This window comes from Dermacentor silvarum, chromosome 8, assembly GCF_013339745.2.
Source record: "Dermacentor silvarum isolate Dsil-2018 chromosome 8, BIME_Dsil_1.4, whole genome shotgun sequence".
NCBI lineage: Eukaryota > Metazoa > Arthropoda > Arachnida > Ixodida > Ixodidae > Dermacentor > Dermacentor silvarum.
This window is the reverse complement of record NC_051161.1, coordinates 143,893,794-143,965,882: the sequence shown is the minus strand read 5'-3', so window position 1 is coordinate 143,965,882 and position 72,089 is coordinate 143,893,794. Positions and strand designations below refer to the sequence as shown.

Here is a 72,089-nt window from a genome sequence, read left to right as displayed (position 1 = left end):
TCGCAATAAAAGATTGTTGCATTTATTCGAAACCTTCGGATGACAGCGATGAATTCTTGCGTCACTGGCGTCGAAGCTTGAATTTATGAATATGACATCGACCAGCAATTGCATACAGACTACGGCACCAAATGCGTATCTTGCGACCGGGCGCAAGGGAACAGCATCTCGCAGGCGAAAGGAGGAAAGCGGGAAGGCAGCGCGGGAGGGAGGGGGTGCAGCGTCTGCTCTGCGAGCAACTGCGTACTTGTAGTTTGCGCGGCGGCGGGAGGTGGCACGCACCGTATCTTGAAAGCGATCTGCAACACGGCTCCTACATTTGTATGCGCTGTGCCTTTCGCCGCTCAGTTTCCTTTGAAGCGATAGACCGCACGAACCTTCGCTCGCTGCTGCTGGCGCGCTTGCTGATGCCAGCGTTTTGACAGCGCTTGTGAGCGATCATCGAGTGTGATCTATTCATGTTTGCTTGTGCGCACTGACGCTATGCTTGTTAATTCAGTTATTCAGTGAATGGGTCCAAGTTTATGCAGCCGATAAAAATACTATCGTTACTCCATATAGCTCTCTACTAGTAAATTTGTTATCGCAATTGATGCTTCGCCTTTCAGGCGAAACTGCAACGTTTTTATTATTTTATTAATTGGTTGATTGATGTTGCCCCGAGGCATTTGCGTGTCCAAAACGCATTAGGAAGGATAAGTCCCAGTTTGACCTGCCAAGGACACGAGTGCCATCTGGGTGGTGTTTAAGCAAGGAACTTACCCGAGCGCGCCATTGCTGTATGGTGGAAATGCTGGAAAAGGGGTTTGTGTTTGAGTTTTCTCGTAGCAGAATAGTTTTTTTTCTACATTAAAATTACAATCTGACATTATCATGTCTGTGGGTTGTAGTTAAGTCGTACTTTACCGATTTTTCTGATAGATTTTACTTCGAGAAATTCAATTAATTCACTAACAACTCTGCGCCACGCGGAGGGCCTGCGTTGTCGGGGTGGCTCGGTATTATTTTCTCAGCCGCGGACACCGGCGCCAACACCAACGCCGACGCCAGATTTTCTGCGACACGGGCCCCTTAACCCTAGCGTGTTAAAAACCAGCATATGTGGAATATTAGCGGGAGCAATTGGTAGCTCCGTTTTGAGGGTTTCCTTGAGCACGTATAGACTGTGCAGACATGGCGTGGGCACGCTCTATAAAAACATGCTGTAAAAGTTTGATTTTTTAATTATTTTATAGTCAGTCAGATGGCGTACTCCTGTTATTGCCGTCGTCGTGCCCTCATCCTCATACCGTAGCCGTTGTCGCTTCCATCGAACAGTCAGTGCCGTCGTAATGCCGCCACCGACTCCGTATTGTCGTTCTTTCGTAGAGTTAGGGCATTGAGTGAAGTTGCAAAAGTCCACTCGCAATAAAGGCATTGAGAGTATATAGAGCAGTTGCTGAAATCTGTTTTTCTCGTTTTGTTTTTGGCAGTTATGAATGAAGTTTGGAAAATTGTCTGAAGGAATTTCGATATTACGTATGGCGCTTTAAGTGCAGTTGGGGTGATTCCCATTAGGCCCACTTATTTTTGCGACCATTTGTTTTATCCAAACCCACATACGCATCAAATTTCTACTGAATACATATAATAGCAACATTTTTCAACTAACCTCTTTCTTCGCCCCAACAATGTGAAACGTCTCAGGTCGACTTTTGCACAACGTAGTATGGCAACAGTTCTGAAAAAAAAAGTGACAGCTCTTTTTTTCTACCAAGATTGGAGTAAAAAAATGTGGAGGTGCTGGGTATCGATCCCAGTACCTCTCGCATGCTAAGCGAGCGCTCTACCATCTGAGCTACACCCCCGACGCTTACGCCAAGCAACCAAGTCGCTGCCATATTTTGCTATTCACGTCAAACTCGGACGACGTAAACAGAACGGGAGAAGTGAGGGTGCGCGACGAGCGGCAGCCGCGAGGATCTCGCTTCGCATAATAAGCAACTTGGCAAGGCTACATGCTCAGCTGCATGCAGAGGTTCACTCTCGTCAAACCAGAGCTGTGACCATTCCGGATGTAATGTCGCCATCTAGATAACTGGGGAAAGGCCGTTCCGTGAAGCATTTCGTCACCAAGGCACTCGACATTTCTGTTACATGGCCGAATGTTATAGCTTCGGTAAATTAGCGTACTCGTATATTTGGAATCCCATTGTCAAACGAACGCCTTTACAAAGTCAGGAACCCATACCATCATCATCAGTTATTCTTCCTTCAGGATGCTTTTCGGCATATACTACCATAGGGCACCATGAACTTTAAAAATAAATATCACTAATTTAAGCATAATAGACAGACCCACTCTTTCCCGGACTTTAAGACTTTCAATAATTCTCGGAGTAATTAACATTGCAGGCTGATACGTGAAGGGTGCTGTGTCAGACAAGATCATGTGCTCAGGTATTATTATTTCGTGTTTACAATGAAAAAAGCATAACGTATTTATACAAGTGCATAATACAAAAAATTCGTGCAGCCCGTTCTTGCAGGTTTGCCCATGATTAGTGGCACTGGTTCCCGATATGATGTTCCCGTAAGTAAATTAAGCCCGCCTGGTTCAAGAATTATTTTGTTTGCACTACCGAAGAAAACCGTTAGGAATGCTGCCTTTCTTGATAAAGGAAGTCCTGATATTCAAGCTTTCTTCATGCTTAGTGTTGTTATTTGCGCCTGTTAGTGTGCTAATCATACATATTACGCAGCCAATTACGCGCAAATACATACATGAGAAACAAACTATATACACATGACGGGAAGTCATAACAATTTTATTGTGGATGGTCTTTACTATTTTTATTCATGGAGAGGCAAGTATTGTGCAGCTTTCGAGGGGGAATAACCCCCCCCCCCCCCAAGTGTGTTGCCTCTCACTGACGCAAATTCTGTAGTTGAGAGCGTCATTGATGCCACACAGGCGCATCTGTCCTGTATATTATATGCTTTATATACAAAGTGAGTAAAATGTTTAAGTGTTTTAAGCTTTACAGGGGCTAAAGAAACTCAAAAATCACATAAAATGCACCTCTTGGGCTGTTACAGCTCCCGTTCAACTGCAAAAACAATTTAATACAAAATAAAAATGACGGAAACTTCTCAGAAAATCAAGCGATGTTCAATAAGCTTTTGTTTGGATTCGTATTGGGAAAAAAAGCACTTTGACACGTTAGCGTAAATGCGAAGATGGGGCATTTAGCAATGTAACGCATTTGCTGCAAATTAAGTCCAAACAGCTCAGCAAAGTCCATCAGAGCATTTCTTGCCATACGAGAAAAAAATGCAAGAATGGGTACAATGTCGGTGCACTTTGCTCAACACACCTTCACAGCAGCTCCCCGACGGCCTAAATATATACAAGGCCTGCGCTCTCTGTCTTCAAGCAGTCGCTGCTTGACCAAGCGGAGCGCAGTTGAATGGTATGTGCGTTTGTTTTCCTTACTTCCATTTATCATTTACATACTATGTTTATTGGCTTTTGGCCCTGGTATCGATACGTCCCGCTATACTGCCCGCCTAAACTCTAGTTAGCAGGGCTGCTCATGCTATTGCGCTGTTGTAGAAGCTTGAAGGTCTGTAAACCAGGAAGTCCTCAACACTTCGGAACTCCATGAAGGAGAAAATATACGCGAGAATTAGGCAGTGCACAAAGCGCGAGTGAGAGAGAGCACGCGCAAAGCCCTCTCGAGCTAAAACTTTATACTTGCGGCAGAAAAATCACACGGAAACTGTTTAACTCATGACATTTTTCCTCCGTTTTGATGGTACGTGCATGTACTAATTCGCACTATTTCAGTTCACATGCACCAACGCAACGCGAACCGTACTGCTCATAAGTTGCGTGCACTGAGCTTTTTTTTTTCATTTTCGACGAACAGAACTAGTGCTGGAGCTTTGATTTTTCACATGAGAAGTGTCTCCTTGCAGACGCGAAGAATTTTCAGACGCGAAGTGTTCCCTTCCCTTAGTGCCCACGTCCGAACCCATTTCAGTGGTTTTAGAGTGTTCAAGTTTTTCGCTGGTCATTGTCATGACCTACATGACACGCATGTCATGACATTTTTGTCATGACCTATCGCTTAAGTTTGTCATACACGCCTGTCATAATATATTAATTTTGGTACCTACCAAGTTAACGAAACGACAATGAGAGCACCAAGACGTAGGCGGTTCTTTCATGACCTACATTACACGCATGGCGTGATGTTCATGTCATGACATGTCATTTATGTTCGCCATATATTCTTGTCACAGTATGCCAATTTTGGTACATACCAAGTTAACGAAACGACCATGAGAGCACAAAGTCATAGGCGGCTAGATAGGTAGATACGGTTAAAGTAGCAAATGTTCGCCAAGAAATGCTTCGCATTTAATAATTGTAAGGCGAACTGTAGGTTTATTTACTGGCTTTTGTCATTTGTACCATTGAGAAAATTGCGCTGTGATTATCTAATAACTGTAAGCTTTCTATTTGTCTTTTGACGTACTGTCAGTCCTTCTTTGGGCAACTTGCAATGGTATGCAATTGAAAGCGCATCTACGTAATTAGGTACTTAGGTAAAAATCACCTTTAATTGGAGCTGCCAACACCATATTTATGAGAAAACAAAGCAGAACACATCAACGAGTTAACAGTAAGTCATTCTGCGAGGCGCATCACATTCAGAACTAAGGATGCCAGTGCGACGTGCTGCAATGTTGGAATGTTTTTTTTTATTACGGGTACAACATGGAAGGTGAGCTGAACTGGTCACCTGTGTGGCACTGTGCTTCGTCTTACTGTCTACAGCAGCAGTCACCTCAATGTTAGGAATATCAGTCACTCTGTCTGCTAGCTGAAGTCAGGTTTGCCGCAAGGCATTTTCTCAGCCCCTCACTTAATATTATTTTCCTAAATGATATATTTTGCTCTAAGTTACCGGTGAAGCTTATTGCCTACGCCGACGAGATTACTTTGTTCGTTACTGCTAGAAATGAAAATGGCTTGTCCTTTACAGGGAAATGAGTTTTTCCTAAGTACCTGTCAATGGTCGCAGAATAATTCCCTACAGGTTAACACTAGCAAATGTAAAGCCGTAATATTTTGAGCCAAAGACAATGTTGTAAAAGGCATCATGCTTAAGTATGGGGACGACTCTCGTGAAATTGTGCGTAGCATAAAATGTCTCGGGGTAATCTCCTCTTAATCGCTTAATTGGGACGCGCAAATAATGCACGATCGAAAATGAACGAACTGAAAGGGGCGTTATGTTGTCGAAGATCTGTTCAACCAACAAGAACTAAGTTATTATATTTACAACGCGTTATTAATTCCAGTGCTCAACTACTGTGACACTATTTGGGACACAGGTACGAAGCACAATATATTCAAGATCCTTGCTGCTCAGCAACGTACGATAAAGTTAGTTCCGAACATACCATGGCACGCCCATACTGAAAAATATTTCTTTGAGTTCAATGCCATTAGTGTGTGCTATGTTTATACCTTCAGGTTAATTAATATGTACAATGCTACTCGAACCAATCACGCCGACATGCTGACCCTATTATAACTTCCAAGTCATGTGCCCATATCAGCGTACGTCGTAGCACCGCGTGGTCGATACCGTTTTGTCGAACTGCGTACCGATTTCGGTCATGCGCATATAAACTTAAAGGTTACCTTAACACGCTTGAAGGGAATAACATCTTGCCAGGAGAAACATCGAAAGAAACGTTACCTAAAGTTTTGCCCATCCTGTACTAAACTTTTGACACATTCGTAACATTGCATATTAAATATTCTCTCAGGGTGTGTTCGCGTAATTTCATGGATACTGTTTCGTTTTTTTTCTGTACCGCTACGTTATTCTCTAGGTTAAACTGTTATCGATCTTGTTTGAATCATGAAATGCTAATCAAGCACATTCTTCTTAGTTTATCTTGAATTGATATTGTATGTGTGCCTTTGCACTGATTTGTACTGTACGTATTTTACTCTTGTTCATTCACAACTTGAATATGGGTTCAAAATGGTTCCAGTTTTGTGTAGACTTGTATCACCTAAGCTGTTCCTCCCCAACTCTTGTCATGTGAGGCGTTACGGGGTTTTTCAAGCAGCTGCACGCGGCTTCTTCCATTGGGTCCTCTCCAGTTTGTAATCATGAAGAGAGGAATAAAAATTTCATTTCATTTCATCTCAATGGCGGCGAGTTGACCTCTCCTATCCTCCAAATTAGCATTGATTGCAATTACTTTTACAATCAAAATGGTGTCTATAAAATGCCCTTTTCCTGGTGCAAACAAATTAAAACATGGTAATGAGTTCAAATACTTTGTCGTCACTTTTACATCTCACTTAACATGGCACAAATATATCAATATAATATGAGTGAAAGCGCTACAAAAGCCATATATTTAAAGCACACATTCAAGGATGCAACTAAAGAATGCATATTAAGAGCATATAATGCTCTAGTTGGACCAGTTTTGGAATATGGTTCTACGGTATGGTCTTCTAACCACGCGTGCGATATTTCTAAGCTGGATTCTATCCAAGAAGAGAACATCTCCAAGCGACGGCAAACAACGTTAGCTTGGTTCTGTCCAGCTACGTGGCATTTACATATTTTTAAATCTTGATGTATGGTAGTTGGGACAGCCTGTACAGCAGAATCCTAGAATGGTTCCTAAAACGGTTCCCTAGTGAGTCCGGCCTCCGCGTCTGCTTTCACCCGCCTCATCCAGGACCACAGGCACCACGACTGGCTGATTCCAATAAACTAGTTAATGAAGATACCCTCATTTGTGTTTTGCTGTATGTAGCGAAGCCAACGTCTGACTGTTCACATTTGATAAGCAAAGATGGCAATGTAAGCCTTAAAAACCGCAGTAAATAGCCCATGCATGAGCGCCACGCATACACCCACCAATTTGAAGTCTCTTGAGCAGTGGCTCACTGTACCACACGCGGCATAAAAACAGCTCCTATGGGCATTGTCGTGTACGTGGCACTTGTAATAAATGTGTAGACGTCCTAGTGACCGTCCTAGAGCCCTTGATTAGAGAATTTGTCAAATATCTTGCTTTTTAAAACCGTCATTGATGTGACGTCGTGACGTCGTCGTCATTTCATCAGCATCTTGAAGTCAATGTGGTTTTTGTCGTGGTTGGGTAGAAGTACACAGCACTGCACTAAGTTGGGGCCTGAGTAAAGTCGGCAATTTGGATATTTTCTAACCGGTCATTATAAAAATGTAGGCTCCTTTAAAGATAACAAGTAGTGAAATAAGTCGCCGAAGTAAATACTCTGGCACTGAATGCGTTCGGAGACGGAGGTCTCACGGGACTCTGTGATCCGTTTTTACTATATGTGACAGAATACCAGAAAAAAATGTCTGCATAATTTTTTATCATGCACAAAGCACTCAAACACAGCAAACTATTGGCATAACCGCACATATGTGGACGTTACGTTTATCAATGCGCACAAAAAAGGCCGTCCACGGCGGCCGCATTTCGATGCGGGCTAAATGTGAAAACACCCATGTACTTAGATTTAGGTGCACGTTAAAGAACCCCAGGTGGTCCACATTTGCCGGAGTCCCCCACTACGGCGTGCCTCATAATCAGATCGTAGTTTTGGCACGTAAAACCCCATAATTTATTTTACAAGAAAGCTGGGAACTTTTATGATGAGTGCATATAAAAGCGCTATTTTACTCTTCAGCCAATATACCCAAAACTGAGTTTCTACATCGACTTTCTCACAAATGAGTATTGCCGCAGTTTAAAAAAAAGGAACCGTAGGACTACAGAAATGTTCACAACTCTTCTGTGACATTACTCAACATTATCGAATTCAAAGGCAGGAGTATCCACCGCCTCACCCCAAGTTCAATCGGGCCCAGTCCATTCAATGGCGGCAGCTACAAACACGAGCATACACGAACCCTGTCATCATGAACCATATATACCCCGAATTATATACAACCAATCCATGCCAGTTTTGTAACACTAGAGCCACACTAGATCACATCCTATGGGCATGTCCAGCATTAATCAGCAATTCTGGGGTCGCGGCCTCCAATGAGGGCCTTCGGGAGCGTTGGGGGACTGCGCTGCTCAGTTCAGGCCTGGACCAGCAACTGTGGGCTATCCAGCAGGCCGAGGAAGCTGCCGGGACACACGGTCTCTCCGCTGGCTCCTAGGTGAGAACCCAGCCCAGCAATGTGCCGGAAATAAAGTTCTTCTCTCTGTCTTGGCAGTGCTTTTGTCATTGGCGAAAAAAAAAAAAGACGTGGAGGTGCTGGGTATCGATCCCAGTACCTCTCGCATGCTAAGCGAGCGCTCTACCATCTGAGCTACACCCCCGACACGGTGGCCCGGTAGCCGAGGCACTACCGTACTGTGCTCTTCGCGTGAAACTAGGTCGAAGGAAAGCGCACGAGAGAGGTGAGGGGGGTGGGCACGACGACCGGTTGCCGCAAGAATCTCGCTTCGCATAATAAAGAGATGGTCTACCTTTCGGAACATGTCTTTGGATTGTGGTGGGAAGAACAACATCGTCTGTCACATTGACCTAAACGGGCATGCTTGTATTCCATAAACAAGGAATTATATTTTTAACTTGGCTCTGAAAGTGGATGTAAAATAACACATGGCGTCGCTTGACGGTGAAACGGTGTCAACGAAGCGGTGTACTGCCGCGTAACCAACCACCAGCGCAGGGAGAGTTGTTTGTCTGGGTGCATAATTGTATTGCCTGATATTGTATTTTCAGTGCTTCTGCTAAGTTTCTTTGCGTCAGAGAGTAATTTCTTTCTTATATCTACTAGGAGATATTTCGTCTTCAATTGGAGACAAACAGGTAACAATGATGATGACGACAAAGATGACTGGTCAAGAAAAGTTGTCGCAGTTTCACCTGAAAGGCGAAGCATCAATTGCGATAGCAAATTTGTAGAGAGCTATACGGAGTAATGATAGTAGCTTTATCAGCTGTATAAACTTGGACATGCAGCAGCACCGGCAACACGCACAACTGTTGTCGACGCCGTCGGCGTTTTGCCCGCGTTCGCACAAAATGCGTGCGGCGTTGGTGACTGTTGCCGGAGCCTCTGATATAAATAGGCACTTGGTGCTGCAGCTAAACGTCGCTTCTCTTCCTTTCCCCTCCCCCCCACGGCCTTTCGTGCGTCCGAAGAAGGCGCGTTTGCTCTACATATATGGTGATTGTAAAGGAGGAAAGAGACGCCTACTTCTGCAGCCCTTAACGCACGGCGCAGAACGCGCGTTTGTTCTCCGCCGTGGGTTCACTCCCCGTGAAAGCGCGCGTCCCTCGCGCCCTTTCACTCGCACATACAGCGTTCGGCGGCGCGCGGCGATTGGCGCTGAGCCGTGCTCCCTCAAGGGCTGCAGAAGATAGCGCCAACCTTTCCCTTTCCCTCAAGAACCACTTATCATCATCGACGATTTCATCTCCATTGACATCATACGGAGCCTCACGGCGACGGTGACGGCGACGCCGACGGCAGAAATCTGCTTTGGAGTGTCCATATAATTGCTATCGCAATAATATGACTAGTGAACCACTCCATTTTTTCTTGTACAAATATGTCAAATGAGCAAATATTTATAGCCACAAATAAATGTGAAGTGTAACGACACCAAATAACGGTCTTAACTTGAGCTATTTGGTAACTGCTAATAACGAAACATTAATATTTTCTAGCGAAATTTAACTCGAATGACAAAACGAATACTTAAAAAAGAAAAAGAAAAACGCTTATCTTTGTACTCGACTGCGCAACGTTTGAAACAGCGAAGCTGGGCGATTGTAGCCCAGCGTTTTCCAGAAGTGCGCGCGAACTTTGAATCTTACTACTGATGATGATGATAATTTCTTTTCGAGCGTCTCGGACTTACGGCCGTCACTGCGCGTAGCATAGCGCAGCTTGCAACACCGACACCGCGTTCCGATGCCGACACAGCGTTCCAGGAGACCCGCTCCGTGAATGCAGTCTCTTTCTCGCTCTCATAGCGCCAAAACCTCTTCACCTCGCAGAGCACGAGCGTACGAACGCGCCAGCAGTGGACGAAGACGACGACGCTCGAACGCAATCATATGGTTCGCATAAATGCATGCATCTTTTTAAATGAATCAGCTGACTCGCTCGCTTCGACATCACTAAATGGTCCGGTCATAAATATTCTTCATGATTTCTCTTTTATAACAGGAGCTAGATTTAAATGCCTTTTATTGCTGAGTTGCCATGACTCGTCCACACTTTCTTCAGACGATTTTCAACATTTAAAATTTCGATGGAACACGAGCAAGTGCCTTTCACGCCAATGTGAGGTGACGCTGTCAACTTTCCGCTGCAAAGTTCCCCGCCTAAATTTTTATCTTCATAGATCCGGTTTATCAATCACTGACCTCCTGCTCGTTTTGTAATCAAACGGAGACTATTGACCATGTCTTTCTTGCCACCGCTTCTCCTCCCTCCGTAGAATGTTTCTGTTATTTCCAAGCAGTAATCTGGGTTTGGCACTTACAACGCCAAACATTTTGTCTTTTGGGGCCTGTCAATTAGGCACAAGTCAGGGTTCTATGATCACTGCTGTTCACAAATTTATTGAAGCATCCGGAAGGTTACGCTGCTAGGGTACCGACCGTGGGACATCTTATTTTATGTTTATTTTTGTAGTTAGTTTCCTCTTAATTTTTATTTAGTTAATTTATGTATAGGACATCTTAAAATCTGTGTTAAGGAGTTGCCAAAATCTTAAATTTGATTATTCACCTTCACCCCTTTGTTCGTTGTTAGGTGTATGTTTTATTTTATCCAGTGTGGCCAATCCCCATCGTGGGTGCGAGCCATGTTTTGAGGCAACAACAACAACAACAAATGCATGCTCTGCAAGCGTGGATGTATAGCCTAGATAACGTCCGTTTGCCACCGTAAAAAGCCTCATTCTGCTTCTGGTTGCCGACGCGTGCGGACGCAGGATGGCTTAAAGTCCCTAAGTTTTTTTAGGGTCTTTAGGATGGCTGGCTTCTCACTAGCTGCGACAACGGCTGACGCTGGCCGCGGATCTTCGTTCTCCGACGTGCCCAAGGACTACAGGATCATTCTGCCAGCCATGCCCAGCGGAGAAGGACGGAAGACTATGGTTGCTCCACATTGCGATATAACAGGACGCCCGTACAAAATAGAGTACTTTAGTCAGCCTATGAGGAACGCTGGCATTATTGAGTAGGTTGGTGGCATAGGGGCTTATCTGACGTCTCACGTCTGGCTAGTGAATTTCCGCATAGAAGAAGCGAAGAAGTTGCTAGAAACGAAGCTCTTCCTTGTCAAAAGTAGGACCTGCGCCGCAATTGACCCACATATGCAGGAAGTGTGGCTGAAAGTTCATTTGGGCGCGTTAAACGTCAGCAACGACGCAGTGAGACGGGCTTTCGCAGAGTACGGGGACGTGAAGGAGGTCACTGACGTCAAAGACTCAGGAAGTCTGGTTTTGTCGTTAATGGTCCAAAGAGCAAGTTAAGTATTACGGAGTTCTTCGACAGCGCCGACTGAACAAGACGTGCTGTGCGACTTATTCCCCGGGGTAAGCCTTGAACGCATCCCACACTAAATTCGCATCGTAAACGGAACAGTAATCGTTAATTATTGTGCGATGCCGAGCGCCCGTCTATCTGAGCTGTAGTGCTACAGGACACATCCGTAAAGTAAATTTTAAGCAACTTAATGTTGCTTAAACATCCGTAAAGTAAATTTAAGTAGCTTGAAGTACCGGCGCGGCCCAAGCGGGAAGAAGAGCGATTGGTCTGTTTCAATCAACATGCAAAAATGAAGGACGCCGCTAGAGACGCAAGTATAAACTGTATTTATTTCACCCTTACTGTGGGTGACTAAAATGTTCACGCATTGTCTACTTCCGTATGAAGAACAACGTCACGGCTTCACAGAGTTGTCCAGCTATAGCTGCAACACTTTGCGGGAGAATGGTTTCCGCTCAAAACGCTTAGTCGCCCTGTTTCTTTCCGTCACTCCAACCGCATAGTTCGTGAAAATGGGCTTCATAAACTTATTCGCGATTCGATGTAGAACTATCTTTATTTGCTTTTCGGCGCTCTTTTCGCAATGGAGCACAGGAAGTTCCTGAGAGCCCGGACGCTTCTTTCAACGCAGATTTCTAACGCCTTAGCACTAGAGCTTCTGTTGTAGAGCACGGTTTCAGGAAATTTCCAAAGCCCTCTCAGAACATTTACAAGCTCCTAGTTCGGGTAGTAAAGTCCTCCTCATTTGTGGTGAGCGGTGAGACCGTGGAGGGGAATGCTGCTTTTAGGCGCCTGCAGGAGCGAAATGGAATTTACGCGTGGGATTCGCTCACTTGGCGCGCGAACGATGAACCCTGATATTAAAGCTACACTGGCCACGTCCAGGTTTGAAACGAGCGGCATTGTGTTGACGCATTGGTCATTCAGTTCTCTGCTACACTGAGAAGCTTCTCCATCGCTCCATTGCTGGTTAGCTGTAATTAGTTTTTTGGCTGAGAAAGCGGATGAACTTTGCACGTTGCTACTCGAAGCAGCAACAATTCCAGTCTGGAGCATCTTCTCCACGCCGTATACCACACTTTTTACATCCAGCGCATCCTGGCACTTCTGCGCAGGAATCCAAACAAGGATTTAATTGGGTCACTTGATATTTTTCTCGTCAACACAAACTCGAACTTTCTGACAACAAGCAGATGTCAAATCAACTGCACATTCGACTTCGTTGTTATAACGAGTGCATGATAGGTTTTCTTTGTCAGAAAGTTCTCACGCTTGCGCTTCCTCGTGAAACGAGACACATGGCTCCTTTTTACGCTGACTGCGTTCACAACGGCACGCAACAATACTGTGTAATTGCTGTGTTTAACGTTGTAGAAGCATCGATAAGCTTACAACAAGCAAGCACACACACCATAAGAACACCGCAGCACCACGAGTGCTGGTTACGAAGGCGTTGGGCCTACATTCAGAGGAGGAGCCTAGTGTCAGACCTCAGCACCTCTAGCGGCCGCCCTGAGAGATGCGTAGGAAAGGGTTCGGCAGTGCTCCCGCCGCCTGTTTTACTGGCATGTAGTTAGAGGAGGCGTTGCCAGATCCTAAATGGCTCCCAAGAGTTGAAGCATTGTTACACATGTCCGAATATAAATTGGATAGCGCAAAGCCAGTTCCGAGAGTCTGTTGCATTGTTACACATGTCCGAATATAAATTGGATAGCGCAAAGCCAGTTCCGAGAGTCTGTTGCCTCGAATGTATGTTTTTGTGTAATTGTGCTGTTTAATTTGACAATAAAGAAAAGAAGGGCCGTATAGCCTAGTGGTTACGACGCTCGCCTGGGGACCGGGCGTTCGCAGGTTAGAATCCTGCCTCGGCAAGGAAAGTTTATTTTATTTTCTTTCTTAGTAGTTTCTTGCTACGCACCACAAATTACGCATGGTTTAAACAGTTTCGCTTTTTTAAAAAAAGCTCGCTAGCTGTAAGCAGCACAGCACTTTCGTTTCGTGTTAGTCAACTTTCATGACAAAAGTGCAGGGTCCGAATAGTTTTATAATGAAAAAGCTTTATTTAATAGTTTTTGTGCGCATGAAGGATTGACCATGACTACAGCAATAAAAAAACCAAGTGCGTGTTACAACAGTTGTAATATATTACTGGATAGATAAAAAATTATATTTTTATTTATACAATTGATTTGGTCTCCCATATGAAGCTGGGTGTGGACCGTGCTTGACTTAGTGGTTCTTGAGTTTGGTTGGGGACGCGCTGAAACTGAGCACGTTCACATTTTTGTATCCACCACCAGTCGGCATGTCATTCAATGCGAACCTTTGAATACCTCATCTGTCGCATAAAGCTGACGATAAAAGTGCAGGGCAGGCAGCTAGACTTTTGCCAACCTCGTGCATAAGAAAAAGACATAAATTTGGTCGAAAGACTCCATAGCTTTACCAGGAGACCCAACCGACTGTTCTTAGGCTGAGCGAAAGCTGAGGTGAAAAATTTATACGGCGCTATTTCCATAACATGGTACCTCGTGAGCAAAACTATAAGAACCACAGGCTCACCGAAGAAACTCCATTTGTTCTTAATTCAATCGCACCAACTGGAATCGGTGAGCGAACGAGAAGGTTCACAATGCCAAATTAGTACTGCAGTGTATAATGTCAGGTTACATTCAAAAGTGTATTGGAAAATCAACTCTATCGCAGAATCCCTACTCGGTACACTTTTGCTCAGGGAAGTACATCCCACTGGTCGGTCTTGTTAATCATTTTTGGCGAAGGAACATTATCGTGACCAAAACTAGTGCTATACAAGGAAACGCGGCGTTTCCTTAAGCTTCATGCCCATTCGTGCAAGCCAACCACTGTCGTTACTTAGTTGTCCATTAAAGCCCTAAACACCACTTGCGCCTAACTTCCTCAATAAACTAAACCACCAAAGGGAAAATACGACCGCTTGTGAGAAAGCAATTGTATACAAAGACCGAAATGACTATCAATGGGTTAACTTCAACGAAGCCAGGAGCCCAATCGGCAGTGCTTTTCCCGAGCTTAGCTTTCTTCTCGGCTACCTTACCCTAACATCCATTTCTATAGAAATGTCAGCGTGACCATAGTTTAGAAAGACTTAACACTTATCCCCTTGCAAAGACAACAGGTTGGCCTAACCGATGGTGCCAATAAGTCCGCCGCAGCTGCCTGCCGCAAAATATTGTGTCATTCATGAAACAAGTGCGCCATCCAAAAGAGCCCCCATTTTTCTCTGAGTAACGGCGGCACTTCACCGAACCGACACTTTCATGTTGAAACGTCAACAGATCATAGCGTTAATGGGCAAAAGTGTGTTCGTCTAGAAGATATCCGTTGCGTGTGACCGCAGTTTCGCTGCCTTGGTCACGCTCATACAGGTGTATACGTATCTTGTCATGCTGGCGCGTGTTTGTCGGGATCTTCCACTTCAATATTATTGCAGGTGAATCAAAGGCCTATGGCAATAATTACAAATACTTGGAGTGCAGGTGCAAGATGTAAAAAGCCTGACCTACTCGAACGGCTGGAAAAACTAGGAAGCGAAACAGCTAAATATATTACATGTGCAAAAGGGTTTATTAGAACTCGGAATAGCGCAGCGGCGACAGTCAAACGAGGACACAACTTCCAAGCACGAGCGCCGTTGCCGAGCGAGAGCGCCTGGCCGCACTATACGCCGGACCCACTAGCGTCTCTCTTCGCTACAATCACCCCGGGAGTGATAAGGGAGCCAGCCAATTACCTAACAGCTCATCACGATGACCGGATCCTATTGTGTCTTGAGGCGGTTGACATCGACAATGGGCAGGTCCGAAGATTGTTCAACTGGTTCGATTACATAGTTCATGGGAAATGCGCGTTCAGCTATGCGGTAAGGACCTTCACAGTTTGGAAGTATTTTCGATGAGAGGTCAGGGGCGGTGAACGGGACAGAGAGCCACAGAAGTGCGCCAGGAAGCAAGGCGACCATGGAAGTGGAGTCGCCGCGAGGGCTCTTCTGGCGCTCGTGGTCGTTGGAAGTAAAGGTACGTGGGAGATCGCGGCATTCTTCAGCATGCCTTGCCGTGGCAGAAATATGCGTACCTTCTGATGCATCCGGCTGCTATGGTAAAGATTGTGTCGATTGCGTGTGACCACTGCCGCCGTGCAGTAAGGAAATGGGCGAAAAGACAGTGCTGCTCTGAGTAGCGGTATTGTATACGCATAGGTTACAAAGGGCAGAATGGCGTGCCGGTTCGTGTGGTCGGAGGCGACTTAGATTGAAAGCACGTCACCGAGCGTACGGTTGAAGCGTTCTGTAAGGCCATTGGTTTGACCTTGGTACACCGAAGTTGTGCGATGAACAACATGGCACTCTTTGAGAATAGCTTCAACTACTTCAGACCGGAAGACATGTCCGCGATCACTAAGCCATGCTTGGAGTGGACCATGCCGCAAGATTATTCGGCGAAGCAGGAGTGAGGCAACATTGCGTGCAGTAGCTGCTGGGGGGGGGGGGGGGGGGCGGCAGTTTCAGAGTATTGTGTGAGGTGAATTGCTGCCAGCAATGGCCCAACGGTTACCAGCTGACGTTAACGGAAGTGGCCCATGCAAATCCATTCCAACGTGCCCGAACGGTCGGGTAGGGCAGGGTAAAGGCTGCAAACCACCTGGCTCTACCATCTACCAGCGTCTTCGACAGCGCTACTAATGGCGAGGGATGTACAACTACGTTTAGAAGTTCTTTCGCTCCCGCCCCAATTTTCAGCGCCGGAAATCTTCACCCCAGATTTATTCACAACGGTGGTTGGGGGTCCCTTAGGCGAAAGCGGTTGCAAACCACTTGAAAGTGCTTGAGGGCCCGCGTATAGAGAACAGCGGTTTTACAGACCCGATACGTATAAATGTATACTATAGCACAATACAATTATAAAGAGATTAAAAAGACTGACGTAATAAAAATAATCACTCATTGCAAGCACAATTAGGTGAATTATTCCGTGAATACACACATTCAGGAAAAGATTAGTACATTAAGCGAACGTAAAATGCTTTAACGTGAACACCAATCCCAACGTAACGCAAATGACAATGAACACAATGCATAAAGCTCACAATTTTCATTTTAATGGTCATAAGACAACATAAAATACGAACATTAAGCAACAGTTTCATAATATTCTAACATTACTCTTCGGCTTTGTCTAAAGAAGCCCACGTCTCTCTGTTCACATCTGTCGAGCATGGACGGTAATGTAAACCTTCAAAATTTCAAGTAAATAGCAAATGCATGACCTCACCCATCCACCCACCGATTTCAAATCGCTTGAGTTCTGGCTCACTAGCGACCGTCGTAGAGCCCCCCCCCCCCCCCTTTTTTTTAACAGTCAGTGATGTGGCGTGGTCATGTTGCCGTTGTCGTTTCATCCTCATATTGCAGTCAATGTGGTTGTCGTCGTTCCTGCGTAGAATTAGGCAGCACTGCACAAAGTTAAGGGCTGAGTAAGGTAGGGAACTTGTCCATTTTAAAACCGGTCACCTTTAAAAGGGAGGCCCCTTTCAAGATAATAATTTGGAGCCATTGAACAAAGTCGCCGAAATAAATACACTGGCAGTGAATGCGTTCGCAGACGGAGGAATATTTGACCGAATGCCTCAAAAATTTCTCTGGATAAATTTTCATACTGCATAAAACACCTTAAACGCACGGAACTATTCACACTAAGCGCGCTTATGTGAATGTTGCTTTTACCCAAGCGCACAAAAAAGCAGAAAGCTTTTCCTGTGGATGCAAATAAACGCGCCATTTCGCAGATCACCATACCTCCGCAAAACTGAGTGGATACATCGACTTTCTCGCAAATGAGTATTGCGGCTGTGTGAAGAAAAAAAAAACACGAAAGCAGCCAGGCTCACAACTCTTGGTAGCGCTTTTTTCTTTGGCGGAAAAAAGAGAAGTCGTGGAGGTGCTGGGTATCGATCCCAGTACCTCTCGCATGCTAAGCGAGCGCTCTACCATCTGAGCTACACCCCCGACACGGTGGCCCGGCAGCCGAGGCACTACCGTACTGTGCTCTTCACGTGAAACTAGGTCGAAGGAAAACCAACGAGGGAGGTGAGGGGGTTGGAGACGACCGATTGCCGCTAGAATGTCGCTTCGCATTATAAACGGACTGTCTGCCGTTCGGAACACGTCTTTGGATTGTGGTGGGAAGAAGAACATCGTCTGTCACATCGACCTAAGCGGGCATGCTTGCATTCCATAAACAAAGAATTAGATGTTTGACTTGGCTCTGAATGTGGGTGCAAAAATAACATGTGACGTCGCTTTATGGTGAAAGTTGAAACAGTGTCAACGAATCGGTGTACTTTCACGTAACCAAACACCAGCGCAGGGAGAGTTCTTTTGCGGGTTTATATTAACGTATTGCCTGCAATTGTGTTTTCAGTGCTTCTGCTAAGTTTCCTTGCGTCAAAGAGTAATTTCTTTCTTATATCTACTAGAAGTTATTTCGTCTTGAAATGGAAATAAACAGGTGATAATGATGATGACGAAACAGATGACTGGTCAAGATATGACTAGTGAACCACTCCATTTTTCCTTATCCATATAAGTCAAATGAACAAATACTTAATGCCACAAAAAGAAAGGGTGAACTGTAACGACACTGACTCATATAGCCTTTACTTGAACTAGTAGGTAACTGCTAGCAACGAAACATTAATATTTTTTAGCTAAATGTAATTGGATTGACCCACTGAATCCTAAAAAAAGAAAAGAAAACTTGAAAGCTGTAAGCAGCACTGCACTTTCATTTCGTGTTAGTCAACTTTCATCACAGAAATACAGGGTTCGAATGGTTTCATATTACAAAAGCCTCACCTAAGAGAATATGTGTACTTGAATGTTTGGCCAACATTACAGCGATTGAGAAATCGAAGTGCGTGTTAAAGCATTTGTAATATTTTGTTAGATAAATGAAAATGTATATTTTTATGCATATAATTAATATGGTCTCTCCTATGGAGCTGGGCTTGGACCGTGCTTTACTCTGCGGCTCTTGAGTTGGGTGGGCGATGCACTGAAACTGGCCACGTCTACATTTCTGTAGCCACCATCAGTCAGCATGTCCTTCAATGCGACCCGTTGAAGACCCCATCTGTCGCATATAGCTCATGATAAACCAGCAAGGCAGGCAGCTACACTTTCGCCAACCTCGTGCATAAGGAAGAGACATAACTTGGGTCAAGGGAAGTCTCCGTAGCTTTACCAGGAGACCCAACCGAATGTTGTTAAGGTGCGCGAAAGCTAAGGTGACAAATCTGTAGGACGCCATTTGCATAACACGGTACCTCGTGAGCAAAACTAATGAACAACATGCTCACCGGAGAAACTCCTTTTGTTAGTAATTCCATCGCACAAACTGAAACTAATGAGCGGACTAGAAGGTTCGCAATGCCAAGTTTTAGTGCTATCCGTAACATCAGGCTACATTCATAGTTGGATAAGAAAATCACCGCTATAGCAGAATCCCTAGTATGCATACTTTTGCTCGGGGGCGTGCATCACACTTGTCGGTCTTGTTAATCATTTTCTACGAAGGAAAATTCTCGTGACCAAAACTTGAGAAAATGAGATATTTGGTTAGGCTTGACGCTCGTGTGTTTAAACCAACCACTGCCATTACTTAGTTGCCCATAAAAGCAGTAAACACCACTCATGCCCTCTCCTTCTACGATGCGAACCTCTTCGAGTATTCCTGCAGCTGCTGTGCCGTCACCGATGCCACCCATTATCGACACTTTCCGACGAATAACGGGACTCCCCTTTTTCGAGAATCATTGAATACCAAGAATCCGCAGTAGGGTTTCCACTTGGGCTTGTTGGTTTTCCATTAAGACCGTGTATCATAGCGCGCAAACAACATGGACAAAAGAGGGAACACGTATAACACACACGAAGCGCTTCGCGTGTGTTATACGTGTTCTCTCTTTTGTCCATGTTGTTTGCGCGCAATGATACACGGCCAAGAATCCGCCATACCGCCATACTTTGCCCCTGCTGACCTTCCAAGTATGCCCCCATGGGTGATCTCCAAAATATGGGTACGCCTCTCTATTCCCGGTATTTCTAAAAAAAATCGTGAATACCTAGTGGGCGCCTTGAAAGCTCTTCCGTGCATGTGTATACAGACGGATCGGTCTCGTCGTATGTGTGAGCTGCGGCTTTCGTCGTGCCTGCGCATCAATTCATTCGATGCTTTCATGTGCATGACAAGATCACACCAACAACTAAGGAAAGACAGCTCTTACAGGGTGTTGGCTCTTCAAACTGCCGAGCTATACACTCTAGCGGAAAAAAGGGACACCACATTATATTTCAATGGATCCACAGTCACTGTGCTGCACCCGGCAACGAACTGGCGATGCCGCAGCTAATAAGGCACTCGAATAACCATGGCCACTGCTTGCAATTCATTTCTCAAGAGCGGACGCCAATTGCCTTCTCTCAAGTGTGATCCGAAAAGTGACAGAGAAGCACAGGGACAATTCAGAAAATAGCCACAGACGACTCCAAATATTGGACCCTACCATTAAATTTAGGCTACCACCAAAAGTTCAGCGCAGCTGGGCCAGTCTTCTGCTCAAACGTAGGCTGGGGGTGGCGTTTACGCGCGGGTACGTGCCCCTCATGCGGCGCACCAAGTCTCCAGGATGTGAGCTGTGCAATGTGAATAAGACTATGGGCCATGTGATACATGACTGCCATCAGTACGTGAAAGAGCGACAGAAGTTAAGCGAGGATATTAGGCGCCTCGACAGCCCATCGTTTTTGAAGGACGTCATTTTAGGCCCTTGGCATGACCTGAAATCTAGATTTCAGGTCATAATGGTTTTACTTGACTTTTTGGAATGTCCAGGCCTGGGCTTAAGGCTTTGAGTCGACCTAATTACTTGCTATATTTTCATTCATTCTCCTACTGTCATCATTGCCCCCATCATGCTCCACTTTCTTCCCGTTTTCTTTCCCTCTTCCCCTTCCCCCAATGCAGAGTAGCTGGCTAGAGGAATGTACCTCAGGACGACCTCTATGCATTTCGTATCATTACACTTTTTTTCTGTATCTCTCTCTCTCTAACTTCGTCAACAAAGTTAATCAATAATTATCATTTTTTACGTGCCGAAAAAGTAATCCACGAAAGTTAAGATATGACCATTTGTGAGAAAGCAGCTAAGTATAACGAGTGAAATAGCATTGGACCGGAAAAATTAAACGAAGGCAAGAGGAGAGTACAGCAGTGCCTTTCCCGAGCTTAGTTTTCTTCTCGGTTATTTCATTTTCACATCAAGATAGACAGACCAGTGGGACCATAGTTTAGAAAAAATAAACAGTTACCACCTTACAAAGACCTCGGGTTCGTCTAACCGATGGCGGCAAAAACCTTGCCGCAGTGCCTGTGGCTTAAATTACGTGTCATTCAGCAAGTCAGCACAACATCCAAAACACACGCTACCTTATGCCAAGTACAGGCGCCACCTATGAAGACCTTTTCACGGAACGGACACTTCCAAGTTAAAATGTCGACAGGTAATGGCTTTTATAGAAAAAAGTGTTTTCGTCTTGAAGAAATCCGGTGCGTGCAGACGCGCTTTCGCTGCCTTGGTCAGGCTCATATAGGCGTTTATTTATTTATTTATTTACCCATTTATTTATTTATTTATTTATTTATTTATTATTTATTTATTATTTATTTATTTATTTATTTATTTATTTTGTAATGAAGAAGAAGAAGGAGAAGTGCTCTTGCGTCTTTCGGTGTGCGCGCTAGCATCGTTCGTAGACTGCCTCGATTGCGTGAGACGTCATTGTTTAATAAATCGTCATCTCACATTTGGTGGAAGGCACTGCAATCCCCGACGTCACCCTGGAACTTCGCAGCCGAACATTGCCGAATGCTTCAGCCGCTACCATGCTCGAGCCTACCGACAATCCGTCTGCAGCTTCCGCCGCTCCCATCATTTGCGGCGCCGCCCAGCGGCAGCGGGACCCTCCTGTCTTTAGCGGAGCCGGTGAGACTGACGTGGAAGATTGGCTCTCTACTTATGAGCGCGTCAGTGATCACAACAAGTGGGATGACCCGACGAAGTTACGTTCCGTCATCTTCTGTCTTGCTGACGTTGCGAACCTCTGGTTCCACAATCATGAGCGGGAACACCAAACCTGGTCCGCTTTTAAGATAGCATTTGCGGAAGTCTTCGGCCGCCCAGCCTTACGAAAGCTCCGTGCTGAACAGCGTCTACGCCAGCGCGCTCAACAGCCCGGCGAGACTTACACCAGCTACGTAGAGGACGTCGTGGATATTTGCGCCCGCGTCGATTCTACCATGACTGAAGATGACAAGGTGAAGCACATCCTCAAGGGCATCGAAGACGACGCATTTCAGATGCTTCTCACGCGAAACCCTTCATCTGTCGCAGCTGTCATCACTCTTTGCCAGAGCTCCGATGAGCTGCGTCGACAAAGGGTCCTTGCGCGCAGCGCTGTTACACCCGGCAACTCTCTCTCGGGCCTCACGCTTCCCTCCAACTCCTCGCCAGAATTCTCACTCTCCGTTCAGATTAAGGATTTTATTCGTGAGGAGGTGGCGCGCCAACTGTCTATGCTGCCTCTCAGCGATCGACCCCTACAGCCTGACACATCTCTTGCTGCTCCCATTAGGAGAGCCATTCGCGAGGAACTTGCCGACTCGCTACCTTTGGCTCAACCCTGTCCTCCCGTGGCTGCACCTCTGACCAATGCCGCAGTCTCAGCGCGACCTGCGCCGCCGACATTCGCGTTTCCTGTGACAGTGCGACCTCAACCAGTGCCAACTCCCACGTCACCTCATATTCCGCCTTGCAGCCAAGTTCAGAATCCTTGGCGCACACGCGACAACCGACCCATTTGTTTCGCTTGCGGTTTCACCGGCCATGTCGCGCGCTTCTGCCATCGTCGCATGCCATATGCTAACCCTGCTGTCGCAACGCCTGGGTATGGATATTTCCACGATGCCAACGGGCATTCCATGCATCCTGACCCAGAGTATTCGCCATCTCCTTGACGCCCTCTCGGCAACCATCGTTCTCCGTCACCGCGTCGTCGCTCGCTTTCCGCCTTACGTCGTCGCCAGTCACCTAGCGAGGGAAACTAGTTGCTGCAGTTCTGCAGGCCCGAACTCCCAGCTCCGCGACTTCTACAAGGCCTGCACAGTCGCTACGCAATTTATTGGACGTTATGGTCGAAGGAACCGCCACAATTGCGCTTATTGATACTGGGGCTGCAGTTTCTGTTATGCACGAAAAACTTTGTCGTAAGCTCCACAAGGTCACCACGCCGTTGTCTGGTTTGCTACTGCGCACCGCGAGTGCGCAGCATATAGCACCGCTTGCTCAATGTACCGCGAGTGCTCATTGCCGGCGTTGTTTATGTTGTTGAAGCTTTCGTGCTGCCTTCATGTTCACATGGCATCATTCTCGGCTGGGATTTCTTGTCTCACCATCGTGCCATCATCGACTGTGCTCGGGCCGAAGTGGCGCTTTTCCCGCTTTCTGATGCCCCGCTACCTGACCCTTTTGCAAGTAAAGCCGCCAAGTTCACGGCTGTACATGATAAGGACATACCACCCGAAATGTCGGTTCTTGTGCCCGTATCTTGCTCCGCAGCGCCAGACGCTACGGTGCTTTTTGCACCGTCGCTTATTTTTCTACGCCGCAAGGCTTTACCTCTCCCGTTTGCTGTCCTCAATACTGTATCTGGATTATCCACTATGCTTGTGTGTAACCCGTTTCAATCCCCTGTGACCTTACTGCGTGGAGAATCACTCGGTCGTGTTCAGCCCCTTGACCCGCTTCACATTGCCGATACTTCGGACAACACGGCCTGTTATGAGCTCGACGCCCTGACTTCTCCCTTGCTGTGCGCATCATCACCATCATCATCATTGTCGCCGTCGTCGTCGTCAGACGTTCTTGAATCTGCCTTGGACGCCGATCTGCCACCTCCGTACCGCCAGCAAGTCTTCGCGCTTCTTCAGAATTTTCGCTCGTCGTTTGATTGCGACCAACCATCCCTGGGACGTACGGCGATCGTCACTTACAGCGTCCACACTGGTTCCCATCCACCATTACGCCAGCGACCATAACACGTGTCGGCTGCCCAGCGACAGATAATTACCGAGCAAGTCGACGATACGCTGCATCGTGGCGTCATTAGGCCTTCCCGCCGTCCTTGGGCGTCCCCTGTAGTACTAGTGCGCCAGAAAGACGGCTCAATACGCTTCTGTGTGAATTACCGTCGGCTCAATAAGATAACTCGTAAAGATGTCTATCCGTTGCCTCGGATAGATGACGCCCTCGACTCCCTACAAGGCGCGGAGTACTTCACATCTTTGGATCTTGGCTCCGGCTATTGGCAAGTGCCGATGGCTGAAGAGGACTGTGAGAAGACTGCTTTCGTCACGCCCGACGGCTTGTACGAATTTACCGTCATGCCATTTGGGCTCTGTAACGCGCCCGCTACTTTCGAGCGTATGATGGACACCATCCTTCGTAACTACAAGTGGAAAACATGTCTGTGCTATCTTGATGATATTGTCGTGTTTTCACCCGATTTACCGACGCACCTCGTTCGCTTGCGTGAGATCCTGACGTGCCTCACCTTTGCCTGCCTCCAACTCAACATCAAAAAGTGCCGTTTTGCTGCCCGAAAGTTAACAATTTTGGGACACTTTGTATCGAAGGACGGTGTGCTTCCTGACCCAGCCAAGCTTCGCCCGGTTGCAGAGTTTCCGATGCCCACTACTCTTAAGGCACTCCGCAGCTTTATAGGGCTCTGCTCTTATTTTCGGCGTTTTGTGCGCAATTTTTCCACTATCATCGCACCACTGACCAATTCGCTTACGGCTAGCAGCGGCATCTCCGCGTGGTCAACTACGTGTGACGAAGCCTTCAAGCAACTACGTCGTCTACTTACTTCGCCGCCGATTCTTCGACACTACAATCCCACAGCACCCACAGAGCTACACACGGACGCCAGTGGCATCGGACTTGGTGCAGTCCAAGCGCAACGGAAAGAAGGCAGAAGTCAACTACTCTGTGACAGAAAAGGAGTGCTTGGCCATTATTTGGGCTCTCGTCAAATTTGGTCCCACCTATATGGTCGCCCTTTTGACATTGTTACCGACCACCACGCCGTTTGCTGGCTGCCCTCGTTGAAAGATCCATCAGGTTGCCTCGGCCGCTGTGCACTTCGCTTACAAGACTATGACATCCGTGTTGTGCACCGATCGGGCAGAAAGCACTCCGACGCCAATGCGCTTTCCCGATCGATGTGGCTTCAGTGTCAACGCCCTTCGCATCCATGTCGACCATCAACGTCGCTGATATGCCAATCGAGCAGCGTAAGGATCCCCTGCTTTCAACTATGCTGAATTACCTCCACGATCAATCCGTCACACGCTCTTCTCGAACACTTCGTCGCCAAGCAGCTCACTTTGCTGTCCGCGACAACGTCCTTTACCGCAGAAATTATTTGCCTGATGGTTGCAAATGGCTGCTCGTGATACCACAACACATTCGTACTGACAAGTGCGCTTATTTCCATGCCGCTCCTCATAATGGTCCCGCCGGCGTTCTGAAAGCGTACACCCCACTCAGGAAGCGTTTCTACTGGCAGGGCATGTATCACTTCGTGCGCCAGTACGTCCGCGCTTGCACGGTGTGCCAACGGCGTAAAATTCAACAGCGCCCTCCTGGCGAGTTACAGCCGCTCCCCTTCCAGGCCTGGCCATTTGATTGCGTCGGCATAGACTTATACGGGCCACTTCCCTGTAGTTCCTCGGGTAACCGATGGATAATTGTAGGTGTCGACCACTTGACGCGCTACGCCGAGACTGCCGCACTTCCGGCGGCTTCAGCGCGTGACAGTTGCCTTCTTCATCCTGCGGAACTTCGTTCTTCGACAAGGAGCACCACGCTAACTGCTCAGTGACCGGGGGCGCGTGTTCCTGTCCGAAGTAATACAAGCCCTTCTCGCTGCATGGAGCATCGTTCACCGCAAGTCTACCGCCTACCACACGCAAATCAACGGCTTGACAGAGAGGTTCAACAGCACACTCGGTGACATGTTGAATATGTACGTTGCCTCGGACCACAGTAACTGCGACACTGTTTTGCTGTTCGTAACGTATGCCTATAATACGGCCACACAAGCTACCACTGGCTTTTCGCCATTCTTTCTGCTGTATGGCCGCGAGCCCTCGTGTACAATGGACACACTGCTTCCATATCGACCCGACACTTCTGAATGCACGCCAGTGTCTGAAGCCGCCAAATACGCAGAGGACTGTAGGCAGCTCGCCCGTACCCTTACGACCGCCACCCAAGGTCGCCAAAAGCTGCGGCATGATAGTAACGTGCGTACACTACATTTTCCGACTGGTTCCCTTGTTTGGTTGTGGATTCCACCTCATAGCCCTGGCCTGTCAACCAAACTACTTGCACGCTATGATGGCCCCTACCGCGTCATCGACCGTGCCTCGGCTGTCAACTACGGTGTCGAGCCTGTGACGCCATCACACGACCTTAGACATCGCGGGCGTGACACGGTTCATGTCAGCCGACTTAAGCCATACTATGACCCCCTAATCCTACCTACGCCGTAGGTCGCCAGGATGGCTCATCTTCTAACCATTGTAGTGAAGAAGAGGAAGGAGAAGTGCTCTTGCGTCTGTCGCTGTGCACGCCACCAGCGTTCGTGGACTGCCTTGATTGCGTCAGACGTCATTGTCTATTAAAACGTCATATCACAATTTATTTATTTATTAAAAAAACATTTGGGGTATTACATGAGGGGTGGCCTGAATGCCTTGAACGATGAATGACTGGACTTGTTCACCGCTTCAGCAGGTACATGATTCCAGTCTTTCGCTGTTTGAACCAATAAAGAGTTAATATGAGCGGCGCGGCGAGCTGGAGGGAAATAAACCTCCTTTCAATGGCTACGACGGGATGAAGTGCGATGCGCAGGTATGATGTCCATCTGGTGAAGCAGCGAGTGATAAAACTTGTAAAAGAGACTTAGGCTTGCTGTTTTGCTGCGGTGCTCGAGGGCTGGAAGGCTTAAAGATGACTCAAAGTTTAGTGACGTTATTGTGGTAACAGTTTTCGCAGTGAATAAACCCAGTGTTGTACGGAACAGCGTTCAAGGAACGGCGTTTTTGGAATTGGTTCCTTTTGTGAGGAACGGAATAACGCCACCGTTCCATTAAGGGTCGGTGGAACTGTAACGGTAACTCGTTAGGTTTATGAAGGAATGGAAGAGGGAACGGCGTTCCTTCTGTAACGTTCCACGGCATTGAAAAGACGTACGCACGTACGCAGCACGTCACGCAGGGCGGATGGGCGACCACGTGAGCCGCAAAGAACGACCGCTTGCCTGTCACGTGACTGTGGGGCATTTTTTTCGTGTGATCTCTGTTGTATGTTTTTATTGCTAGGCTTCAAGATTGTCATGTGACACTCCCTCCTGTAGTTTTTTTCCTGCATGCCGGCCTGCCGCAAAGGAACCATGACGACAGGATCGCAGCGCCACTCCAGGGACTTCGCGGCGGACAGAAAGTTTCCAGTCCTCATGTCCTCAGGGGCACCGAACCCTTCCAGCCGAGGCACAGGAGGAGCTGTCGCGGTACTTGCTGGTGCCAGTTGACTACCCGCTGTCGCAGATGAAGAACTTCGAGGGATTAACCAACATTTCTTCAAGTAGAGCACTGCACGGGCCGTTTTTACGTTGGGCTGCGCGCCCGGGCCCGACCAAACGTTTTATGGCGAGACCCGGGCCCGGCTGGGGCCCGGAAATAATCTACGTTAGCCGCCTGGCCCGACCCGCCACCCCTTTACCGTAGGCCCGAGCCCAGCCCGAGCCCTGCTCGAAACTGGCCCGAGCCCGGCCCGAGACCGAACAACATCGCAGAGTGGCAGTAAAAAAAATAAAATAAAGAAGAGAATGAAATAAATTTATTCTTAAGGCATAAATGCATGTCATACGCAATTATGAACACCATTTCAGCGGTCTGAACGCAAATACCAATGCACGAAGTAGTACGAATGACCCGGCCGAGCAGTATCGCGAGCAGTTTCCAACGGCACGACCTTGATGCAGCCCATCCACTTCTAGCGCCGTGCCACCACAGTATTTTTCCACGTCGGGCGCCTCACTGCAAAGCATGCGCCGCCCCAGCCGCTCGTTCCACTCAACCGTATTCTAGTACACTAAGCCGAAGCGCGGCCACGACCGGTCGTGAGCGCAGCGCATGGATGGAGCAAATGGAGAAAGAAAGCTTCTCGTTCCTCCACGGTGCAGCGTAATGCGCTGCTGCTAGGCGGCCGGTTGAGAACATGCGTGTAATCATGGATGGACGCAGTGCCATATTTCAGCCGCGTGACGAATTATCTTATCTTACTAGTCATCGTTTTACCAATTCGCCTTAGAAGAATCAGCAAGTCACGAACGCGCTTGCACTGCGCTCAAAACATTAATTACATTGATTTAGGTAAGAAATACAATGACATCCTTTGGTTTGAGGGACTTCGGTTTTTCTGGACTTCTACATTATTTTCAAATAGCGCAAGATACGGCTCAAGAAGAAAAGGGAAGTACACAGGAGTAGCACTGCTAGCTTCAGCTGCGCCGGGCCAATAGGTTTTTCAGAGTCGAGACGCGCGAGTATAACTCGCCGCACGTTACATGCACACCACCAAAAAGTCCGAGCCCGGCCTAGACCCGTGTCAAAATACCCGAGCCCGGCCCGGGCCCGGGTCAAAGAGCACATGCCGTGCCCGAGCCGGCGAAAAAAATGCCCTACCCGGCCTGGGCCGGCCCGTGGGCATTCTGGTAAGCCCGAGCCAGTTCAGTGCTCTATCCTCAAATACAGCACGGCTGTACCCTCAAGTGCTTCGGCGGAACGGCTCTTATACATTGCCAACGAAGTGCTAACGAAAAAAAATCACCAGCCCTTCCTCTGTCGAGAAAATGTGGGTAAGCGAAGCTTGTGGCAAGACGACGCTGTCGCAGGCGTTCCGCTTCGTTTGCACTAAACTCGGGGTCGGCGGCTCTTCGCTGACATTTGGCCTCAACACTGCGCTCCCGACTCTTGGGGTCCGCGGGTTTTCGCTGACGTTTCGCCTGGTCTTCGGAAGCCCTGACGCTAAAATCTGCACGTCGACGACGAGCCCTTTCCCGAGTGAGTTCGCGGCGCCGTCACTCAAACGCAGCCTGTTCCTTGGCGGAACACACCACGCGCGGGCCTTCCCATCCGGACGCCGAAACTGATCTGAGGCGAGGGAAGCCCGGCGGAGCACGCGCCAAGTCCCTTTCCTTTTCGTTCCCGCCCCGTGACACACCAAACGACCCTGATTGGTCGAACGCGGCACGTGATCCGACGCCGGCGCAGCTTTCCCCGCACCTGCTCTACTGTGGGAGCGCAGCTCAAGTGGGCGGCACCATTATGAGCCACACGTGATTTCCCTCTTTCGTTCTCTTTTTCTTTCTTCATTCCCCTTCTTATCTTTCTTTTTTTTCTTCCTTCCTTTCATTCTTGTCCCTGGCTCATACGCGCATATCCAATGCGGGTATGCGCCATTCGTGATATTATTATCGTTAATTGTGACGTAACTGACGAGCAAGTGACGTTATTGATGTCATGACCTATCAGTCATGTTAGTCATACATTCGTACCCTTCCATGGCAATTCCATGCCAGGCGCGAGTTTTCCACACGTTTTCGATAGGGTTTTAGCATGACACCACCACCACCGCCAACACTTGTGAGGCAATACAGGCTTCGCTTTAAAAACGGGTTCGTCTGTCAGGCGCCCACATCGAGATGCAACTACTGCTGAGTTCAAACAAGGGACTTAACTAAGTTGCAAATATGTAATCAGGACCTTTCTTTTTTCCACTCATACTGCAATATTGAATTAGTATTCAATAAACGCCTATGTATTGTTGATTTTGATGTGGTTTCTTGTGCAACAAATTTAAATATATTGGTGCATGTAAGTAACTTTCTATTTGCACATTTGAAGTGCAGTATCCTGAAGTGCAGTATCCATCCAGTAGGATGGATAACCGGTGGACCATTAGGGTTACAGAATGGATACCAAGAGAAGGGAAGCGCAGTCGAGGTCGGCAGAAAAGCAGATGGGATGATGAAGTTAGGAAATTTGCAGGCGCAAGCTGGAATACGCTAGCGCAAGACAGGGTTAATTGGAGATCGCAGGGAGAGGCCTTCGTCCTGCAGTGGACACAAAATATAGGCTGATGATGATGATGATGATGATGATGATGATCCTGACTGCAAATTTGAAGACCGAAGTGGAAAGTGCCGTATGTGTTGCACTTGTAATAGACGAGCACGAAAGTTGCAGTTAGACATCTCTGGAGCATGTTCGGTGCTCCCTGAAAAAAAATCTTACGGAGCGTTTCTTTGGATTTTTTTATTTATTTACAAATAGTGCCGTTTCAGTGTGAGACATTGCAGGGGATTCTTTTTATTTGCCGATAATCTGCTGCCGGCGATGTTCAAATTCGTACAATTTACGTAGTTCGATGTGAGTTTTAAATTGCTGATTTTAATTCGCCTCAGGACTATCCGACACAATATTTTAATTAAAGAATCATTAAATCTAACATTATTGTAACGACACGTTCCAATGTTCGAAGTGTAACTGGAAAGCGTTCCTTTCGCATTAAAGGTACTTGCAACGGGAACTCGTTTCAATATTGGGAAGGAACGAGGAACGAGCTTTCGTTCCTGTTTTAGAGGAACGTGTACAACACTGAAAAAACTTTGCTGCGCGATTCTGCATGGATTCCAGGGCTGTTGATGTGGGGCCCACACTCATTCCAGTTTGGGTCGAACAAGTGTTAAATATGCAAGTAGTTTTACTGAAGGGAGAACGAGACGTAGATTACGGCGCAGGTACCATCGAACACGATTGGCATCATTGGTAATGCTGCAAATGTGTGAAGATCAACCGAGGTTACTGGACAAGTTAACACGTAAGTACTTTGAAGAAGTGACAGCACATATTACACAACCGGCGATAACGTATTAGCTGAAATAAATGATTGGCGGCGCGGAAAGTATAGCGACGTTTTCTTGACGTTGAGAAACATTAGCCAATTATTACACCAGGTTGCAATGATGTTAAGGTCAGACTGGAGAAAACGAGAATCAGCGTCGTTAGTAACAGGACGATAGATTACGCGATCATCTGCGAATAAACGACTTTTCGAAGAACAGCCTCTTGGCAAGTCGTTATAGTGTATTGCGACACGCCGGAGATAACAGATGATGCATTAGACGAGCATCGGTTAGCGTAAACGAACTTTTGACGGTTAGTCAGAAAGTTTCGTGTACATTTGAGAACAAAGGGTAAAGATTTAGACGCGATAGCTTTAGCAAGACTCATTCATGAGGAACCTTGTCGAATGCCTTTTGGAAACCTAAAAAGAGGGCATCTACAGGTACATTTTGATCAAGATGTGAGCTTGTGTCATTAACGAAGAGAGCTTTTTGAGTCTCGCAGGACTTTCCTTTCCAAAAACCATGTTGATTAGGATTGAAAGAAAAATAGCGGATATTAGAAAGTTTACAATACGAGAATAGATTAAATGCTCCATTAGTTTTGAACAAACACTGGTGCACAGAAATGGGCGGTAATTGCGGGTCGATAACAATGATCCTATTTTTTTCGGGCACTGGAATTATCTATTTTCCAGGTCCTGCGGCACCACTCGAGATAATAATGATTGCTGAATGATATGACACAAGATTACACTACAGATATGCGCAGTCTACTTAAGCATTGTGGAATTGATTCCATCAATGCGGGCCAAGGATGTTATTTGAAGGATTCTATTAGTTTGGTGATACCTGATGCGTCAAGTGTTATGTCTGGAATGGTTAGGTGGTTGAGATAAGGACAGTCTGGGAGTTCAGTTAAAGGTTTAGGAATGAACACGGAAGAGAAGACAGAGTTTATTACTTCACATGATTTATGGTCGTGAACACGGTTATTGTCTTCATACAATGATAATGGTTTGTGTTTGTTTGGGTTAATGTATTTCCAGAATTGTTTGGGATTGATTTGCAGCATGCTGGGCAGTGTTGTTGAGTAAAAGTTTCGTTTAGCTGTTGCGGACAAAGAATCAAACAGCTTTTCACTAGCGCGATATTTTTCCCAAGCTGGAGCGGTGTTTGAATGTTTGGCGGTGCGAAATAATGTTTTCTTTTACATTTTTAGACGTTTTGATGTGTTGTTGAACCATGGCGACAAAGGTCGTTTGGTAAAGGTTGGTATGTAAGCCTCAGCGAGTTCAGGCAAATTATTTTTCAAAAAGCGACCAGTTGGTGTCAACTGTGCGCTTCGGGAAATCTACAATATACCAACTGTAATACAGGGTTAGTTCATTGTTAATAATGACGTAATCACATTTACCGTAAGGTGTTATTTTCTTCTTTCTTTTTTTGCTCTGAGGTATAGTTGACAGGATAATTCTGCATGGAGTATTGAGTGATCACTTAGTTGTAGATGTGTTACAGAAGAAACACTGTCGGGATGGATGGATCCAAACAACTTTATTGAAAATCCGGCGATGTTTGACGACCCGCGCTCAGGTCTCCCATGAGGGGAGTTCGAGGCCTTGCCTTGTCGACCGCCTCCCATGCCCGCTGGACTGCCCACTGTTGTGTCTTGAGGTTGGAGCTGCGCAGAGCGGTGGCCCACTTAGACGCAAGATCCTCAGGAGCTACTGTTATTTTAGCTTCTATTACAGGACATTCCCACAACATGTGCGAGAGCGTCTCTCTAGTTCCCTCACATAACTTGCAAAGAGCACTCGGGGAAATGCAGGGGGAAATATGCCGCAATTGCACCCGATTGGATAAGGCGTGTGTGTTCAATTGTCACCAGACGACTGCCTGGTGACGTTTCATTTTGGGTGATGTGGGAGCAATATCTTCCTGCCTAACTGGTAGTGCTTAGTGATGCCGTTGTATCTGACAACGCTTTCTCGCGTGTTGCGCACCAGGAGGTCCGAACTCGAAAAGGGGGTCTGACTGGGCGCGGCAGGTCAGTTCTCGCGCAGAGCGGTGTGCCACCTCATTCAACGTAGGGGGAGGGGAAGGGGGGTGGTCTCGTCGTTTGGGTTGGCAACGTTCACTAGGAACAACATCATCGCGGTACTATCGAAGTGCTTTCCATCAGCTTTCTTTAGGATCTGAAGAGCTTTGGAGGAAATGCGCCCCCACGCGTAATTACAAACTGCGGACTGTGAGGCGCTAAAAACTACCTCGCAGAGCGGGTCGGTAAGCGCAAGAACAATCGGAACCTCTTCCGTTCTTTCTGGGTATTCCTTGCTGACCCTACACGCGTGTTTGAGCCGGGAGTTAATGTCTATGACTGCCGCCGTGAAACGGTGTTCTAGTGTTCTACCGCGTCGACGAAGCGCGTAGACTTCTTCCCACCAACGAAGCGCAGCAGTGCCTTGGTACGGGCCTGGCGTCAGCCCCAGTTATGTTTGGGGTGCATGTTTCGAGGGACAGGGGCGACGATCAACAGGTCGCTGATGGTGGGTGGAATGGCCTGTTTCTGACCGAGGTGGGCGTGGTAATGGAAGCTGAATTTCTGCAGAATGTACCGAGCCGTGGCTGCGAGTGACATGCATTCGATTTGCGAGGCTCTTTGCGCATCCCCGATTTCCTCATGCGTGTTGTATACCCCCAGTCTTAGCTGATCAGCAGCGCTCGTGCACTCCGGTAGACCAAGGGCGACGTTGTAAGTCGTGCGTATAAGGGTAATGAGTTTCTCCCTTTCGGTGACATTTCAGTTCTGGAAGGCAGCCGCATAAGTAATGTGACTGATTGCGAAGGAGTGTATGAGGAGCATGACGCTGTCCTCCTTCGTGACCGTGGGCTTGTTTATAATGTGTCTGATCAGGCGGGTAGCCGCTGTAACCTTGCCTTAGATCTTGCGGATAGCTTCTGCCTTTAACCCGTTCGCTATTACATGCAGGCTGAGGATGCGTATCTTCTGGACTCGGGGAATACACGAGCCGTCTTGCGCATACAGGAGTATTTTCTCACATTCCCTCGATTCGCCGGTAGGCTAGGGTCGGCGGCGCGGGCCGTTGAGGACCGCTGCAGAGACCGCTGCCTGTGAAGTGCCTTCTATCTGATCGTCACTGCACTTGTTCGCCAAGAGGGTGATGTCGTCTGCATACAAGGCGTGATGGGACCGCCAATCTCGTCGAGGCAGGCTGCGAGATCCCAGCATCACGAGGTTGAAATGGAACGGAGATATCACCGACCCAGAGGAGTGCCGGCGCTTCCTAGTGCATGTTCGTCAGATGTCATGCTGTCGACTGCGAGGGTAACTGTGCGGCGCGACAGGTAATCTCTGATATGACTGTAGCTTCGCTCGTCCATGCTGAAGATGTTAATTCGGCTCAGGATTGCTGCATGTCCTACATTGTCGAATGCCTTTTCCAGATCGAGGCCGAGGATGGCCATGGTGCCGGTAGTTGGGTCGTTGAGAATCGGTTGGTAGAGCTGCAGCATGACGTCTTGAGTGGAGAGGGGTGTGCGGAAGCCAACCATAGTGGGCGGGTATGCTCCAGTGCCGTCGAGGTGGCGGTTGATACGGGTGAGGAACGCATTCTCGATCACCTTGCCAACGTAAGATGTGAGGGAAATAAGCCGCAAGTGATGAAGGCTGGACGGTTTGCCTGGCTTCGGTATCAGGACTGCCTTAGAGCGTTTGCACGCTTTTGGATTGCGACCCGCTCAGCACTATTTGTTGACGTATGCCGGTAGAGCGATGATCGAGGCATCATCAAGCTTTTGTAGAGTCTTGTTCTTAACCTTGTCGGGGGCAGGGGCTGATAAAGATAAGGTCGAGTATGTTTCAGCACTGTTTCTTTTTTCGCGTGTGGTTATATACTAGCTGCGTCAAACCAAAGGTTACGCATGTGTTAAGGAAGTTACTTTTGAGGTTATGTTTAGACATAGTTATGGCTAGTTCCCACCATGTTATGCCGGGAAGGTTAAAGTGACGTAAGAGGAGTAGTTGTTCACGACTGAATGACGTCGTCAAACATTGCAATGCCTCGTGGAAATGAATTGTGAAGGAAGCATCTGCGTCGGGGTGTCGATAACATACAACGATAGTAATTTGTTGGTATGAAGGAACTGCACCAAACGAATAAAATTTCTAGAGAACAAGTGACATCAACAACCGAGCAACAAAGGCTGCCATGGGTAGCCACCAAAACACCTCCTATGCGTTTTCCTACACGATCCCACCTAAAAATGACGAAATCATGGAGGAATATTTAGGTTCTGTGTTTTCGACGGTTGCATTCAGCGATGTTTCTGTCAGTACTAGAAACTTACAATCAGAAGGATCAATGAGGCAACAAAGTGCGTCGCGCTTTGGATGCATTCGTGCTTCTTAAATGATACAGGGAAGCTTTTTTGGTTTCGCTGTATGGCCTTATGGTAGCAATGAAGTTTATATGACTCTATTTGTAGCGTTATCGTACTTCTAAGCTCTGTTCTCCATGATTACTTTATCATATCGAAGTTTGAAAGTGTTCTGTTGCGACTTGCCGAACTCAATCTGCCTTCTTCACGGCCCGACGGCGCATGCGCCCTGCCCTGGCGGATTAGTTGCGAAACGTTTTGGAAGGGTCGCGTGCGCGGTGGTGCGGCCCCATCTCGGGGAAACGTCCCCCGAAAGAAAAAAAAAAAACGCTCGGACGCGCTCTACTGACAACTCGTGCCGTGTACCGCATTGAAACTCCACTGGTAGCTCGACGTCAGTGCAGTACTGAAAGTGTGAGTAGCGTAAGACTGGTTTGGTACTAGACAGTTTTAGCAGAGCGCCGCTTACGCTCCCTCCGCTCCGCTCAGATTTCACTCTCTTACATACTGCAGGGAACTGCGTAGATTTTGCATTTGATAAGCGCGTCTTGCCGAGACGCGAGCGACGCGCTATCAACTCGGCTGCAAAACGACGAAGAGGCCAAGTCAGCACGCTGTCACGCTCCGCTTAGTCGGCTTTGTAGCGGAGCGAGGGATGCGGTCTTCGTTCCACTGCCGGTGTGAGCGTTGTGCGCAAGCGCAATAGCGTTCCCGCTAAGCGTTTGTGGCATTTGCTAGTATATGCCGGTCTGACCGGGGCGAACAGCAAAGCGCTCAGCTAAAACACTCTACTGTGACGGGCTTTCTTGTCGACGGCGCCGATAAAATCACCGTGCCTATACCATCGTTCGAACGAAACCCGCGCGATAGGCCGTCGAACCGATAACGCGATAGCCGCAACGCCTTCGTTGGTATATATAAATAATCGCGCTCAAAGTGAGTCAGAACATGCCTACGAAGTTGAAAGGTTGAAATGCGCAAGGCTTCGACACTCTCAAGCCGTGCACATGAAGTTTGAGCCAATGTTGATTTCAGCGAAGCTTAGGCCTGGCTCCGTCGATTTCGTGCACCCGCTACCGGCGGACCTGTACTCAAAAGTAAGCAAGTTAGGACGAAGGAAACTGCTTTTATAGTTCAGTTCTGGCCTTAGCGATTTGAAATAAACTACTCTTCGCTTTGCACGGCGCCTACACAATAATCTGCAAGCGGCGACACAGCGCTGTGCCCAACGGCTGTGCCAACATCTGTAGGTCACCGTTCCCGTAGGCTGCCGCTCGTATTCGCAACGTAGATGGGTCGGTTTGTACGTGTTGGTATGCTCACGCATTTCTTAATTCCTGAGATGTACTGTTTACATCTGCGTCAAACGCGAAACAAGAGACGATACATTCGGTACAGCAGCATAAACAGCCGCCTCGCTCAGTTATATACCAACGGTGTCAGTGATGACATCCGCGTTTTTGCGAGAGAACAACACGGCCTTTAAATGAGCGCTTATGTGAGCACAATTTTCTCTAATAATGCTTTATGACACGCGAAAACTACATATGGTGAAGTTAACGAAAAGCGAGAATCAGTAATTAATTTACAGCCTGATATTTGTAACTGGATCACAGTCGCCGTTGAGCAGCTCAGGCGCTCACACTGACTCGTCTCACGGTGGAATAACGCGGCTCATATGAGCAGGTATGTGCGTTTTATTCGACGTTCTGACATTTTTTTTTCATATCACCGATGCACCTTTTCCCAATTTTTGACGCTAACAACGATCTATGGCTGTAGATGTCGATGTAAACAAGCGCACCGCTTTGCTAAATCCGACGCGGAAGGATGCGCGCTCGAAAACTTCTTATTTATGTAAAATGTCTAAAGAATGTGCAAAAATAATTGAAAGAAAAGCGAGGTGCAAGTGCTGGAGTAAGCGACAACAAACTCCAAAGCAGCCGCGCCGGCAGAGGGTAATCAGCGTACCTTTATAAGCCACACTATAAACAAAACAGCGCTATCACGCCTGCTCACCCTATATATATATGTATATAGTTGGTGAGTGCTACATGGCTTCCAGGAACGACATCCGCAGAAGCCATTAATAATTATTCGCGATCCACGAAATACACAACCTATGCGCACTCAACAAGGGCGCAGGTTCACAAATCAACCGGCGAAAGCCCCGGCACCCTACCAAAACGTTTCCGGTGGCCTGCGGAAGAGGGAAGCACAGGAAAATGAAAAAGGCGGATTAGTTGTTTACATGCATGCCGAGTTTGACATTGAAATGTGCGTTAGATGAGTGGTCTTCTGATACGCTTTAGGTGGACTCTCGTAGTTGTTTAGCATTTGAAAGAATATTTTGTTTCACTTTGAAATGTATGAATTTGAGAATTACATGTCCTTTTCTATTAATGTTGTATTTGCGCATTCTATAGGCGCGCTCGATATCTAAGGCGCTAACTTGATGTTAGGTTTAGAAATGCAAATTTCCGCAATCTTGCTTTCCGATTCTTGCCACGTTTCTCCGCTCAATGTGAGCTATGCCAAAAACACAAGGTTAGACCGACGAGCCCAATCTTCCGAATCGTTAAGTCTTGATGATATGTCGGAACTGGCTTTTGTGTTCTTCTCAACAACTGTATTGACGCAACGAACTTCGGCCTTTAGTGCAGTTATGGAGGAAACATTGTCTTCAATTTTTGTCTGTTGCCTCTTTATTACTTTAAAAATGTATCGTTCTGTGATAGTTTGGTTCAGATTGATTTCATCATGGCATGGTGGCGCGTGCTTGCGCGGATCCTCCCCTAGAATACTTTTGTAGGCGAAGCAATGGTCCTTCCCTATTGAAAATCCATATGCCCCATAACTCCCATATCCAATAATGCGATATGAAACATAAAGGATCTCATACAAGAACTCGTTTTTCCTATATGTCATAAGATGTTATTGGTTATAGGAGTTATGGGGAATACGGGAGTTTTTTAGTAGGGATGGGAAGAATCACAAATAGGTGGAAATCAGCTTCCAGATGTAAAAAGCCGAACGGCCATGAACTACGGACTAAAGTAGAACGGCTAGGAAGCAAAAAAAAATATATGTTAGCATAAACAAAGCAGGCGCTGCCCTTAATTCGGAGCTGCTCCACTAAAATAAGTCAACATGAAAAGAAAAATCTCGTATTTCACATGTAATTCTTCGTTTCATATAAATACTTGGTTCATTACGGATACAACTTGAAACATGTGAAACATGATTAGGATTGTAGAAAATGTCAGTGTAGAGAGTCTCATGAGAGCTGGTTTCAGTGTATTAATTGTGCCTTGTGCATACGCTGAGTTGCAGGTAACATGGCAACCGGCGTTGTTGGAAATATCCCTAGTTATTATCAAACACGGTGGATTCAAATCTCGGAAGACAGGTCGTCTTTGATTGTACGATAGGACAAGGGCCGGAGATGGTGGTGATGATTTATTGGCATCGGCTTTGAAAATGGGTGGTGACACATAGTCAATTAGCCTGCTTGGTTGAAAGTGGTATGCTATACAAGTTTTTTTTTTATTTCAAGTATTTTTGTATCCATCTCCTCAATTTTTGTTCTCCTACCCAAAACTTCTGTATCTACCTTGTACCGCCAACTATATCTGTAAAAGATTTGGTCGTTACAATCTCTTCCTGTCGTTTTTTCCACCAACACTCTAAACGTCTCCTGCCTATGTCGACTGATGACTGGTTGACGCTTCGGTCCACTTTAAATCCAAGCGCTTCTGGAAGGTGTACGTCACCAATGGGCCTCGCTGGGGTGAATTCCTTCGCATGCCATTAGAGTGTGCTCAGCGGTCTCCGGATTTTTGCTGCAGCAGACTAATTGTCATCTCGTGGAGAATACTTGCTCCGGTATGTATCTACGCGCTAGCGTAGATGCCCCCTCTTTCATACTGACGAGATTGTTGCCGCGAAAGAAGCGAGCGCCGGAGGTGGAAGCCAGGAGGTGGACAACACAATCGCCGTGTTCGCGCCCTTTCCGTTTAATCTTCGACGCCGCGGTGCTCGCTATACATGCTCGCGGCGTCCATACGCTTGCGCGTAACCCGCGTTCACGAATCGAAACGTCACTGTAAATTTTTTTCTTGAGCAACTTGCAAGAGCCTCAAATAGCAAGGCACGGCCTTTTGTGTCACGATACAGATTTTTCTTGCACTTTCTTTTGTCGCCACTCGTGTAAGTGAATCTTCATAGTTCCTTTTTGTTTCGATTCCTTGTATCCAATTTACTTTCTCTGTTTCTTTTACTTTCTTTTTGATGACTCCTGGTTGTCTATGTACACTCTCGATTACCCTGTACTTGACTGCCAACATTCTTGATGCCTTCCTCCATTCTGTGTCCGGTAATGGTAGCTGGAGATACTGGAGACGGTAAAGGTAACGACGCGTCCTCTGTATTTTGAATTTGTCACTCTCCACCTCAGCACCTATGCTAAAGATTTCGGCAAAAGGTAATATCAATGCGGATCCAATGCGACATTCTTGTTCGTTAAAGGGTCCGTGAATGGTTTTTGTCACACTCAGACACAAAGCTTCTCTCAAGGAATGCTTTCTCAGGAGAATTTCGTGTCAGCACGCTCTAATAAAACAGGTACGAGTGGTGAAACTTCACTCTCATTTTAAGCCACGGCGTTATCACTCAACGTTTATACCGTGTGGTCATCGCTATAGTCCCGCCTCCTTCGCGTGGTGACCCAAGTTTAGTGTGCTTCCGGTTAACTTAAACCGAATGCGTTGCCGCGTCTGTTTTCTACCTAGTTGTTCTCGTTAAGCCTTGGCTACATCGCGCGAACTTTCAAGACAAACTTTGCACGACGAATGAATTCGTGTCGGCATGACGCGCAATGTTGCCAGCTTATATACATGAAGCTAAACGAGGCAGACCACGCCGGACATTCCTGGCGTTGCTGCGGCGAATGCTCGGATGTGTAATCAACAAAGTTGCTGTTTTCTATGTTATTTCGGTTTGAGAAAAGTCTGACCACATGTAAATATCTAATGCGCATGTTTACGATTCTTTCTATTTTACGCTTGCGAGATTTCTTGGCAGCCGTAAGGAGCAAAAATAAACGTCGCCACAGCTAGGCTAGAGCTGCGGCTAACGTGTACAAAAGTTTAAATGGGCTCTTTATAACATTTCGTTTACTCTAAAAATAAAGATATAACGAGTTAGAAAACAAATATCTACAATGACCGCATAATTCAAACTAACACTGAGTTGCACCACCGCACTAAAGAATTACTCAACATGGTGGCTCTCAGACGTTTTCTCACTTTGTAAGGCACGCCTTCGCAGCGCTTTCCTTTTCCGGATCTCGACGTGTTAGGATATTTTCTTGCTGCCATTATAAGCACATTATACACGACACTTGGCTAACTGGCGAATCCGGAACCTGGAGCTGCCGCTTCAAGCATCTTTATTTTTAGTATTGCGGTTTGATCGCTGTATTCATCAACAAGCCCTATCAGTCGCTCAAGCTTTCAATCGCAGTATTGATCAAGAAGGTTGTTGTTAAGAACGACATGCGGTCTGTTTAAATATATCTCTTAATGATGAGACGGACCTACGCTACTGACTGAGTAAGTTTCTACACAATCGTTGAAATTGTTTTAGGGTCCTTCCAAGAGTGATTCAACCATATTAGGGCCCGTTAAGTGCAAGTGGATGGTCGCCCATAAGAAAACATTGTTGCGGAACCCAAAGAATCCGGGCCATTGAATGCACTAGCAATACTTCGCAAGTATACTGTGCAGTGTTTAACAGCGCTTGATGATGGCGGCAAAAGGTATGGTCGACGACGTGTTTTGGTAGACGGCATGATAGTGTGCCAACGATGACAGTGACGGCGCGACAACCATGGAATGATGGCTTTGAAGATGATGACTGCGCGACATCGAAGGCAGTTTCAACATGAAGGCCCTATGACAGCGGAATAATGACAGCCTGGCGACGATGACGACAACGGCTCCGCACCAGCGCTTCCTTCCGCGCTCGTTTAGTATGCGGAGGCCTGATACCCCTCCAATCGTTAGCTTTAAAATCATGCAGATCGATCACTGTGGTGAACTGTCACGAAGAAACCGCGTATTTGACAAGAGATGCGCATCAGGCTTGTATTCATTTTCATTCAGACTATGACAAAGTAAAAAGTACTGTTGTATTGCTAGGAGGCTGTTAAAAAAAGCTGAGGAGCCATTCCACTCGGTGAAGGTGGATGATAAGCGAAGCTGTTGCACATCACACAGGGTTAGACAAGGGTACATGTATTTAGTTTCCTCAGTTGGCAATCACAATGACGATAGCTTTGTGATTACTCTGATAAACAGTGATTGGTTTGGTTAAACATTGGACAGATATTAGGTCAAAGTTAAATCTATACACGACCGTTGTTGAGTGGTTGAGTGACTTGTATTGGTGTGGCATTTCAAACAAGACTATTCTAGCACAAACTGAGTTAACGATATCTTGCGTGATTTTAAAATGTACACGTCGAAGTCTCCAACGATGATCACCGGGGTGGTGCCATCACGGCTAAACCATGCATAGTGCGTGGCCATGAACTTCTTGTTATCAAACTTGGGTGTGCTTGGAGATACATCCACCGTGGATATCACAATTTCGTCTTTCGTTTGTACGGCACAGACCCAATGCCACATTAGATGACATTGTTCTCTTTTGAGTCAAGCGTGCGTAGATGCATATACATTTTGTCATTTGAGTTTATGGCAATGCCTCCTGCTAGTGAGCCAATTTGCTCTTCACAAACAATTGCAGAATACCGATCGACTCGAGACAATGCAACTTGATCTACTTATTTCATTTATTATATATATTTAAATATATTTCTTACTTCTTTTACCCCGCACCTCCTCCAAAAAATGTTAGGGGGTAAATGAAGTAGGAAATATACTTACACAATATTTACAATAACTAGCGGCTGTTACGATGGCAGTAGCTCGTGAAGTTACAGCATCGTCTTCTTCGGAGTAATCTTGAACGTCTTCTTCATCAGCTTGTCGCAATATTTATTATATATTGTTGGGGACAAAATGCCTGAAGCCTGCTTCACCTCTGCCATGGGTTGGCCCACGCTCACCTTCTTTCATTGTTGATGCACGGACACGAAAAAAATCAGACCCCTTCCACTACGGTGGAGATGAATGCCAGCGAAGCTGTGACTATGGTGGGTCTGCTAAAGTGAATATTGTTATCGTGAATTTATACATTATCATTATTGACTACACTGAGCGTCTTCGGCATGTTCGTCAAACACCAAGGAGACCAGTATCTTGATGTCACCCGGTGCGATGGGCAAGCAGTGTGTTTGCGGCGCCAAGTCCGCCCCATCGTTATAGACTAGCGTGTGAGCCACAGCGTTCATCGCCGCGGCACACTGCACGCACGTTCAGGATCCTGTGAGATCTCTACTACTCCTGCTCTCGGCGGCTCATACCCTTAAACCCAACGCCGGTATGAGCCACACTTGATTGCTTTCTTACCTCCCTTCTTTCTCTCTTTCTTTCCCTCTTTTATTATTTCCTTTACTTCCTTCCTTCCTTCCTTCATTTATTTCTTGTCGATGGCTCATACCCGCATATATACCTGCCTCATACCCGCATATCCAATGCGGGCATACGCCACACGTGATTTTATTATCGTTAATCGTGACGTAAGTGACGAGCATTTCATATTATTGGTCATCCGTTTTGAAAGCGTTTTGACACCTATGCTAAGGCACAACTGGCGGGAAACCGCCACGGGCATGGAGCCGAAATACTGATGACGATAGTTTCTTTCTTCGAAACGCGGACATGTACCTGTTAAAGCTCGGCTTGCCGGTCCCTACGTGGGACTAGCCGGGTGGCGCGGGGTGTCCCCTGCGTCTTCTCTGGACCTCAATAAAGTTATTTCACTCACTCACATGAGCCTGGGGGAACTAGGAACTAGCTCTTAACGGCTTCGCTGTAATAAAAGGAAACCTAGCCATATACAGCTTCGCTGTAAAATACTTCGGCGACGAACACGCGTCGCAACTCGATTGCACTAGAACGGTGCCCTTTGCAACAGCATCTTTCTTACCGCCGGAGAATGCTGCAGGCGGAGAATGTTCAGTGGACATCCCGCATGTGAACGGAACCACTTTGGCGCTGACACATAGCCGGGCGTCATTGAATTAACTGCGTCCCACCGAGCGCGGTCACTGCATGGTCTTCAAGAGCTGCACTACTCGTTCCGTCGATACTTGGTAGAGCGGTGGACTGTAGCGGTTTGCCCGACGCGGACATCCATCGGTCATTTGTGCAGATTGCACGGAGAGGCCTTCGTCCTGCAGTGGGCATAATAGTAGGCTGATGACGATGACAAACATGCATAGATAAATTGATGACCCGCAAAATGTGCGTGAGGTAATGCGAACGCATTAAAAAGGAAAAGAACTTTGAAAGAGCGGCCGATCCCATGCCCTGTGGGAATCAGTGTTATGCGAAGCAGTGTGCGGGCCCGGAGCCTACCAAGTTAACGAAACGACCATGAGGGCACCAAGACGTAGACGGCTCCTTCATGACCTACATGACACGCATGTCACGACATTCATGTCCTGAGTCCTCAGGATTCTCTTTAGCTACACCGAACAGACCTTAGGGCGAAAGCCTTAGTCATACTCGTGACTATGAATTCTACCAACATTCTTTAGTATTTCCTTCCCCACGTCCGAACCCATTTCAGTGTTTTTCAACGTTAATGGTTTTTTTTCGCTGAGTCATTGGCGTTTTTTTCTGAGTCATGCTCATTACTATGACTTCTACCATTATCCTATAGTGTTTCCTTCACTTGTACCGACGTCCGAACCCATTCCAGTGGTTTTTGAGTGTTAATATTTTTTTCGCTAAGTCATTGTCATTTTTGCTGAGTCATGTTCATGACACTGAGTTCTACCAGCATTCTGTAGCGTTCCCTTCACTTAGTACCCACGTCCGAACCCATTTCCGCGGTTTTTGAGTGTTAATATTGCTACACGCGTGTAATATTTGATTGTTTGAACGAGGCGCGCGGGCGCCATCACTGGAGAAAAGACGAGGAATAACGAGCTGGGCTGGCGCTGTGAATCTAACCGGTCAGCGCTGCAACCGCTGTTGTAAATACAACCTGTAAATAGTTGCTCGTCTTACTGACTCATCCTTCGCTTAACATTGTGGTGGAGGTGGAACGTTCACCGTCCTCGCCATGGAGCTCCGAAGCGGCCGCACCGTCGTCTTCTCAGCCATGGCTTCCGATGGAAACACCCCGTCGTCACCTACACCTGCGACGCCAACCACAACGTACGTTACGGTTCCTATTCTCCGTGATCCTGGGACATTCTCCGCCCAAAATGGCGTTGACGTCAACGACTGGCTCAGCATGTATGAGCGTGTTAGCTGGGACCCCACCATAATGCTTGCCAATGTGTTCTTTTATCTGGACGGGACACCGCGTGTCTGGTCTCGCACCCATGAGATTGAGCTATCCAGCTGGGACACTTTCAAAGAGAGGCTTCGCGACCTATTCGGCAACCCGTCAGGTCGCCAACAGGCTGCGCGAAAAGAGCTTGCTACCCGTGTCCAGTCGCCGACAGAATCGTATGTCTCCTACATACAGGAAGTGCTCGCTCTTTGCCGGAAAGTCACCGAGCACATGACCGAGGTTGACAAGGTCGGCCATATCCTAAAAGACATCGCGGACGACGCCTTCAATTTGCTCGTCTATAACGACGTTTCTACTGTCGACGCCATCGTCAAGGAATGCCGCCGCTTCGGGGTAGCCACAAGCCGCCGCGTCGTCCCGCAGTTTTCCCGGCTCCCAAACACCCCTGATAGGTCCTTTTGCTCCGCTCTTTCTGCAACCCGGCCATTTCAAGAGAACGTCACGCGTATCGTTCGCCATGAGATTGAAGCGGCGAGTCCGGTCCCCCTTCATCCACGACCCCTCGCCGGTACCTTTGACCCAGCGGCCCCTACTATTTCCGTTATACAAGCAGTTGTGCGGCAAGAAATTGCAAAGCTTGGCATCCCTACCGCATGCTCTGTCTCCCGACCTGATTCGGCACCCATTCCTATGTCCACAACCTTTAATGACCAGTATTTCGCTCCCAGACCACGCAATCCTGCTGAATGGTGAACCCCGGACGACAAACCGATCTGCTTCCCCTGCCACCGAGTTGGTCACGTATCGCGCCAATGCCGCACCACCTGGATGCCGCCGTACTGGAGCTCATTTCCTGCTCCTCGCCCATACGCCGACGCTCGCCGTTACTCACCTCGCCATCCGTACCCTACTTCTGATGCCCCTAACAGCCGCTCCTCCGGGCGATAGCCGTCGCCTCAACGCCGTAGCTCCCCGTCACCCCAACCTCGCCGCTTTTCCTCGCCAAACCGCCGGACGGAAAACTAGGCCATGTAGCTCTTGGAGGTAGTGCTGCGTCACGTCCGTCCTGTCCAAATCCTCTGTTGACGCTCCTCACGAACGCGAACCTAATTGAAGTAGACGTAGATGGTGTTCCGTTCAAGGCATTGATTGATACTGGAGCCCAAGTGTCCATAAGGAGCGCTAACCTATGTCGTCGCCTCAAAAAAGTTCTTACGCCTGCCATCACTCGAGCCGTACGCGTCACCAATGGCGCCGCTGTTGCCGTCAGTGGTATGTGCACTGCTCGCGTAGGAATTTGTGGCCGCCAAGTTCCAGTCCTGTTCACCGTGCTGACCAGTTGCCCTCATGACCTAATCTTCGGGCTCGACTTTCTGACGACGCATTCTGCCCGACTGTTCCACCGGTACGCTGTGCCTCGAGCTTCCTCTTCCTTCCGACGTTCGCCCCGAACAACCGAACCCCCTCTGCACTACAGCGTTTGTTCGGTTACCTCCAAAAGCCCTAACCTTCGTCGAATTGGCCTCAACGGCAACCGTGCCTGATGGCGACTATGTCGTCGCACCTATTCGTGATGTCCTCCTGGCGCGCGACATCTCTGTGCCACACTCCGTCGTTACCCTTGCCGCTAATCGGACGTTTCTCCCCGTTATAAGTATTGGCTGGACGAAGCATGTGTTACCTGAAGGCATAGCGGTGGCCACGCTCCGGTTAGTGACAGACGACCACGTCACTGCTTTCGCAGTCGACGAGTCTCCAGATCCTTCTGATTACCCGCAGGATGCCTTGAACCTCGACGGCCCATTACGTCCCATGGTCGCTCCGGACCTCGCCCCTGACCAAGCTGCCGCCCTATATCGCCTTTTGCTTTCCTACCGCGACATATTTGACACTAACAATCGCCCACTTGGTCAGACGTCCCTTGTTAAGCATCGGATAAACACTGGTGATGCTGTTCCAATTCACCGCCGACCATATCGCGTGTACACGGCAGAGCGGCTAGTTATTCAGCCGGAAGTAACAAGATGCTCGCCGAAGGCATTGTTGAGCCCTCGTCGAGTACTTGGGCGCCGCCGGTCGTGCTCGTCAAAAATAAATATGGCGCGTGGCGTTTATGCGTTGATTACCGCCACCTAAACCGAATCACTAAAAAGGACGTTTATCCTTTACCACGAATTGACGACGCTCTTCTCTTCACGGTGCCAAATACTTTTCGTCGATTGACCTTCGATCTGGTTATTGGCAGATTTCCGTCGATGAGCAAACCAAGAAAAAACCGCTTTCGTCGCTCTAGATGGCCTCTACCAATTTAAGGTTATGCCGTTCGGTTTATGGAATGCGCCCGCCACGTTCGAACGGATGATGGACTCTCTGCTTCAAGGTTTCAAATGGTCAACTTGCCTTTGTTACCTCGACGACGTCCTTGTGTTTTCTCCTACATTTGAGATGCACCTTGAGCGCGTCGCAGCTATCCTTGACGTATTGCGCAAGGCTGGGCTTCCAATTAAACTGATCGAAGTGCGACTTCGGGCGCCGACAGATTACAGTGCTCGGCCATCTCGTCGATGCTTCCGGAGTACGACCCGACCCGGAGAAGGTTCGAGCAGTAACAGGCTTTTCCTGTACCTCAGTCTGTCAAAGACGTCCGGAGTTTTGTGGGGCTCTGTTCTTATTTCAGACGGTTCGTGAAAGATTTCGCAGCAATCGCTCGACCACTCACTATACTTCTGAAGAAAGACGTGCCTTTTACGTGGGGTTCCCCTCCGGCTGCCGCATTTTCACGCTTATCACGATTATGACCACTCCACCGACCTTAGGCCCACTTTGACCCGTCCGCACCTACAGAGGTCCGAACCGATGTCAGTGGTTATGGGGTCGGCGCCGTCTTTGCGCAACGCCAACACGGCCACGACCGTGTTATAGCCTACGCTAGCCGGCTCCTGACAACTGCAGAACGCAACTATTCGATTACCGAGCGCGAATGTCTTGCTCTCGTCTGGGCTGTTTCAATGTTCCGCCCATATTTATATGGCAAGCCCTTCTCAGTAATCACAGACCATCATGCGCTGTGTTGGCTTTCGTCGCTCAAGGATCCTAGTGGCCGGCTCGGTCGTTGGGCCCTTCGACTACAAAATATCCCTACACAGTGACGTACAAGTCGGGACGCCAACACCAGGACGCAGATTGCCTCTCCCGCTACCCAGTCGAACACCCGACCTCTACGTCTGCGCCTGACACCGACGCCTGCGTTCTCTCTGTTTGTCCACTGGTCCACTGTCGCCGACGAGCAGTGCCGTGACCCGTCCTTGCGTATCATCATTGACCGCCTGGAATCGCCACTTGCCGACAGTTCCCTTCGCTTATTCACACTTCAAGATGGCGTACTCTACCACCACAACGTTCACCCCGACGGCCCAGCATTACTCCTTGTGATCCCTAAACACCTTCGCTCGGCTGTTCTCCACGAACTTCACGACCTCCCCACTGCCGGTCACCTCGGTGTGTCACGTACTTGTGACCGGATCCGCCGATGCTTCTTTTGGCCAGGGCTTGCTCGCTCCGTTCGAAGATACGTAGCTGCGTGTGAATCGCAGCTTACTGCAAGCTTCGCGTCGCATTCGTCATCTGCGCCGTCTGAAAAAGACATGTAATCCAGATGTTATCGTTCGCTTTAACACTGCCGTGATTGACCTGCGTAACAAAATGCAAAGTGCCAAGAACTTTTATTTTAAAGTTGAGCTTCCAGGATTACTGTAGTCTAACCCGCGCAAATTCTGGGCTTCTATTACCACAACGAAAACCGATGCAGCTTCCTTTATATTAGACGACACGGCTGTTTCAGACCCTATTAAAATAGCCAATGCTTTCAATGTCTACTTTCAGTCAGTGTTCACGCACGACAATAATGCTCTCCCTTTGCTCACAAGTTCTAATCCTGAGTTGTCCATCGGCGATGTGGTAATCAGTCAAAATGCATTCTAAACTTGATTCTCAAGTTAGACACAAAGAAGTCCACTGGCCCCGATAATATTCCAAACAGCTTTCTGGTGCGTTACGCTCTCTGGTGTTCACGTTATTTGGCGATCGTTTTGACAAATCCTTGTCCTCAAGTACCGTCCCCGAGTCCTGGAGGTTAGCTGAAGTCCCGCCTCTGCAAAAATCAGGCAATAGGCAACTTCTGTCCAACTATAGACCTATATCGCTTACATCCAACTCCGGGAGGCTGTTGGAGCATATCATTCATAAGCATATCACTGAGTATCTTGAATCGAACGACCTTCTGTCCAACAAACAACACAGATTTCGTCGTGGTTTCAGCACAATAACACAACTGGTAGAATTTTCACATGACATTGCTAGCAATTTAGACACTGGTAATCAAATAGATGCGTTATTTATAGATTTTTCCAAGGCTTTCGACACCGTTATACACAACAAGCTTCTAAGCAAACTGAACATAATTTTAAATAATCCTCAATTGATCGAGCTAGCTTTGTCAACTCGCGCTTTCAATTCGTTTCATTTAATTCCAACTCCTCCTCAGCAATAAAAGTAACATCTGGTGTTCCGCAAGGCTCCGTTCTGGAACCCCTGCTATTTTTGATTTTTATAAATGACCTTCCCAGCAATATTAGGTCCAAAGTCCGCCTCTATCCCGACGACTGCGTGCTATACCAGGTAATAACTTCTTCTAATGATCACACTTTACTTCAGGATTCTTTCACGGAGTTTGCTCATGGTGCTCGGATTGGCAGATGCGCATAAACCTTCAAAACAGTAGTATTGTCATTTACAAACAGCCATTCTCCATCACAGCATGTGTACGCTTTCAAGAACATAACAGTTCCCCGGGTGCAGACGTGCAAATACCTTGGCGTTGTGTTCGCGCACAACTTGCAGTGCTCAGATCATATAGATTATGTTACCTCTAAAGCACTAAAAAAATGAGGTTATTTAAGACGAACGTCATCTAAATCTCCAAAATGCATTAAATTACTAATGTACAAAACACTCATTCGCCCTACATTAGAGTACGCTTCATGAGTGTAGCATCCATATAAAGTGTACGACATGAATGAAATTGAATCTGTCCAAAGAAGGCTGTTGGTTTCATTCACCATCGCTATGGACCGTGATTTTTCACCCTCATCTGCAATGACCGCTTTGAAGTTACCTCTTTTGTGTACCAGACGGTGATATTGATTGTTTGAAACTGTTACATTTCATTGTTCACTCGTCTTGCCGACTGCCTAATCGATAACTACATCGTGCATGCTCTTCCGAACTAGACGTGGCCACAACCTTAACCTAAAGCCATTTTTTGCGCGCACTAACGTATTCAAACACAATTTTTTTCCCGAGAGTTATTGAATGCTGGAATGATTTACTGTTCTTCGTCTTTCATTTATGTATTCTATGTACCCCACTCCTGCAATAGGCCCTGCATATATGGCTGCAGTATTTGAAAATAAATAATATAATAATAAATAAATAAATAAATAAATAAATAAATAATAAATAATAATAAATAAATAAATAAATGCCAGCGACGCAGGACAACCGTCGACGCATCCCTGCTGGTTACCTTCAACCAATCGGCCATTCCCGCGGAGCCATTCTTTCGGGTTGGTTTAGCTTTACTTGGTTTCTTTCCTCTTTCTACCTCTCGGAAACAGGTGGATCGCTGTGGCAACGGATTACGCCACGCGCTACCGCCATCACCCGAGCGCTCCCTACAAGCTGCGCCACAGATGTTGCCGATTTTCTTCTACGCTACGTGATTTTATTACATGAGCTCCACGAACCTTTCTGCAGAACCGTGGCCGGACATTCCTGTCAAAAGTTATCGCGGACATCTTGCAGTCCTGTGCCATCAGGCACAAGCTATCCCGTCATACCATCCGCAACAAATGGCCTCACGGAGCGTCTAATCGCACTCTCACAGGGAGGGGAAGGGGTTGGTCTCGTCGTTTGGGTTGGCACGTTCACTAGGAAACAACATCATCGCGGTACTGTCGAAGTGCTTTCCATCAGCTTTCTTTATGGATCTGAAGAGCTTTGGAGGAAATGCGCCCCCCGCGTATTACAAACTGCGGACTGTGAGGCGCTAAAACTACCTCGCAGAGCGGGCCGGTAGCGCAAAACAATCGGAACCTCTTCCTTCTTTCTGGGTATCCCTTGCTGACCCTACCGCGTGTTTGAGCCGGGAGTAATGTCTATGACTGTCGCTGAAACGGTGTTCTAGTGTTCTACCGCGTCGACGAAGCGCGTAGACTTTCCCCGCCAACGAAGCGCAGCAGTGCCTTGGTACGAGCCTGGCGGCAGCCCAGTTATTTGGGGTGCATGTTTCGATGACAGGGGCGACGATCAACAGGTCGATGATGGTAGGTGGAATGGCCTGTTTCTGACCGAGTGGCGTGGTAATGGACTGAATTTCTGCAGAATGTACCGAGCCTGGCTGCGATGACATGCATTCGATTTGCGAGGCTCTTTGCGCATCCCCAATTTCCTCATGCGTGTGTATACCCCCAGTCTTAGCTGATCAGCAGCGCTCGTGCACTCCGGTAGACCAAGGCGACGTTGTAAGTCGTGCGTATAAGGGTAATGAGTTTCTCCCTTTCGGTGACATTTCAGTTCTGGAAGGCAGCCGCATAAGTAATGTGACTGATTGCGAAGGAGTGTATGAGGAGCATGACGCTGTCCTCCTTGACCGTGGGCTTGTTTATAATGTGTCTGATCAGGCGGGTAGCCGCTGTAACCTTGCCTTAGATCTTGCGGATAGCTTCTGCCTTTAACCCGTTCCTATTACATGCAGGCTGAGGATGCGTATCTTCTGGACTCGGGGAATACACGAGCCGTCTTGCGCATACAGGAGTATTTTCTCACATTCCCTCGATTCGCCGGTAGGCTAGGGTCGGCGGCGCGGGCCGTTGAGGACCGCTGCAGAGACCGCTGCCTGTGAAGTGCCTTCTATCTGATCGTCACTGCACTTGTTCGCCAAGAGGGGTGATGTTGTCTGCATACAAGGCGTGAGGGACCGCCAATCTCGTCGAGGCAGGCTGCGATCCCAGCATCACGAGGTTGAAATGGAACGGAGATATCACGACCCAGAGGAGTGCCGGCGCTTCCTAGTGCATGTTCGTCAGATGTCATGCTGTCGACTGCGAGGGTAACTGTGCGGCGCGACAGGCAATCTCGATATGACTGTAGCTTCGCTCGTCCATGCTGAAGATGTTAATTCGGCTCAGGATTGCTGCATGTCCTACATTGTCGAATGCCTTTTCCAGATCGAGGCCGAGGATGGCCATGGTGCGGTAGTTGGGGCTTGAGAATCGGTTGGTAGAGCGCAGCATGACGTCTTGAGTGGAGAGGGGTGTGCGGAAGCCAACCATAGTGGGCGGTATGCTCCAGTGCCGCGATTGGCGGTTGATACGGGTGAGGACGCATTCTCGATCATCGCCAACGTAAGATGTGAGGGAAATAAGCCGCAAGTGATGAAGGCTGGACGGTTTGCCTGGCTTCGGTATCAGGACTGCCTTAGAGCGTTTGCACTCTTTTGGATTGCGACCCGCTCAGCCTATTGTTGACGTATGCCGGCAGAGCGATGATCGAGGCATCATCAAGCTTTTGTAGAGTCTTGTTCTTAACCTTGTCGGGGGCAGGGGATGATAAAGATAAGGTCGAGATGTTTCAGCACTGTTTCGTTTTTTCTTTTTTCGCGTGTGGTTATATACTAGCTGCGTCAAACCAAAGGTTACGCTGTGTTAAGGAAGTTACTTTTGAGGTTATGTTTAGACATAGTTATGGCTAGTTCCCACCATGTTATGCGGGAAGGTTAAAGTGACGTAAGAGGAGTAGTTGTCACGACTGAATGACGTCGTCAAACATTGCAATGCCTCGTGGCTGAATTGTGAAGGAAGCATCTGCGTCGGGGTGTCGATAACATGCAACGATAGTAATTTGTTGGTAGAAAGAACTGCACCCAACGAGTAAATTTTAGAGAACAAGTGACATCAACAACCGAGCTACAAAGGCTGCCTGGGCACCACCAAACACCTCCTATGCGTTTTCCTACACGATCCCACCTAAAAATGACGAAATCATGGAGGAATATTTAGGTTCTGTGTTTTCGACGGTTGCATTCAGCGATGTTCTGTCAGTACTAGAAACGTTACAATCAAAGGATCAATGAGGCAACAAAGTGCGTCGCGCTTTGGATGCATCGTGCTTCTTAAATGATACAGGGAAGCTTTTTGGTTTCGCTGTAAGGCCTTATGGTAGCAATGAAGTTTATATGACTCTATTGTAGCGTTATCGTACTTCTAAGCTCTGTTCCATGATTACTTTATCATATCGAAGTTTGAAAGTGTTCTGTTGCGACTTGCCGAACCCAATCTGCCTTCTCACGGCCCGACGGCGCATGCGCCCTGCCCTGGCGGATTAGTTGCGAAACGTTTGGAAGGGTCGCGTGCGCGGTGGTGCGGCCCCATCTCGGGGAACGTCCCCCGAAAGAAAAAAAAAAAAACGCTCGACGCGCTCTACTGACAACTCGTGCCGTGTACGCATTGAAACTCCACTGGTAGCTCGACGTCAGGCAGTACTGAAAGGAGTAGCGTAAGACTGGTTTGGTACTAACAGTTTTAGCAGAGCGCCGCTTACGCTCCCTCCGCTCCGCTCAGATTTCACTCTCTACATACTGCAGGGAACTGCGTAGATTTTGCATTTGATAACGCGTCTTGCCGAGACGCGAGCGACGCGCTATCAACTCGGCTGCAAAACGACGAAGAGGCCAAGTCAGCACGCTGTCACGCTCCGCTTAGTCGACTTTGTAGCGGAGCGAGGGATGCGGTCTTCGTTCCACTGCCGGTGTGAGCGTTGTGCGCAAGCGCAATAGCGTTCCCGCTAAGCGTTTGTGGCATTTGCTAGTATATGCCGGTCTTACCGGGGCGAACAGCAAAGCGCTCAGCTAAAACACTCTACTGTGACGGGCTTTCTTGTCGACGGCGCCGATAAAATCACCGTGCCTATACCATCGTTCGAACGAAACCCGCCGATAGGCCGTCGAACCGATAACGCGATAGCCGCAACGCCTTCGTTGGTATATATAAATAATCGCGCTCAAAGTGAGTCAGAACATGCCTACGAAGTTGAAAGGTTGAAATGCGCAAGGCTTCGACACTCTCAAGCTGGCACATGAAGTTTGAGCCAATGTTGATTTCAGCGAAGCTTAGGCCTGGCTCCGTCGATTTCGTGCACCCTACCGGCGGACCTGTACTCAAAAGTAAGCAGTTAGGACGAAGGAAACAGCTTTTATATTCAGTTCTGGCCTTAGCGATTGAAATAAACTACTCTTCGCTTTGCACGGCGCCTACACAATAATCTGCAAGCGGCGACACAGCGCTGTGCCCAACGGCTGTGCAACATCTGTAGTCACCGTTCCCGTAGGCTGCCGCTCGTATTCGCAAGTAGATGGGTCGGTTTGTACGTGTTGGTGCTCACGCATTCTTAATTCCTGAGATGTACTCTTTCATCTGCGTCAAACGCGAAACAAGAGACGATACATTCGGTACAGCAGCATAAACAGCCGCCTCGCTCAGTTATATACCAACGGTGTCAGTGACATCCGCGTTTTTGCGAGAGAACAACACAGCCTTTAAATGAGCGCTTATGTGAGCACAATTTTCTCTAATAATGCTTTATGACACGCGAAACTACATATGGTGAAGTTAACGAAAAGCGAGAATCAGTAATTAATTTACAGCCTGATATTTGTAACTGGATCACAGTCGCCGTTGAGCAGCTCAGGCGCTCACACTGACTCGTCTCACGGTGGAACAACGCGGCTCATATGAGCAGGTATGTGTGTTTTATTCGACGTTTTGACAATTTTTTTTCATATCACCGATGCACCTTTTCCCAATTTTTGACGCTAACAACGATCTATGGCTGTAGATGTTGATGTAAACAAGCGCACTGCTTTGCTAAATCCGACGCGGAAGGATGCGCGCTCGAAAACTTCTTATTTATGTAAAATGTCTAAAGAATGTGCAAAAATAATTGAAAGAAAAGCGAGGTGGAAGTGCTGGAGTAAGCGACAACAAACTCCAAAGCAGCCGCGCCGGCAGAGGGTAATCAGCGTACCTTTATAAGCCACACTATAAACAAAACAGCGCTATCACGCCTGCTCACCCTATATATATATGTAATAGTTGGTGAGTGCTACATGGCTTCAGGAACGACATCCGCAGAAGCCATTAATAATTATTCGCGATCCACGAAATACACAACCTATGCGCACTCAACAAGGGCGCAGGTTCACAAATCAACTGGCGAAAGCCCGGCACCCTACCAAAACGTTTCCGGTGGCCTGCGGAAGAGGGAAGCACAGGAAAATGAAAAAGGCGGATTAGTTGTTACATGCATGCCGAGTTTGACATTGAAATGTGCGTTAGATGAGTGGTCTTCTGATACGCTTTAGGTGGACTCTCGTAGTTGTTAGCATTTGAAAGAATATTTTGTTTCACTTTGAAAATGTATGAATTTGAGAATTACATGTCCTTTTCTATTAATGTTGTATTTGCGCATTCTATAGGCGCGCTCGATATCTAAGGCGCTAACTTGATGTTAAGTTTAGAAATTCAAATTTCCGCAATCTTACTTTCCGATTCGTGCCACGTTTCTCCGCTCAGTGTGAGCTATTCCAAAAACACAAGGTTAGACCGACAAGTCTAATCTTTCGAATCGTTAAGTCTTGATGATATGTCGGAACTGGCTTTTGTGTTCTTCTCAACAACTGTATTGACGCAACGAACTTCGGCCTTTAGTGCAGTTATGGAGGAAACATTGTCTTCAATTTTGTCTGTTGCCTCTTTATTACTTTAAAAAGTATCGTTCTGTGATAGTTTGGTTCAGATTGATTTCATCATGGCATGGTGGCGCGTGCTTGCGCGGGTCCTCCCCTAGAATACTTTTGTAGGCGAAGCAATGGTCCTTCCCTATTGAAAATTCATATGCCCATAACTCCCATATCCAATAATGCGATATGAAACATAAAGGATCTCATACAAGAACTCGTTTTTCCTATAGTCATAAGATGTTATTGGTTATAGGAGTTATGGGGAATACGGGAGTGTTTTAGTAGGGATGGGAAGAATCACATTAGGTGGAAATCAGCTTCCAGATGTAAAAGCCGAACGGCATGAACTACGGACTAAAGTAGAACGGCTAGGAAAAAAAAAAATATATGTTAGCATAAACAAAGCAGGCGCTGCCCTTAATTCTGAGCTGCTCCACTAAAATAAGTCAACATGAAAAGAAAAATCTCGTATTTCACATGTAATTCTTCGTTCATATAAATACTTGGTTCATTACGGATACAACTTGAAACATGTGAAACTGATTAGGATTGTAGAAAATGTCACTGTAGAGAGTCTCATGAGAGCTGGTTTCAGTGTATTAATTGTGCCTTGTGCATACGCTGAGTTGCAGGTAACATGGCAACCGGCGTTGTTGGAATATCCGTAGTTATTATCAAACACGGTGGATTCAATGGTGGTGATGATTTATTGGCATCGGCTTTGAAAATGGGTGGTGACCATATAGTCAATTAGCCTGCTTGGTTGAAAGTGGTATGTTATACAAGTTTTTTTTTTATTATTTCAAGTATTTTTGTATCCATTTCCTCAATTTTTGTTCTGCTACCCAAAACTTCTGTATCTACCTTGTACCGCCAACTATATCTGTAAAAGATTTGGTCGTTACAATCTCTTCCTGTCGTTTTTTCCACCAACACTCTAAACGTCTCCTGCCTATGTCGACTGATGACTGGTTGACGCTTCGGTCCACTTTAAATCCAAGCGCTTCTGGAAGGTGTACGTCACCAATGGGCCTCGCTGTGGTGAATTCCTTCGCATGCCATTAGAGTGTGCTCAGCGGTCTCCGGATTTTTGCTGCAGCAGACTAATTGTCATCTCGTGGAGAATACTTGCTCCGGTATGTATCTACGCGCTGGCGTAGATGCCCCCTCTTTCATACTGACGAGATTGTTGCCGCGAAAGAAGCGAGCGCCGGAGGTGGAAGCCAGGAGGTGGACAACACAATCGCCGTGTTCGCGCCCTTTCCGTTTAATCTTCGACGTCGCGGTGCTCGCTATACATGCTCGCGGCGTCCATACGCTTGCCCGCGTTCACGAATCGAAACGTCACTGTAAATTTTTTTTTGAACAACTTGCAAGAGCCTCAAATAGCAAGGCACGGCCTTTTGTGTCACGATACAGATTTTTCTTGCACTTTCTTTTGTCACCACTCGTGTAAGTGAATCTTCATAGTTCCTTTTTGTTTCGATTCCTTGTATCCAATTTACTTTCTCTGTTTCTTTTACTTTCTTTTTGATGACTCCTGGTTGTCTATGTACACTCTCGATTACCCTGTACTTGACTGCCAACATTCTTGATGCCTTCCTCCATTCTGTGTCCGGTAATGGTAGCTGGAGATACTGGAGACGGTAAAGGTAACGACGCGTCCTCTGTATTTTGAATTTGTCACTCTCCACCTCAGCACCTATGCTAAAGATTTCGGCAAAAGGTAATATCAATGCGGATCCAATGCGACATTCTTGTTCGTTAAAGGGTCCGTGAATGGTTTTTGTCACACTCAGACACAAAGCTTCTCTCAAGGAATGCTTTCTCAGGAGAATTTCGTGTCAGCACGCTCTAATAAAACAGGTACGAGTGGTTAAACATTACTCTCATCTTAAGCCACGGCGTTATCACTCAACGTTTATACCGTGTGGTCTTCACTATGTCCCGCCTCCTTCGCGTGGTGACCCAAGTTTAGTGTGCTTCCGGTTAACTTAAACCGAATGCGTTGCCACGTCTGTTTTCTACCTACTTGTTCTCGTTAAGCCTTGGCTACGTCGCGCGAACTTTCAAGACAAACTTTGCACGACGAATGAATTCGTGTCGGCATGACGCGCAATGTTGCCAGCTTATATACATGAAGCTAAACGAGGCAGACCACGCCGGACATTCCTGGCGTTGCTGCGGCGAATGCTCGGATGTGTAATCAACAAAGTTGCTCTTTCTATGTTATTTCGGTTTGAGAAAAGCCTAACCACATGTAAATATCTAATGCGCATGTTTACGATTCTTTCTATTTTACGCTTGTGAGATTTCTTGGCAGCCGTAAGGAGCAAAAATAAACGTCGCCACAGCTAGGCTAGAGCTGCCGCTAACGTGTACAAAAGTTTAAATGGGCTCTTTATAACATTTCCTTTACTCTAAACATAAAGAAATAACGAGTTAGAAAACAAATACCTACAATGACCGCAGAAATCAAACTAACACTGAGTTGCACCACCGCACTAAAGAATTACTCAACATGGTGGCTCTCAGACGTTTTCTCACTTTGTAAGGCACGCCTTCGCAGCGCTTTCCTTTTCCGGATCTCGACGTGTTAGGATATTTTCTTGCTGCCATTATAAGCACATTATACACGACACTTGGCTAACTGGCGAATCCGGAACCTGGAGCTGCCGCTTCAAGCATCTTTATTTTTAGTATTGCGGTTTGATCGCTGTATTCATCAACAAGCCCTATCAGTCGCTCAAGCTTTCAATCGCAGTATTGATCAAGAAGGTTGTTGTTAAGAACGACATGCGGTCTGTTTAAATATATCTCTTAATGATGAGACGGACCTACGCTACTGACTGAGTAAGTTTCTACACAATCGTTGAAATTGTTTTAGGGTCCTTCCAAGAGTGATTCAACCATATTAGGGCCCGTTAAGTGCAAGTGGATGGTCGCCCATAAGAAAAAATTGTTGCGGAACCCAAAGAATCCGGGCCATTGAATGCACTAGCAATACTTCGCAAGTATACTGTGAAGTGTTCAACAGCGCTTGATGATGGCGGCAAAAGGTATGGTCGACGACGTGTTTTGGTAGACGGCATGATAGTGTGCCAATGATGACAGTGACGGCGCGACAACCATGGAATGATGATGACTGCGCGACATCGAAGGCAGTTTCAACAAGAAGGCCCTATGACAGCGGAATAATGACAGCCTGGCGACGATGACGAGAACGGCTCCGCACCAGCGCTTCCTTCCGCGCTCGTTTAGTATGCGGAGGCCTGATACCCCTCCAATCGTTAGCTTTAAAATCATGCAGATCGATCACTGTGGTGAACTGTCACGAAGAAACCGCGTATTTGACAAGAGATGCGCATCAGGCTTGTATTCATTTTCATTCAGACTATGACAAAGTAAAAAGTACTGTTGTATTGCTAGGAGGCTGTTAAAAAAAGCTGAGGAGCCATTCCACTCGGTGAAGGTGATGATAAGCGAAGCTGTTGCACATCACACAGGGTTAGACAAGGGTACATGTATTTAGTTTCCTCAGTTGGCAATCACAATGACGATAGCTTTGTGATTACTCTGATAAACAGTGATTTGTTTGGTTAAACATTGCACAGATATTAGGTCAAAGTTAAATCTATACACGACCGTTGTTGAGTGGTTGAGTGACTTGTATTGGTGTGGCATTTCAAACAAGACTATTCTAGCACAAACTGAGTTAACGATATCTTGCGTGATTTTAAAATGTACACGTCGTGATCACCGGGGTGGTGCCATCACGGCTAAACCAAGCATAGTGCGTGGCCATGAACTTCTTGTTATCAAACTTGGGTGTGCTTGGAGATACATCCACCGTGGATATCACAATTTCGTCTTTCGTTTGTACGGCACAGACCCAATGCCACATTAGATGACATTGTTCTCTTTTGAGTCAAGCGTGCGTAGATGCATATACATTTTCTCATTTGAGTTTATGGCAATGCCTCCTGCTAGTGAGCCAATTTGCTCTTCACAAACAATTGCAGAATACCGATCGACTCGAGACAATGCAACTTGATCTACTTATTTCATTTATTATATATATTTAAATATATTTCTTACTTCTTTTACCCCGCACCTCCTCCAAAAAATGTTAGGGGGTAAATGAAGTAGGAAATATACTTACACAATATTTACAATAACTAGCGGCTGTCAAGATGGCAGTTAGCACGTGAAGTTGACAGCATCGTCTTCTTCGGAGTAATCTTGAACGTCTTCTTCATCAGCTTGTCGCAATATTTATTAATATTGTTGGGGACAAAATGCCTGAAGCCTGCTTCACCTCTGCCATGGGTTGGCCCACGCTCACCATCTTTCATCGTTGATGCACGGACACGAAAAAAATCAGACCCCTTCCACTACGGTGGAGATGAATGCCAGCGAAGCTGTGACTATGGTGGGTCTGCTAAAGTGAATATTGTTATCGTTAATTTATACATTATCATTATTGACTACACTGAGCGTCTTCGGCATGTTCGTCAAACACCAAGGAGACCGGTATCTTGATGTCACCCGGTGCGATGGGCAAGCAGTGTGTTTGCGGCGCCAAGTCCGCCCCATCGTTATAGACTAGCGTATGAGCCACAGCGTTCATCGCCGCGGCACACTGCGCGCACGTTCAGGATCCTGTGAGATCTCTACTACTCCTGCCCTCGGCGGCTCATACCCTTAAACCCAACGCCGGTACGAGCCACACTTGATTGCTTTCTTACCTCCCTTCTTTCTCTCTTTCTTTCCCTCTTTTATTATTTCCTTTACTTCTTTCCTTCCTTCCTTCATTTATTTCTTGTCGATGGCTCATACCCGCATATATACCTGCCTCATACCCGCATATCCAATGCGGGCATACGCCACACGTGATTTTATTATCGTTAATCGTGACGTAAGTGACGAGCATTTCATATTATTGGTCATCCGTTTTGAAAGCGTTTTGACACCTATGCTAAGGCACAACTGGCGGGAAACCGCCACGGGCATGGAGCCGAAATACTGATGACGATAGTTTCTTTCTTCGAAACGCGGACATGTACCTGTTAAAGCTCGGCTTGCCGGTCCCTACGTGGGACTAGCCGGGTGGCGCGGGGTGTCCCCTGCGTCTTCTCTGGACCTCAATAAAGTTATTTCACTCACTCACATGAGCCTGGGGGAACTAGGAACTAGCTCTTAACGGCTTCGCTGTAATAAAAGGAAACCTAGCCATATACAGCTTCGCTGTAAAATACTTCGGCGACGAACACGCGTCGCAACTCGATTGCACTAGAACGGTGCCCTTTGCAACAGCATCTTTCTTACCGCCGGAGAATGCTGCAGGCGGAGAATGTTCAGTGGACATCCCGCATGTGAACGGAACCACTTTGGCGCTGACACATAGCCAGGCGTCATTGAATTAACTGCGTCCCACCGAGCGCGGTCACTGCATGGTCTTCAAGAGCTGCACTACTCGTTCCGTCGATACTTGGTAGAGCGGTGGACTGTAGCGGTTTGCCCGACGCGGACATCCATCGGTCATTTGTGCAGATTGCACGGAGAGGCCTTCGTCCTGCAGTGGGCATAATAGTAGGCTGATTACGATGACAAACATGCATAGATAAATTGATGACCCGCAAAATGTGCGTGAGGTAATGCGAACGCATTAAAAAAGGAAAAGAAGTTTCAAAGAGCGGCCGATGCCATGCCCTGTGGGAATCAGTGTTATGCGAAGCAGTGTGCGGGGAGCCTACCAAGTTAACGAAACGACCATGAGGGCACCAAGACGTAGACGGCTCCTTCATGGCCTACATGACACGCATGTCGCGACATTCATGTCCTGAGTCCTCAGGATTCTCTTTAGCTACACCGAACAGACCTTAGGGCGAAAGCCTTAGTCATACTCGTGACTATGAATTCTACCAACATCCTTTAGTATTTCCTTCCCCACGTCCGAACCGATTTCAGTGTTTTTCAACGTTAATGGTTTTTTTCGCTGAGTCATTGGCGTTTTTTTCTGAGTCATGCTCATTACTATGACTTCTACCATCATCCTATAGTGTTTCCTTCACTTGTACCGACGTCCGAACCCATTCCAGTGGTTTTTGAGTGTTAATATATTTTTCGCTAAGTCATTGTCATTTTTGCTGAGTCATGCTCATGACACTGAGTTCTACCAGCATTCTGTAGCGTTGCCTTCACTTAGTACCCACGTCCGAACCCATTTCCGCGGTTTTTCAGTGTTAATATTGCTACACGCGTGTAATATTTGATTGTTTGAACGAGGCGCGCGGCCGCCATCACTGGAGAAAAGACGAGGAAGAACGAGCTGGGCTGGCGCTGTGAATCTAACCGGTCAGCGCTGCAACCGCTGTTGTAAATACAACCTGTAAATAGTTGCTCGTCTTACTGACTCATCCTTCGCTTAACATTGTGGTGGAGGTGGAACGTTCACCGTCCTCGCCATGGAGCTCCGAAGCGGCCGCACCGTCGTCTTCTCAGCCATGGCTTCCGATGGAAACACCCCGTCGTCACCTACACCTGCGACGCCAACCACAACGTACGTTACGGTTCCTATTCTCCGTGATCCTGGGACATTCTCCGCCCAAAATGGCGTTGACGTCAACGACTGGCTCAGCATGTATGAGCGTGTTAGCTGGGACCCCACCATAATGCTTGCCAATGTGTTCTTTTATCTGGACGGGACACCGCGTGTCTGGTCTCGCACCCATGAGATTGAGCTATCCAGCTGGGACACTTTCAAAGAGAGGCTTCGCGACCTATTCGGCAACCCGTGAGGTCGCCAACAGGCTGCGCGAAAAGAGCTTGCTACCCGTGTCCAGTCGCCGACAGAATCGTATGTCTCCTACATACAGGAAGTGCTCGCTCTTTGCCGGAAAGTCACCGAGCACATGACCGAGGTTGACAAGGTCGGCCATATCCTAAAAGACATCGCGGACGACGCCTTCAATTTGCTCGTCTATAACGACGTTTCTACTGTCGACGCCATCGTCAAGGAATGCCGCCGCTTCGGGGTAGCCACAAGCCGCCGCGTCGTCCCGCAGTTTTCGCGGCTCCCAAACACCCCTGATAGGCCCTTTTGCTCCGCTCTTTCTGCAACCCGGCCATTTCAAGAGAACGTCACGCGTATCGTTTGCCGTGAGATTGAAGCGGCGAGTCCGGCCCTCCTTCATCCACGACCCCTCGCCGGTACCTTTGACCCAGCGGCCCCTACTATTTCCGTTATACAAGCAGTTGTGCGGCAAGAAATTGCAAAGCTTGCCATCCCTACCGCATGCTCTGTCTCCCGACCTGATTCGGCACCCATTCCTATGTCCACAACCTTTAATGACCAGTATTTCGCTCCCAGACCACGCAATCCTGCTGAATGGTGAACCCCGGATGACAAACCGCTCTGCTTACCCTGCCACCGAGTTGGTCACGTATCGCGCCAATGCCGCACCACCTGGATGCCGCCGTACAGGAGCTCATTTCCTGCTCCTCGCCCATACGCCGACGCTCGCCGTTACTCACCTCGCCATCCGTACCCTACTTCTGATGCCCCTAACAGCCGCTCCTCCGGGCGATAGCTGTCGCCTCAACGCCGTAGCTCCCCGTCACCCCAACCTCGCCGCTTTTCCTCGCCAAACCGCCGGACGGAAAACTAGGCCATGTAGCTCTTGGAGGTAGTGCTGCGTCACGTCCGTCCTGTCCAAATCCTCTGTTGACGCTCCTCACGAACGCGAACCTAATTGAAGTAGACGTAGATGGTGTTCCGTTCAAGGCATTGATTGATACTGGAGCCCAAGTGTCCATAAGGAGCGCTAACCTATGTCGTCGCCTCAAAAAAGTTCTTACGCCTGCCATCACTCGAGCCGTACGCGTCACCAATGGCGCCGCTGTTGCCGTCAGTGGTATGTGCACTGCTAGCGTAGGAATTTGTGGCCGCCAAGTTCCAGTCCTGTTCACCGTGCTGACCAGTTGCCCTCATGACCTAATCTTCGGGCTCGACTTTCTGACGACGCATTCTGCCCTCATCGACCGTTCCACCGGTACGCTGTGCTTTGAGCTCCCTCTTCCTTCCGACGTTCACCCCGAACAACCGAACCCCCTCTGCACTACAGCGTTTGTTCGGTTACCTCCAAAAGCCCTAACCTTCGTCGAATAGGCCTCAACGGCAACCGTGCCTGATGGCGACTATGTCGTCGCACCTATTCGTGATGTCCTCCTGGCGCGTGACATCTCTGTGCCACACTCCGTCGTTACCCTTGCCGCTAATCGGACGTGTGTCCCCGCTATAAGTATTGGCTGGACGAAGCATGTGTTACCTGAAGGCATAGCGGTGGCCACGCTCCGGTTAGTGACAGACGACCACGTCACTGCTTTCGCAGTCGACGAGTCTCCAGATCCTTCTGATTACCCGCAGGATGCCTTGAACCTCGACGGCCCATTACGTCCCATGGTCGCTCCGGACCTCGCCCCTGACCAAGCTGCCGCCCTATATCGCCTTTTGCTTTCCTACCACGACATATTTGACACTAACAATCGCCCACTTGGTCAGACGTCCCTTGTTAAGCATCGGATAAACACTGGTGATGCTGTTCCAATTCACCGCCGACCATATCGCGTGTACACGGCAGAGCGGCTAGTTATTCAGCCGGAAGTAACAAGATGCTCGCCGAAGGCATTGTTGAGCCCTCGTCGAGTCCTTGGGCGCCGCCGGTCGTGCTCGTCAAAAATAACTATGGCGCGTGGCGTTTATGCGTTGATTACCGCCACCTAAACCGAATCGCTAAAAAGGACGTTTATCCTTTACCACGAATTGACGACGCTCTTCTCTTCACGGTGCCAAATACTTTTCGTCGATTGACCTTCGATCTGGTTATTGGCAGATTTCCGTCGATGAGCAAACCAAGAAAAAACCGCTTTCGTCGCTCTAGATGGCCTCTACCAATTTAAGGTTATGCCGTTCGGTTTATGCAATGCGCCCGCCACGTTCGAACGGATGATGGACTCTCTGCTTCAAGGTTTCAAATGGTCAACTTGCCTTTGTTACCTCGACGACGTCCTTGTGTTTTCTCCTACATTTGAGATGCACCTTGAGCGCGTCGCAGCTATCCTTGACGTATTGCGCAAGGCTGGGTTCCAATTAAACTGATCGAAGTGCGACTTCGGGCGCCGACAGATTACAGTGCTCGGCCATCTCGTCGATGCTTCCGGAGTACGACCCGACCCGGAGAAGGTTCGAGCAGTAACGGCTTTTCCTGTACCTCAGTCTGTCAAAGACGTCCGGAGTTTTGTGGGGCTCTGTTCTTATTTCAGACGGTTCGTGAAAGATTTCGCAGCAATCCCTCGACCACTCACTATACTTCTGAAGAAAGACGTGCCTTTTACGTGGGGTTCCCCTCCGGCTGCCGCATTTTCACGCCTTATCACGATTATGACCACTCCACCGACCTTAGGCCACTTTGACCCGTCCGCACCTACAGAGGTCCGAACCGATGTCAGTGGTTATGGGATCGGCGCCGTCTTAGCGCAACGCCAACACGGCCACGACCGTGTTATAGCCTACGCTAGCCGGCTCCTGACAACTGCAGAACGCAACTATTCGATTACCGAGCGCGAATGTCTTGCTCTCGTCTGGGCTGTTTCAATGTTCCGCCCATATTTATATGGCAAGCCCTTCTCAGTAATCACAGACCATCATGCGCTGTGTTGGCTTTCGTCGCTCAAGGATCCTAGTGGCCGGCTCGGTCGTTGGGCCCTTCGACTACAAAATATCCCTACACAGTGACGTACAAGTCGGGACGCCAACACCAGGACGCAGATTGCCTCTCTCGCTACCCAGTCGAACACCCGACCTCTACGTCTGCGCCTGACACCGACGCCTGCGTTCTCTCTGTTTGTCCACTGGTCCACGTCGCCGACGAGCAGTGCCGTGACCCGTCCTTGCGTATCATCATTGACCGCCTGGAATCGCCACTTGCCGACAGTTCCCTTCGCTTATTCACACTTCCAAGATGGCGTACTCTACCACCACAACGTTCACCCCAACGGCCCAGCATTACTCCTTGTGATCCCTAAACACCTTCGCTCGGCTGTTCTCCACGAACTTCACGACCTCCCCACTGCCGGTCACCTCGGTGTGTCACGTACTTACGACCGGATCCGCCGATGCTTCTTTTGGCCAGGGCTTGCTCGCTCCGTTCGAAGATACGTAGCTGCGTGTGAATCGCAGCTTACTGCAAGCTTCGCGTCGCATTCGTCATCTGCGCCGTTTTAAAAATACATGTAATCCAGATGTTATCGTTCGCTTTAACACTGCCGTGATTGACCTGCGTAACAAAATGCAAAGTGCCAAGAACTTTTATTTTAAAGTTGAGCTTCCAGGATTACTGTAGTCTAACCCGCGCAAATTCTGGGCTTCTATTACCACAACGAAAACCGATGCAGCTTCCTTTATATTAGACGACACGGCTGTTTCAGACCCTATTAAAATAGCCAATGCTTTCAATGTCTACTTTCAGTCAGTGTTCACGCACGACAATAATGCTCTCCCTTTGCTCACAAGTTCTAATCCTGAGTTGTCCATCGGCGATGTGGTAATCAGTCAAAATAGCATTCTAAACTTGATTCTCAAGTTAGACACAAAGAAGTCCACTGGCCCCGATAATATTCCAAACAGCTTTCTGGTGCGTTACGCTCTCTGGTGTTCACGTTATTTGGCGATCGTTTTTGACAAATCCTTGTCCTCAAGTACCGTCCCCGAGTCCTGGAGGTTAGCTGAAGTCCCGCCTCTGCAAAAATCAGGCAATAGGCAACTTCTGTCCAACTATAGACCTATATCGCTTACATCCAACTCCGGGAGGCTGTTGGAGCATATCATTCAGAAGCATATCACTGAGTATCTTGAATCGAACGACCTTCTGTCCAACAAACAACACAGATTTCGTCGTGGTTTCAGCACAATAACACAACTGGTAGAATTTTCACATGACATTGCTAGCAATTTAGACACTGGTAATCAAACAGATGCGTTATTTATAGATTTTTCCAAGGCTTTCGACACCGTTATAGCTTCTAAGCAAACTGAACATAATTTTAAATAATCCTCAATTGATCGAGCTAGCTTTGTCAACTCGCGCTTTCAATTCGTTTCATTTAATTCCAACTCCTCCTCAGCAATAAAAGTAACATCTGGTGTTCCGCAAGGCTCCGTTCTGGGACCGCTGCTATTTTTGATTTTTATAAATGACCTTCTCAGCAATATTAGGTCCAAAGTCCGCCTCTATCCCGACGACTGCGTGCTATATATACCAGGTAATAACTTCTTCTAATGATCACACTTTACTTCAGGATTCTTTCACGGAGTTTTGCTCATGGTGCTCGGATTGGCAGATGCGTATAAACCTTCAAAAACAGTAGTATTGTCATTTACAAACAGCCATTCTCCATCACAGCATGTGTACGCTTTCAAGAACATAATAGTTCCCCGGGTGCAGACGTACAAATACCTTGGCGTTGTGTTCGCACACAACTTGCAGTGGTCAGATCATAGAGATTATGTTACCTCTAAAGCACTAAAAAAATTAGGTTATTTAAGACGAACGTCATCTAAATCACCAAAATGCATTAAATTACTAATGTACAAAACATTCATTCGCCCTACATTAGAGTACGCTTCATGAGTGTAGCATCCATATAAAGTGTACGACATGAATGAAATTGAATCTGTCCAAAGGAAGGCTGTTCGTTTCATTCACCATCGCTATGACCGTGATTTTTCACCCTCATCTGCAATGACCGCTTTGAAGTTACCTCTTTTGTGTACCAGACGGTGATATTGATTCTTTGAAACTGTTACATTCATTTGTTCACTCGTCTTGCCGACTGCCTAATCATAACTACATCGTGCATGCTCTTCCAACTAGACGTGGCCACAACCTTAACCTAAAGCCATTTTTTGCGCGCACTTACGTATTCAAACACAGTTTTTTCCCGAGAGTGATTGAATGCTGGAATGATTTACTGTTCTTCGTGTTTCATTTATGTATTCTATGTACCCCACTCCTGCAATAGCCCTGCATATGTGGCTGCAGTATTTGAAAATAAATAAATAAATAAATAAATAAATAAAGAAATGCCAGCGACGCAGGACACCGTCGACGCTCCCTGCTGGTTACCTTCAACCAATCGACATTCCCGTGGAGCCATTCTTTCGGGTTGGTTTAGCTTTACTTGGTTCTTTTCCTCTTTCTACCTCTCGGAACAGGTAGATCGCTGTGGCCACGGATTACGCCACGCGCTACGCCATCACCCGAGCGTTCCCTACAAGCTGCGCCACAGATGTTGCCGATTTTCTTCTACGCTACGTGATTTTATTACATGGAGCTCCAGGACAACTTCTGACAGACCGTGGCCGGACATTCCTGTCAAAAGTTATCGCGGACATCTTGCAGTCCTGTGCCATCAGGCACAAGCTATCCACGTCATACCATCCGCAAAGAAATGGCCTCACGGAGCGTCTTAATAGCACTCTCACAGACATGCTCGCGAAGTATGTCTCTTCAGACCACACTGACTGGGACCTCGCCCCACCTTTGCGTATAATTCCTCACGCCACGACACAGCCGGTTATTACCCATTTTTCCATCTATTCGGCCGAGAACTAGCACTGCCCCTCGACACAACCCTCCCTGTTTACGCGGTACCCACCAGTGAATAAGCACTTGATGCCGTCGCCCCCGCTGCCCACGCAAGGGAAATTGCCCGTGACTGCCTTCTGAACTTCCGAGAGAGTCAAAGGCGTTTGTACGACCGGTGACACCGAGACGTGCAACTTCCCGCCTGGTTCTTTGGTGCTTCTATGGTCTCCGTCGCGTCAGGTCGGCCTGTCAGAAAAACTGCTGTCTCGTTACACAGGCCCCTACCGTGTGCTTCGTGCAGTGACTCCCGTCCCCTACGAGATCGCCCCTGACGCCCCATCTGCTTTCCAGTTCAGCGATATCGCGCACGTTACACCACTGAAGCAGTATCACCCTCCCAGTTATGACATTTAGACGCTCCGGGACGTCGCTTCTGCCGCCGGGGGATCATGCTACACGCGTGTAGTATTTGATTGTTTGAACGAGGCGCGCGGGCGCCATCACTAGAGAAAAGAAGAGGAAGAACGAGCTGGGCTCGCGCTGTGAATCTAACCGGTCAGCGTTGCAACCGCTGTTGTAAATACAACCTGTAAATAGTTGCTCGTCTTACTGACTCGTCCTTCGGGTAACACTATTTTGTCGCTGAGTCATTTTCATTTTCGCTGAGTCATGCTCATGACTATTACTTCTACCAGCATCCTGTAATGTTTCCTTCAATTAGTACCCACGTCCGAACCCATTTCAGTGGTTGTTGAGTGATATACTTTTTTTTGCTGAGTCATTGTCACTTTTGCTGATTCATAGTGATTTTTGCTGCTCATGCTCACGTCTATGATTTCTACCACCATCATTTAGTGTTCCCTTCACTTAGTGCTCACGTCCGAACCCATTTCAGTGGTTTTGGAGTGTTCAAGTCTTTCGCTGGGTCATTGTCATGACCTACATGACACGCATGTCATGACATTTTTTGCCATGACCTATATCTTATGTTTGTCATACACTCCTGTCATAATATATTAATTTTGGTACCTACCAAGTTAACGAAACGACAATGAGAGCACCGTGACTGTTTCATGACCTATATTACACGCATGTCATGATAATCATGTCATGATATATCATTTATGTTCGTGATATCCTCTTGTTATAGTATGCCAATTTTGGTACATACCAAGTTAACGAAACGACCATGAGAGCACAAAGTCGTAGGCGGCTAGATAGATAGATAGATAGATAGATAGATAGATAGATAGATAGATAGATAGATAGATAGATAGATAGATAGATAGATACGGTCAAAGTAGCAAATGCCAAGAAATGTTTCGCATTTAATATATTAGATACTTAAAAACAGCACCGGTACAAAATGGCAGGCTTACCGTACAATAATGTAACCAATCCACGCCTGTCAAAAGGAGCCAGCACGTGCTACCGGGTGTCACTGGTGTGTTCACGCGTGCTTGTTTTTAGTTTGTACATTCTTCGGATTCAGTGAAAGGTGAACTGAACCGGCGTACGTAAAAAGAAGAAACACCTGTATAGAAAAATGCTTTAAGCCTGTTCCTACCGAGTATTCTATCCGGTCTTGCCTACAAGGGGTCGTATAGACAGCGTTCCCCGATTTTAGAAACACCCCGAATGATTATCGAACGCGACGAACGAAAATCACGGATAGAGCTAGGCTACCAATTGACGGTAAGACCACTGCAATGTCGACGGCAGTGCGTGTTTCTTATTCAGAGAATGTCGGCTCTCCGCTCAACGGGCTCTACATATTTGGCCACAGTATGAATATAGCGTAACTAATGCGCTTTTTCTTTTTTTTTGCTCCCTTAAATCTGTGTAGAATTTCTTAGCGTCCCGTTAATTGCCAGCCTACGTTCAAGCCAATCTGCGTCGGTAAAAATTTCGGCGACACCGGGGAACCAGTTTCGCGCCGATCCTTATCCTCGCCTTCCTTCAATTAACTGGGTCATATCCGTCCGCAGTCAGCGCCTGCTCTTTAAGGCGCGGTGTAACCGTTCCGTCGATAGCTCAGTTGGTAGAGCGGTGGACTGTAGAGGCACCTCCAAGACAGGCATCCATAGGTCGCTGGTTCAAATCCGGCTCGACGGACATGTTTTTTTTTTTTCTATTCTTTACGATGCAAATGAACTGAGTGTTCCTTGCGATGTAGCAAGAAATGCTGACGTCGGCTCTCCTCACGCGAAAGGGTCATCACATTCACTGAGCAAAAAAACACACACACAAAAAGAGAATGACTCACTGCAAGAAGTGGTGGAGGGCGGCTTTCACTCTCACTACTTGAGGCGGACTGCCTTTAGGGATAACAACATTCCCTGTCCGACTCACTACAAATACTATCGCCACCCCCCCACGTTTGTTGTACCACTATATAATAATAAAGAGATTAAAAGGAATGACGTAACAAAAATGAACACTCATTACAAGCACAACGAACAAAATTATTCAGATACAAACATTCAGTAAAAGCGAACGTAAAATGCTTAGCGTGAACACAAATCCCAACTTAACGCAAATAACAATAAACACAATGCATAAAGCTCGCAATCATTGTTTTAATGGCAATAGGACAACCTAAAATACGAACAATACAGAACAGTTTCAAAATATTCCCACATTTGTCTTCTGCTTTGTCTAGTGAAGCCAACTTCTATCTTTTCACATCTTTCGAGCAAGGATGGCAATGTAAACCTTAACAATTTCAGTAAATAGCGCGTGCATGACCACACCCATCCACCCACCGATGTCAAGTCGCTTGAGCACTGGCTCACTCTACCACACGTGGCAACAAAACATCTCCTATGGGCTGCGTCGTCTGGCACGTGGACTAAGTGTTTGAAAATCCTAGCGACCGTCCTGGAGCCCTTGATTAGAGAATGTGCCAAATTAGTTTCTTTTTTTCTAAACAGTCGGGGATGTGGCGTCGTCATGTTGCCGTTGTACTTTCATCCTCATCTTAAAGTCCTTGTGGTTGTCGTCGTTGTTGCGTAGAATTACAGAGAACTAGCTGCACTATGTAGCGGGCGGGAGGGGGGAGTGTGGTCGAGAATTTGGCCATGATATAACCGGTGATATTTAAAAGGGAGGCCCCTTTTAAAGATATGAATTTGGAAGCGTATAACGAAGTCGCCGAATTAAATACTTTGGCAGTGAATGCGTTCGGGACGGTGGTTTCGCTGAACACTCTAATGTGTATATACAATATCTGACCGAATGCCTGAAAAAATTGTCACAATAACTTTTCATAGTGCATAAAGCATCATAATCACAGCGAATTACCACTAAGCGCGCTTATGTCCACATACTTTTACCCAAGGACACAAAAAAGCAGAAACCTTTTCTTGTGAGTGCATATAAAAGCGCCATTTTGCAGTTCACCCAGAATACGGAAAACGGAGTACATACATCGACTTTCTCACAAATGAGCATTGCGGGAGTGCGAAGAAAAAAAATCGCGAATGCAGAGAGGCGCACAACGATTTGAAGCGCTTTTATCAGAGACGAAAAAAAAAGTCGTGGAGGTGCTGGGTATCGATCCCAGTACCTCTCGCATGCTAAGCGAGCGCTCTACCATCTCAGCTACACCCCCGACACGGAGGCCCGGTAGCCGAGGCTCTACCGTATTGTGCTCTTCACGTGAAACTAGGTCAAGGAAAACCAACGAGGGAGGTGAGGGGGTTGGAGACGACCGATTGCCGCTAGAATGTCGCTTCGCATAATAAATGGACTGTCTAACGTTCGGAACACGTATTTGGATTGTGATGGGAATAAGAACATCGCCTGTCACATTGACCTAAACGGGCATGCTTGGATTCCATAAACAAAGAATTAGATGTTTAACTTGGCTCTGAAAGTGGGTGCAAAAATAACGTGTGGCGTCGCTTGATGGTGAAAGTTTAAACAGTGTCAACGAATCGGTGTACTGCCAGATAACGAAACACCAGTGCAGGGAGAGTTCTTTTGCGGGGTTATATTAACGTGTGGAAACGATTAAACCCAGCCTTCAGGGCGCGA

At 47.4% G+C, this 72,089-nt stretch overlaps 1 protein-coding gene and 5 non-coding genes across 6 annotated transcripts; 1 reads left to right on the top strand and 5 right to left on the bottom strand.

Annotated features, from left to right (window-relative positions):
• Nucleotides 1-1,774: 1,774 nt before the first annotated feature.
• Nucleotides 1,775-1,847, bottom strand: Trnaa-agc (transfer RNA alanine (anticodon AGC)). The gene has a single exon. It is a non-coding gene; the product is annotated as a tRNA-Ala (tRNA).
• Nucleotides 1,848-8,315: 6,468 nt separating this feature from the next.
• Trnaa-agc (transfer RNA alanine (anticodon AGC)) lies at nt 8,316-8,388 on the bottom strand. Its single transcript has one exon. It is a non-coding gene; the product is annotated as a tRNA-Ala (tRNA).
• A 9,166-nt stretch (nt 8,389-17,554) lies between these two features.
• Trnaa-agc (transfer RNA alanine (anticodon AGC)) lies at nt 17,555-17,627 on the bottom strand. The gene has a single exon. It is a non-coding gene; the product is annotated as a tRNA-Ala (tRNA).
• Nucleotides 17,628-33,995: 16,368 nt separating this feature from the next.
• Nucleotides 33,996-51,940, bottom strand: LOC125947734 (uncharacterized). Its single transcript, XM_049672993.1, has 2 exons — nt 51,815-51,940; nt 33,996-34,361 (listed from the first exon to the last, which is right to left on the bottom strand). Exons 1-2 carry the CDS (start codon nt 51,938-51,940, stop codon nt 33,996-33,998), a joined length of 492 nt encoding a protein of 163 aa, XP_049528950.1.
• Nucleotides 51,941-70,074: 18,134 nt separating this feature from the next.
• On the top strand, nt 70,075-70,166 carry Trnay-gua (transfer RNA tyrosine (anticodon GUA)). Its single transcript is given in 2 exon segments — nt 70,075-70,111; nt 70,131-70,166. It is a non-coding gene; the product is annotated as a tRNA-Tyr (tRNA).
• Nucleotides 70,167-71,591: 1,425 nt separating this feature from the next.
• On the bottom strand, nt 71,592-71,664 carry Trnaa-agc (transfer RNA alanine (anticodon AGC)). The gene has a single exon. It is a non-coding gene; the product is annotated as a tRNA-Ala (tRNA).
• Nucleotides 71,665-72,089: the final 425 nt, after the last annotated feature.

Excerpts from the sequence above, each read along its gene's own strand:
- LOC125947734 (XM_049672993.1), bottom strand. The coding sequence starts at position 51,940 with ATGGTTGGCTTCCGCACACCCCTCTCCACTCAAGACGTCATGCTGCGC. Across the intron at positions 34,362-51,814 it reads TGGAAAAGGCATTCGACAAT|GTGATCGAGAATGCGTTCCT; the intron begins GTAGGACATGCA and ends TACGTTGGCAAG.